The sequence below is a fragment of the Xenopus laevis genome, chromosome 2S (genome assembly GCF_017654675.1).
Source record: "Xenopus laevis strain J_2021 chromosome 2S, Xenopus_laevis_v10.1, whole genome shotgun sequence".
NCBI classification, from domain to species: Eukaryota; Metazoa; Chordata; class Amphibia; order Anura; family Pipidae; genus Xenopus; species Xenopus laevis.
In genome coordinates, this window is record NC_054374.1 from 125,434,019 (window position 1) to 125,506,107 (window position 72,089).

Consider the following 72,089-nt stretch of genomic DNA (forward strand, 5'->3'; position numbering starts at 1 on the left):
CTAAAAAAACGTATAAATTCGACCAACCGAAATTTATTAAAAAAAAAATAGTATATTAATTGGCTAAATAGGTAAATTTTTGATCGAATAGGGCAGTTTTCGATCGAATTTGAATTGTACGGATCAAAGTAATATGGTCAAAGTTTTTAAAGAGACAGTACATGATAAATTTAGAAATTTTCAAATTCAAATCTGGACTATTCCCTAGTCAAAATACACAAAAATTAGCTCGAAATTCAATTTTTTTAATTAAAATTTTCACTTTGACCTTTGATAAATCTGCCCCCACGATTCCCTCAAAATTCGAATTTAAAAATTCAAATTTTCACTTCCACCCTTGATAAATCTTCCCCTTTAAGTTTAGGCCGGTTTTAGTTTTACAATCCAATAAATTCGAATTTTTCGGGCGCAAACTTAAAAAAGTGGAGTATTTGGAGCGTCAATTTTTAAAAGTCACACAGATTTGAATTAACACGCTATTTTGTAGTGATTTTTCAAGAAGTATTATTGGTAAATTTGGTTGGAAAGTCTAGTTTTCGTAAATAACCCCCTAAATTTCACTTTCCATTCATTAAGCTGCAGAAGCCGCATTTTCTACTTCGAAATTTGCCAATCTGGAATTCGTTCCCAAGGTATCGCGAGAGTTTATGACACGTGCCTTATAAAAACGGGAACAGCTGGCCCCGCCCTCGCCACTTGATTATTCGCGTTTCGCGTGCTCATGCCCATTTTCATGGCCAATCGTATTTCTTCCTTGGCGCCCTGTAGGCGGAGTTGAGCGGGTCAGAGACTGGGAGGTAGTTTCACAGTTATGGGAGGCCGGATAGTAGGAGGGGCTTCTCAGTGGGTCACCTAGTTCACCAGAGGGATTACTTCGCTGTCTGAGCTTTCTGTTGAAACGTCTCCCCTTTCCAAAGGTACGTGCTAGCTGCTATAGTACAGCCTGAGTAAGAGACAACATGTCGCCTTGCGGTTTTCTTTGTTATTTCGTACGCCCTCTTCAGGATTGAACTGTCGACACTGTATTCAGTAAGGAGGAAAGTCACTGGCTGTGTCACATGGTGGGGCTCGGGAATGTGTAGATCCACACAGTTCTGTAGCGCCGGTCTTTCAATAGACTGTAGGTAGCTGTGTGCGGACGTATCTGATTAGCCAAGGAGTAGTGGGGCCTAAGTGTAGTGCGACTGCTGCTGGAAGACTACACAGTGATTTTACAGTAACCTCTGTATTATGTATATCATTCCGAAGAACCGCTCTGGAAAGGTGCTGCAGATATTGCACGGCAGTGTATGGCTCTTCTAATAATGTCTATTTCTCCTGCCTTCTGGTTTCTTCAGAACAATGGCTGGAGGAGCATTATTCACAGTCTCTCTCCCAGTTTAACACCAGTACCAGTGTCAGACTGGGACACCAGGGGCCCACCCAAAAACCTTAGACCAGGGGACCACGCTCAGTACTATTATTCTTCCTCTCCTCACTCTTCTCCTAGTCTCTTTTCTTTACATACTATAATCTATTATTCCATCTATTTAGCCTTTTTGTTCTCATAGAAATAGAGAATGGCCATGAAATAGGCCAAATATTTAGCAGCAGGAGAACCCACTGAACCTGGGCCCAATGGGAGTTTTCCTGGTGTCCCTGTGGGCCAGTCCGACACTGTATAATAAATGCTCTATCTAATCTGCCTGATCATACAGATACTTCTGAAATACTGTCACTTGAGTGCAAAGTGATTACAGTCATCAGCAGAAACAATGGAAAATGTTGTGTAAAGTAGTGAGGGGTTATAGGCTTGTGACACACAGGTTTTATGGTTCACTGGTGTCTTTAGCAAATGTTTGAATGGGGAAATACTATTCATGTTTATATTTGAAAATAAGTTTGAATAGTTTGACTCTTTCTGCACCTTGTATCACCCACTAGCATTAGGCTCTCTGGGAAACTCTCAGGCTCGTAGTGCTGGCGATTTCTCTGCACAGTGGGGTAAGTGTTGCATTGTGTGTTCTGTATGGCTCAGACATGCTGCTTCTGCCCATGTGATAATCTTTGTACACCAATTCTCATTATATTATATCCTGATTATCAGCAGGCAGTATTTTAATAGCTGGTCCCACTGGCATTACTATTATCTGAAAGATGAAAATATCTACAGGTACTGCTCTGCCTGTTCTTTGGTCTCATTCTTTTCACCATAAGGTGACCTAAAGTAAGTTCATGTACAGAGTAGTTAGATATAACCCTCAGGGCACGCCCTACTGCTTACACTCTAGTTTGCCCCTAAAGACAGTGGTATGTTTAGTGGCCAGTCATTTAGAGGGCACGACCTGCTGGAGCTGCTGTACATGAACAGTCTTTGAGAGCTCAGCTGCTCTTGGGAAATCCAATGATCTTTTCCTCTGGGTTTTTCTAGGGAAGGAGGTGCATGAGTTTGTGGATATCAGTGACAGCTTGTGAGTCTTTCACAGGCTGAATCACTAGAACTGAGAATTATACATGTGATTGTTTTGTTTTTCCCCGGTCCTTGTCCATACTAAGTAGTTAAATGAGGCAAGAATGGACATTTTCAACAGATATGAATCTTGGGCAAATACAACACTGCACAAAAAACAGATTGCAAAGTAATTTATCAGCAGTGTTTGTTTGTATAGACAGGCTGCTGTTTGCTGGTTTTAGTAATAGCTAGTTGAAAGGAAACCGAGCCATTATTGTTCCCACAGCCCTCTTTTAATGTAAATGGTAACATATTATGTTTTATAACTAGACTTAAATTTCCTTTGTTCTCTTTAAAGCAGTAAATGCTGTTTATTGCATGAATAGAACATTAAGAATGGAGTGCAAATTCCCCCTTTCAACATTCTGCTGGTAGAGTACTGAAATACCCAGCAGACCATATGCTTGTTTGCATATTGGCAGCTGGAGATTGATAATGGCAATGATCGTGTTTATGAACGAAAGTAGCAAGAAGCCACCATTTTATCATCTTTTGAAAAGACATATGCACCCTTTTGTCACAGAGATATGAACTACCACTTCCTCCTAGAATATTACAGATGTTCTGGCTGTTTTGCTAGAAAAGGGCTTTAAATGAATGGGTTTTTCAATATACAACGTTAATAAACAAGTTTTGGCATAAAAAAGTAGTACGGTTGTATAACTACAGCTTTAGAAAGCTATAACTCCTAAATGACCTGTTAACCTTGATGAATGAAGGGCAGCAGCATTCCTCTGAGTTACAAACTTATAATGCCTGCAGAGCTTTTATCTGCTGAAACGGTGCTCCCTCCGCATATACGTTCTTCGCTAACTCGGGCTATAGAAGTTTAAAAATGTGACATCAATTAATTATATACTATGGTTGTTTTAACTGTTTTCTTCATAGAAATTAAATAACTTCCATGCGGTTATACTTTCTGGACAAACATTCTAGAGAGAGGGTGCTTAGAATCATGATTTCCTTTCCACATGTGATGCTTATGTCACATGTCCTATATGATAAAAGAGGGTAGCAGTCTATATTGCAGTAGGGACAAAAACATATACATGTATCATGTTAATGGTTGCTGCCAATGTTGCCACAAATTGTTTTTGCTTACATGAAAAAAATATTTTGTGTGCACTTTTTAAAACTGTTGGTGCAGAGAGGTGGGTGAGTCAGATTAAGTAAAAAACAAGTGTTTTCACACAAAATACTTTGTGCACAAGACAATTTGCTGCACATGCACCTTCTAAAGGGAACATTGGTGGCAGTCCATGGCATGTTTTCAGGCAACAGTTGGCTAGTTAATTCTGTTGCTGTTGTTGAGAGGCGAATTGCATTGTGTTTGATTATATGGGTAAAAGGCTATGAAACAACATGTGGTACATTTCTAAAATTATTTCAAATATTCAATGCCAAATAAGTAAATGTTGGTGTGATATAAATGATGTAATTATGAAGCAATTCTGTTCTTATAGCTAGCTCCATGCATTGAAATTGTAAAAATAATATTTGGTAAAGAGCTGAGTGAGCTATCAACACCAAAATGTGTGCTGTTCTTTTATACCACCGCAATTCTGGCACTTTGTGAAAAGTAGTGTTATTTAAAGGGGTGACTCTCGTTCACACTACTTATGAGTTCACGCTACTTCATGACAGCTGCCTCTGCTCTCTCTGTATTAAAATGCGACTATTCAGTTACTCGATAGTATTACCAGCTTGATCCATGCAGCCAGAGTATGTTCATCCTGTCAACCAACCTTTGCCTTAAGCTGGCCATAGACGCAAAGATCTGATCGTACAAATCGGGGATTCATACAATTTTTGGACCGTGTGTGGAGAGTCCAGACATTCTTCGTCCGGCGGAGATCGGTCGTTTGGTCGATCGGACAGGTTAAAAGATTTCTGTCGGCTACTGATAATATATCTGCATGTATTGCCGATAGTACGATTTTCAGAGGGAGACTGTCGCTGGCTTTGGTCGGACATAACTTTCATACGATTGCTGTCAGGGGCAGAACATCGGCTGATCTGTTCTTTTGTACTTTATTTGATCTGAATGGTTAGTGGCAGGTCGGGAGATGGGGAAGTCTGATGGTACGTTGATTCGTATGATCGGATCTTTGCGTCTGTGGCCATCTTTAGCCTTATATGTTAATTAACATCATGCATTGTCTAAAGCTTTGGGATGTAATTGTGCTACTCTTTTGCAGAGTGGTCTACTCTGGAGACACAAAGTCTCTCCTTGGTGTGCTGCAGTTCCAGTAGTGCTGCATAATTGTACTTTTACCACAAATAATTAGACAATATTATTGGTAATGAATCAGACTGCAGGATGATTACATTTTTTATTGGGGGAAATGATCTGCATAAATCTTTGCCTGTATTCTATTACCAAGCCTTCCAATAGAATTTGTGGTAGGAGACAAATTTCCTGTGTGACATGATTGAATCAAGATCCTTCATTGCCTCTAGGGCTAGGGCCACACGATGCTTACAATTGCGGATATCTCCACAGAAACGCAGGCCGAGATCCACAGTCGTTTGGCCCTAACCTTAATAACTGTACTGAAGCTCACATTCTGGAACGCTACAGAATAATGGGCAACAATGATTAAATAAAGTTTTTCACTTTTAGATTTTAAAAATATTCTTTTTTCATTCATTTCATAACTTATTCGGTGACTTAGTTAGTGAGATATAAAGCTCTATACTGAGTGCCGAAGCTGCTAATTTAATTACAGAGGAAATCCAGTGACCGTGGATGGGGTACGAATGAGGCTGTTGTCCTTTCAGGTGCAGAGTATTCCTGCAGGGTATTGTTTATTCTTAAGTACAGTATAACCCCCATGTTACATCCCCTGATTTTAAGCTTTCCCTCATTTTACATTGTTGTTTTGTGGTCCCACCTATATATTATGCATAATACATTTCCCTGATTTTACATTTTCCTGGATTTTAAATTTTTTTTCTGGACCTCTGAAAAACGTAAAATGGGGATTCTACTGAATTTAATATTTTAAGCAGTTCACTGAAGAAACAAGGACCGTATTTTTAAAGAACTAGTAACCCCCCAAAACATGACTAAGAATTAATTTGAAAAAGCTCATAACAAATGGAATGTTTTCTTTGCCAATGGAAAAAAAAACTGAACCTGGCTGTACTGCCTGTCATTGATTAAAACAGAATTCTGCCACACACAGCTGGTACAGGGGGATTTTTGCTCACACACACTCCGTTGTATGGTTTAGGGCCAAAATCCATGTTTTCTAGCAGTGCCAGATTTCTATCCAGCAGAATACAAAGATGGACAAAACTCCCCTCTAAAAAGGTTAATTTGAATAAAGTCAAATCTATTGTATAATCTTCGTATTTACTCCTGATTTCAGTTCTGAACAATCTCTTTCATCCCACAGGCAAAATAGAAACCTCCAGGGGTAATATGACAGCTCTTAACTGGAAGCCCTTTATATATGGGGGGTTAGCCTCAATCACTGCTGAATGTGGTAAGTATTTTTTTAATATTCTAAGAAAAAACTGGATATTGTGTTTGATCAATTCATCCTGAACTCTTTAGGTTTTCTACAGCTAAAAATAGTTTAGTTTGTTTTTAAAGAGTTTTGGCTGAAGTTCATAGATTTCAAAAATGATTTTTTTAAACATTTTTTTTATTTTTCCAACTTTTACATGGTTTTCAAAGACAAAACGATACAAGGGAATACAAAGGGAAAGTAAAGGATAACAAGTGGGTAAATTGGTAATAATAATGATAGTTGGGGTTTATAATTGGCTGCCAGCTGAGCTGTATCCGTAGCCTTTGTGGCTTTCAAGTAAGTGTCCCAGAGAGTCCTTTTGTAGGGTTGTTTAATTTGTTGATATGTATCCAAGGTTCCTATGTGTTTTTTTTTTGTTTTTTTCATGGTGTTCCTACAGAGTTTAGTTCAGTCAGTTTCCGGAAGATGTTTTTGTCTTTAATTCCTAACTAATATATTGTGACATATAAATGTGATAGACAGCAGGATGGAACTTTGGTCTTTGATAAGTGATTTGGATAATAGACTGAGATACATCCATGGCCTGAAATGGCAATTTTGGGTCGGAGTTTTTTTTTTTTTTTAAAGTTGTCAGAAAATCCTTATATTGTAATACTTCCCTACCTTACAGTGCCACCAGATATGGGATAATATGGCAGTTTCACCCTGGTCTCTCCAACAAAGGTGGATAGCATTGGGATGAGCCAACAAACCAACTAAATGTTACTTTAGCAATTAGCTATTTGTATGTTTGGTAGCATCAAGTCTTAAAACTCCAGTTTCATGTGAGGTGGCAGGAACTTTGTGATTGCAGGGTTAAGGTCCCCATAGACGCAAAGATTTTTCTTTGCCGAACGACCAATTTTAGCGAAGTCCGACCAATCCGTCAAATTATCATGACGTTAGTGGGATTCAGACAATCGTGTATCTTACGATTTTTCATCCGACATCTGTCAGAAAATTGATCGGCCAGGTTAAAAAATCTTTATTGGTCCCAGTTCAATCTATCTATGTCTGCAGGGCCAAGCAGGCAGCTACCCTTCAGTTTTCCTGGCAATATCGCCTGAAATGGTCTTTTTAGTTGACGGACACATCGTAAATTTAAACAATCTTTTTGAGAAAATCGTGGTCTCACGATAACGATTGGATCTTTTAAAAATCTTTACATCTATGGCCAGCTTTAAAGTTGTTAGATTTCAACACAGACAACATTCTTGGTGTATTAGGTTTGTTGCAATGGGCATAAGAAATCTTAGGCCACTTGTATGCGTGTTAACTGTTTGGGCTACCATCCCCTTTTCTTGATCTACTCAAGGGAGTTTCCAACAGGTAATTTATTCTAGTATAACCACTTTGTAGTACAATTGGATGTTGGGGCACCCAAAGCCAGCTTTATCTCTCATATTGTATTTTTTGTTTTATTGAACTTCCAAATTTTCTTGTACCACCATATATTTTTAAATCTTTAAAATTTTGTGCACATAAACTTTTGCCTTATGGACCTGCCAGGGATACTGTAGGATGAGAGAATAAGGCCAAATCTGTCCATTTGATTTGCTAGTTCAACAACCATATCCATAGCATGTACAGAAGAAAAAGAAGAAGAAATTTAAATATATAAGGATATAATACAGAAAAGCTATGAATATCTTGTAAATTATATCCTTATAAACGGTGAGTTCTGATGTCATTTCTGTCACATGACTCACTGAAACTTGTGTATTATAATAAATAAAGTACCCCCAGTTGCAAAATATGAGGATATTAGAAGTTACCTCGGAGTTCCATGACCTGTATAAAACCACTCGGCCTTCGGCCTTTATATGGTCATGAAACTCCTCGGTAACTTATAATATCCTTATAATTTACAAGAGGGGGTACTTTATTCATTATATAAACGGCGCTTAATGATGTCGTCAGTTATAAATGGAGCTTAGTGTCTAAAGTGAAACTGAATTCTTGTTGCTATTCCTTCTCCTTTTATTGAAAAATCTGTCACCTCTTTCTATACAGATACTTGGGAAGTATGCTGCTTAAGGAAGGCATTGTCTTAAAAGATGAACAACCATTTAGAAGTGCTGACTTAGGCATCAGGTTTTGCTGTTGCCATAGGCTTTAGGCTTATGTCTCGCAGGTAATTATTTGCTACCTGGAATTAAATTTAATTTGTCTCTCTGGGGCCATAATAGTGTTTGTAGCCAAGAGATTTTTAACCAGTAGATCAGTACCAAGAATTCAGTCACCTTACTTATTGATTCCCCATAATCCTATTATAATGTGAAATTACTGCATACAATATAAAATAGTACAAATTGGTTCTATAGTAATTTTTGAATTGCAAAAAAAAATTGATGCAACTATATTTAGGTCCTCTGACAGAATGGTAAAGAAACTCTGCCTTCCGTAATTGTACTTGATATTTAAATATATTTTCAGCACTTTTTAATGTAACTGGCAATCAAATTACTGCACACAGGCTAGTTACTGTTATCTGCTGCTTGTAGCTAAGTAGAATAGGCTCTGTTTTCTTTTTGAAAAGTAGCCAATAACACTTCCTTCACAGTAACAAAAACCAAATTTAACCCAACTAAAAGTAGAAAAGATTAGTCTGCCCATGTCACATTAGCCTTAGGGTTTTGGCACATGCAGTGCTCTGCCTAATGCTACATGTGGTGATCAAGATACAGGTATGGGACCTGTTATCCAGAATGCTCATACCTTGTCTATTAGAAAATCATGTAAACATTAAATAAACCCAATAGGCTGGTTTTGCTTCAATAAGGATTAATTATATCTTAGTTTGGATCAAGTGCAAGGTACTGTTTTATTATTACAGAGAAAAAGGAAATCATTTTTTAAATATTATAAAACAAATGATCTATATGACAAGTTAGTGAATTACTTGATTAGAACATTAAGGGGGTTATTTATTGAAGTCGAAATTTTTGTGGTCGGAGTTTTAAAAGTGGAAAACACCATTGTTTTGTTGTTTCAAGATTTAGTATACCCCCAAGGCTGCTAAAAGTCCAAATCCAAAAATACTTAATTTCAAACTTGCCAAGGTCATGTAGAAGTCAATGGCAGGTGTCCCCATTAGAACTAGATGATATTGTGATATGCTCTGGGTTACGTACGATAATGCGAATAATTCAGGGTTTTCGGACGATAATCAAAAAAAATCGTTTTTTTTTTTTTTTTTTTTCGGGTTTTAAATCCGGAAAAATCATGATTTGTTTCACTATTATAGTGAGATTTTAGAGTCTTTTCCTGCACCAAATTTTTCTAATTATTTTATTGATAAGTAAGGTAAAATTGTGGATGGGAGTTTGGTCGAAGTTGTTTAAATAAAACAATGAGGAAAATTTGGGTTTTAGTAAATAACCCCTATATATCATGCGTATACATATCAGATTGGTCTCAGATTTTTTTTAAAGGGGACTGTCATACAAACACTGAAAGAAAATGTAATTATAAATAATTTTTCAATATGCATTCATTAAAAATATTTAGTGGTTGTAAATATAAAGTTTCTTATCTGTTCACATTCACTCTTCAATCCTCTCTGACTCCTGAAACAGTGTTGCAAGGCAGCTGATTAAAACGGATATAAAGGAGACCTGACCTTTTACAGTGTTCCATGCATAGAAATTACATTCACATATTACTTTAAAACCACTGAACATGTTTAATGTATATTGGGACGTTGCTTAAAATTACATTTTCTTTATATTTTTTGGTGGTGGAGGATCCTTTTATTGTCATTTATGGTAAGCTCTTTTGAGCAGAGGCCATCTGATCCTATTTTATTCATTGTATTTATTTTGTAATCCTTGTTACAGAATAACTGTTATAGTGCCGTTAAATTATTGTTATTAAGACCCCTGTTTGTTATACATTAATGTAAAGTGATACATAACTTGCTGGCTCTGTATAAATAAATATATGCTGATGATGGCTATTGTCTTTTATGTCCACGTTTCACTCACATTTATGGTAGCATTTCACTTTTTCAAATTAATATTTTTTTAAGCTTTACAACATGGGTATTTAAATCTAGTCCTCATTCTCCTTTTTAAGGTACTTTTCCAATAGACTTGACCAAAACGCGTCTCCAGGTACAGGGTCAAGCTAATGATGCCAAATATAAGGAAATCCGTTACAGGGGTATGCTGCATGCACTTGGAAGAATATGGAGGGAAGAAGGCGTGAAAGCACTTTATTCTGGGTAAGTGCAAGCTACGTTTGCTTGTTGTTACACAACACACGCTGGCATGTCTCATGTTAGTAGTATTTATAAAACCTGCTACAGTAAAATGCTGCATACCGTTGCTTTCACCCAGCTCTGCAGTTCCAACATAAGATTCTGCTTTAAAGGGGCTGTTCACCTTTAAATTAACTTCTAGCATGGTGTTGAGAGTGATAATCTGAGACAATTTGCAATTGTTTTTTATTTATTATATTTTTGTTATTTAGCTTTTTATCCAGCAGCTCTCCACTTTGCAATATCGGTAGTCTGGTTGCTAGGTTTTACCCTAGCAGCCATGCACTGATTTGAATAATAGACTGGAATATGGATAGGAGAGGCCTGAATAGAAAGATGAGTAATAAAAAGTAGCGATAACAATACATTTGTAGCCTTACACAGCATTTGTTTTAGATGGGGTCAGTGACCCCCATTTGAAAGCTGAAAAGTCAGAAGAAGAAGGTAAATATTTAAAAAAAAAAATGGAAACAAATGAAGACCAATTGAAAAGTTGCTTAGAATTGGCCGTTCTATAACATAATAAAAGTTAACTTAAAGGAGAAGTAAAGCTTAACTAAAGAAGCGGCTAGAAATGTTGTACATTATATTTTGGGCTTCTGTACCAGCCCAAGGCAATCCCAGCCCTTTAGCAGTTAAGATATGTGTCTCCAAAGATGCCCCATTAGCTCCCAATCTTCTTTTCTGTTGATACACTGCACATGCTCTGTGCTGCTGTCGGTTACTGAGCTTAGGGACCGACTCACAATATACAGCACACATACATTAATACATTTATTAATACATATATTAATACAGATAATTACTACACAGAAGCATAGAACCAGTGCAACTAGCATCAGAATTTAATAATCAGCCTTGTAGCTTCATTTTATATTACCGGCCAACCTCATTTTCTGCTGGATAATTTGCAACAACCCCTAAGCTTAGCTCCTCAACAGCTGCTCAGAGCCCACTAAGGAAGTGATTGTCGCAGACACTTTCAGAGATGGTGACCCCCTGTGACAAGTCTGAAGCCCTGAAACATTGCCGCTATTGAGAAGCTGAAACTTTAGGCTGGTGCAATACATTCAGTATATAAAATATGGCATTTTTTGCCACATTAACTTTTAGGCTATGGATACGCGTGCGAATATGTGAATCGGTTTTCGTCCCGGTTCACAACGTGTGCCATTGCCGTGGGTTAAAACCGCCAGCGTATTTACACTGCAGTCGGCTTTTTTTAAAAAAACTCTGGCGTGGGCCGCGGCGAAAACGCTGCAGATATTCGCTTGTATGTCCATAGCCTTAGAGTTTAGTTCTCCTGTAAAGGTGAACCACCCCTTTAAGACAACATTGGTATCAGGGTGAAAATAAAGGCTTTTCCTATGTTGCTTTTCTGTTTTGTGACTTGGCAAAGTTTCCTATGTTATCCTGTACATTATCAAATGCTGCACACTGATTTTCTTTTTAATTTAAAATGAATGAATTCCTTACTAATTCATTACTAGATTAATGGTGATTACTAAGTGGTCTGAATATGGGTTTATCCTTTAAAGATAACTTTTCATAGCTGTTTAAAAAATTCTTTACCTTGAATTGCTGCTGTTGTAAGCTGTATACAGTCTCTCCTTCCTGCTCGTGAATTGTTGTGATCTTTTGTGGCCCTTAACATTTTCCAATTTGGCTGCAATATCTATGATGTTACCTTTCTTTACAGAATAGCACCTGCAATGTTGCGCCAGGCATCGTATGGCACCATTAAAATTGGCACTTATCACAGCCTGAAGAGATTGTTTGTGGATTGCCCAGAAGGTTGGTAAATATCTTCCTATTAATCCTGGCAAAAGGCTTGAATATTTCAGGACACATTTCCAGTTCTCTGGTTATAAAGTATGAAATAAATTGCAGTAAAGCAAATAGGAAAGATGTTTGTTGTATGCTTTTATGTTAATATATCTTCCTTACATGAAATACAGTGTTAAATAGGTTTCACTAAATAGATTTATAACAGAAGGATAGTTTAGAAACATGGGTTATAAGCAGCAGTACGTCGAGCTAATAGAGCTTTCTATTTCCAGTAGCTTGAGTTTACAGTGTTGCAGATATTAAGCCACTTTGACAGTTCCCTGATATTCTGGAATTTGATTTCCTGTGTTGCTTTTCTTAATATAAGCAAATACTGATGCACCTGTTATAACAAGCGTATTTATATATTTAATACAATATGTTTGCATTTTGAGCATTAGGTGCTTATGGCATTTATTCAATTAATTGAATTGAAGTTTGTCTGTCTTAAATTAAAGACAGAGTACAGGAAATTTCATGTGAGTGCTGTTCCTCTTATTTACACTGTTACAGGTATGGGATGAGATGAGAAATGAGATCCAGGTATGGGATCCAGGTATGGGATCCGGAAACCCATTATCCAGAAAGATTGCCACAATCCTCTAGAGTGAAATCCCGCCACTCACTAGGGATTTTTAAAAAGTATTTATCAATGGGTGAAAGTTCACATATCCCTTTCAAAATGCCATAGAAATGAATGGATAGTTGCGGAATTTCACTCTAGAGGACTGTGGCAATCTCTAACTTCACTTTTTGATAAATATAACCCATAGACTCCATTTTATCCAAATAATCCAAATTTTTAAAAATGATTTTCTTTATCTCTGTAATAATAAAACAGTAGCTTGTACTTGATCCAAACTAAGATATATTTAATCCTTATTGGAAGCAAAACAAGTTTATTGAGTTTATTAATTGGTTACATAATTTTCAAATAGACTTAAGGTATGAAGATCTAGTTTACAGAAAGGTCCATTATACAGAAAACCCCCAGGCAAGGAGCATTCTGGATAACAGGTCCATACCTGTACTTGGAGATGTCCAGCCAGACATCCAGACAACCCAGAGTGCATGAAAAGAAGTGGTGGGAACCTTTATACACTTGGCATTTACCCAGTGTGCTGTCGGCTGTATTCATACACATATCTGTTATGTAGTATTCTTCAATGGAAAGCCCTGTTTTATTATACAGCATCTCTGAATTTAATATGTTAACTAATATGTTAATTAAAATTAATATGTTTTGATTATATTGTTTTTGTTTACAGATGAAACGTTGATCATCAATGTATTCTGTGGAGTACTGTCAGGGGTGGTATCTTCCTGTATTGCTAATCCTACAGATGTTTTAAAGGTACCATATAAATTGTGCTTCCTCTTGCACTTCAGGCAATAAAGATAAGCCTTGCTACTTTCTCAGTGACTAAGGGAGAACTATGAGCTCTGAAAAGAAAATTAACAAACTGATAATGTTGAATAAGTGACTTGTTATATATTATAAAACAAGTCTTATGTTTATAGGGATTGTTTTCATGCACTAGCCAAATATGATTGCTCTAAAATGGGGTCCCCAACCTTTTTTTACCGCGAGTCACAATTAAATATAAAACTTATTTTGGCAGTACACTTGGTCTTCATATCTCCAAGCCAGAAAGTAAAAAATAACACCTGCTTCTTGGGCACTGGGAATAAAGAGGATGATGAGAAACATGTTGCTTGTGAGCTACTGGATGGGTATCACTGCATTATAAGATAAAGTTTTCTTTGAAAGAGGCATAATGGTTTGTGATCCAGCTGCAGTTCGAGTACCCTTGTTCAAATTACATAATTCAGTAGTTTTGTATGTAAAAAGTAGGAAGCCACAACCTCAGGAACCTGTGTTTTAAAGGAGAAGGAAAGGCTAAAATTAAGTAAGTTTTATCAGAAAGGTCTATATAAATACACCAGTAAATCCTCAAAGTAGTGCTGTCAAAAGAAACACTGTATTTCTTTCCTTCTATTGTGTACACATGGGCTTCTGTATCAGACTTCCTGTTTTCAGCATAAACCTCCAGGGATAGGGCTTGAGCATGCTCGGTTTGCTCCTCTCTCACCCCCTTTCCCCCCTCCCCCCCTCGCTGTAATCTGAGCCCAGAGCTATGATTGAACAGGGAGAATCTCTGGAAGTGATGTCACATCAAGCTAATATGGCAGCTGCTATCCTAAACAAACAGAGAGAGCATCTACAGCTGTTTGCTTAGGTATGGTAAAGCATTCTGCAGAATAAATATGGTGTTATAGCTTGCACTATTGTGGCTAATCTATTGCCAATAAACTGCTTCGGTAGCTTTCTTTCTCCTTTAAAAAAACAGGGTATTTGCAAATGTTCTTGCACAGTTAAATTTTATTTCAAAAACTTTAAAACGTAGGGTAAAAATAGTAGTTGCAGCATGTGCAAATTTTTGAGCACCCTTCCACTTGTCCAGTGACAATTAAGCCATAATAAGATAATTAGGTCTTAATTTACATATTGTCTCCTGTTGACCATTGGGGTCTCTGAACCGCCCCCCCCCCCCCCCCCCCCCGCCACCAAAACAACCATGAGCTACTTGAGGAAAAGCAAGATAAAGGTTTGGGAATAGTCCTTACAGTCCTCTAAAGGTAGTGTTATTAAATACGGACATACTAGGCTGTCCAGACTTTTGCACATGCCACAATGACTATGTTCTTATGATTTTACATTAACATTTGCAAATATCTTGTTTTTAATACCGTGATGTATATAGTTACAGCTATGTTTGCATTGATTTGTATTTCTAGCACTTGTCTGAAGTGTGGGGAGAAATAATCCATGTGTTCCTAATTACACAGGACAGGCTGACGTAATGTCCTAGATGGAATAGGAACACCATGCACGTAACATTTGAGTACAGAACACGTGATAAGCCCTCAGACCAACAGCAGGATGGCAGGCAGCCTAACAGAACATTCTTTTGTGTACTCTAATAATAACATCTTGGTTAATCCCTAAACCTTTGGTTATATGGATGTGTTGAGTATATTTGTTACCCTAAATATAACGATGACTCCAGTTACCTGATTTATTGCAGACATTTTGTTGGAGGGAATCCCAGGATCATCAAGTAGATCATTTTTTTTTTCAGGATAATGGCACTCTGACCCTAAGAGAAGTTGCACAGAATGAGACTAATCGCTATATTAAATATCTTACTGACCTGTTCCCTGTTTATTCAGCCAGTACAGCTGCTCTGACCCACTGTTATTGATACAATACTGTATTACTATGATGTCATATTGAGTGAGATATTTTTAAATGTGATTTTCATACAGTGTTCCTTTTAGCAGATTTCATTCTGTCTGTCTGGCACCTTAAATGTGATTTTTAAATATGGATTTTTTTTATGTTACACAAGTGGTTTTGCTGTGGGATTTTACAAAGTACAGGTATGGGACCTGTTATCCATAATGCTCGCGACCTTGAGTTGTCAGGATAAGGATCCATAATTTGGATCTTTACACCTTAAGTGTACTAGAAAATTAAATAAACCCAACAGGCTGGTTCTGCTTCCAATAAGGATTAATTATATCTGATCAAGTACAAGCTACTGTTTTATTATTACAGAGAAAAAGGAAATCTATTTTTAGAAATCTGGATTATTTCAATATAATGGAGTCTATGGGAGACAGCCTTTCCATAATTTGGAACGCTCTGTATAATTGATTTTTGGACAATGTATCCCATACCTGTACGATTCTTAGATTTGCTGCTCTCATCTTGCCTCCACTAACAGCTGAATTGATACTGCAGCTGTAGTTCATCTTACCTGTCTGCTAGTTTTTATTTTTTCTGTATATGGTTAGCAGCTGTCATAAAACCCCTATTAAAGGCAGCGAACAGTGCCGTGCCAAGCTGACCAGGCATCCTAGGCAACCTGGTCGGCCAGCCTGCTCTCCACTCCGCAAGCTCCCCCCTCCGCAAGCGCGCCCGAAAGCAACCTGCATGCGCAGTAGCAATGGTAAGTCAGGGGAACGAGGGGAGTGCGTCGGATGATCGTCAGTGAGGAGAACGTCGAGAGGGAGGGAAGAACATCTGATGGGAGGAGAAAGCTACAGAGGGGAGGCAGGAGAGCAGGACACAGGGATTAGAGGTAAGCAGAACATGGTTTTCCAGGTGCTTGCCTGGCACCACCCTGTTGTTGCGCCCTAGGCAGGTGCGTCTTCTGCCTACCCCTAGTTCCGGCCCTAACAGCAAACGTCTCATAACATGGCATATTAGGGCTCCAGTGGACTGGTTTGGGGAAGCTTATATTCACTGTCATAGAACTTTTATCTCTGGACTGGTACAGAAGCCCGTTGACAAAGGTTCCACAGTTTGGGCACAACTTGTTATGGACCCCCTTTAAATAGGACTTTGATTATTTAAACAAAATATGAGGAAAATTAAGCACATATTGTGTTTGACATTAAACATTTTAATATGTGGTTCTATTTACACTTCTGATTACTTGCTTTGTTTCCCAACTTATAGATAAGAATGCAGGCTCAAGGGAGTGTAATACAAGGAGGAATGATTGGAAACTTCATCAATATTTACAAGCAGGAGGGGACCAGAGGATTATGGAAGGCAAGTTACACATCTGGCAACTGTCCTATGGGTTTACTCATATAAAGGTTTTTTCTGTATAGCTTGCACCGTCATAAGCAATGTTGTTCATATTGAATAACCTGTCTAACTTTCATAATTCATTCCTGTCTACCATAAGCATATTGTTGGTTCTATTAATTTTTAACACTTAAATTGACCGTAGTGGCCAAATGCAATTGACCTTGTGTACTCGTGATGTGCGGGTCGAGAAAAACCCGAGCCCACATCCGACCCTAAACCAGCGCGATTCCCTCTTTATACAGTATACCCGCGCCTACCCCACTCTGACATCACAAAAGGGCCAGGGCCTGCGCATGTGTATATAAAAAGGAGCGCACAGAGGCGGATGTGGGGCAGAGGAAGGCTGCAGGCGGGGAGAATGGAGGCTAAAGTTCAGCCCGAAGATGTAAGGCAGAAGACGGCCTGAACTCGCCTGACCCACGGGTAAACCCGCGGGTCCCGCTGGCTTCGGGCCGGCCTGCACATCACTATTGTGTACTTCAGGGATGATAAGCCTACTGATCTACTACTCCTTTTCATAAAATCAGGGTACTAAATTTTAGTTTTTGGCACAGACAGGGCACGTCAGCAGGTAAACTGATGGCATAGCATACATTTAAGTAGCCCTCTATATAGTAGCAGTTATTATGCCATCTATAGCTTCATCTGGCAGGTATTTCTTATCCTTAACGAGCAGTGTAGACTAGCATTTCCTCAATGACAAGCTACTGCTGCTGGGAGAATACTATTTATTTGTTTTTTATTTGCAGTGTTTGATGACAGACTCTGACAAGTTCAATCATCTGGTAGCCTCTCTGCATAGCAGTTTGGTTAGAGAGATTGGTTAGACAGTTTAATTTCTCCAAAGTGAATTAAGCACCTGTAACACTTTATGGAGCCACAGCCCTAAAGGGTTGGTTTGTCTTTGAGTTAACTTTTAGTATTTTATATAATGGCTAATTCTAAGCAACTTTTCAATTAATCTTCATTATTTATTTATTTTTTATAGTTTTTGAATTATTTCCCTTCTTCTTCTGATTCTTTCTAGCTTTCAAATGGGGGTCACTGAACCAATCTAAAAAACAAATGCTCTGTAAGGCTACAAATGTATTGTTGTTGCCACTTTTTATTACTCATATTTTTATTTAGGCCCTCGCCTACATTTTAAACACCAGCTGCAGTCTTTCTCAAGGATAAAAAAAAGAGCACAGTTGGTGTTTGAAATGTCAGATTTTGATTTTTCACAAGTATTCCTGATGAGTGTGGTACTCCGATGAGTGTGGTACTATGTCATTTTAACCAGAACCCGTGCAAGTTGCTATATACGTATAGGGAATGTGCTCCTCCATGGTTGTGTGGTGTGTGTGTATGCATGTATATACTGTATTATATTGTATAGTGCTTGTACACTATATTATATTTTTTTCAATTGCAGGGGGTGTCTCTCACTGCTCAGAGAGCAGCTATTGTGGTTGGTGTGGAATTACCTGTTTATGATATTACCAAGAAGCATCTGATACTCTCAGGACTTATGGGAGACACAGTCTACACTCACTTTTTGTAAGTATCATGGAAATTTGGATACATTATTAAATAATATTGATTTGTGATTCCCCTGAGGGGAGTAATCATCACTTTTACTCAAAAGTATTGTGCTTACACATATTTAATCCATCTGTTTCTCTTGTAAGTATGGACGTATTGTCTTTATCATACATTCTTCCCCTGCTTTTGAACTCTTTTCGTACATAGAACTTTTGTGTTAGTCAATCTGTTATGTGTAGCACCATGGTCCTAGAGGAACGTTGTTTCGTTTCACTGTGTACTGTACAAACGTATATGGATGAAATGACTCTTGACTTGACTCTTGAATCTTTTTATGATTGAGAGACAGTGAAAACACTTACTCCTTATCTGCTGCCTTGTCTAACCTGGCTGCTGTTTGATACCTTTAAGTGTCAGCCTGTGTGTGGTCACCATTGTGTAAGATGCCCGTTTTGTAACCACTATAGCTCTAATTCTGTCCTATACCTTGGTATTGTGCAGATGCAAAGTTTTGTTTGCTCCCATGACTGTGTACAACTTGCAATGGCTTAACAGTGTGTACTTTGAAACGGACGTAAGCATTGTGACATCTGCTTTTGTTTAGATCCAGCTTTACTTGTGGATTGGCTGGAGCTTTGGCATCAAATCCTGTTGATGTTGTGAGAACAAGAATGATGAACCAAAGGTCATTACGTGATGCGTCAAATTCAAGTTACAAGGGTACTCTGGATTGTTTATTGCAGGTACGTATAGGCACAAAAACATTGTGTAGGTAATATATTGCACTGTTTTCATGCAGAAATATAAAACGTTTCATTCTAAGTGTCCCTGCCACCTCCTCCCACTGCCATGCATGTGAATTTCCTGCTCTATAATTACATCAGCATCACACGCCTCACAACACTCTACCATAGTCCCTCTGACAAAACTATGAGGAAGCATTATTCATAAGATTAAATGAGATAACATTGTAATCTTTAAAGGATTTGTAAACCCTGAATACTAATTTCTTTTAAATGAAAGACACACTTAATCTAATAATTTTGTGTAAGGGGTTATTCATAAAGGTGAATTTTGCACTGCATTTAGCCCACCTAATGACATATGTATGCAATATGGAGAGCACAACCCCCTTGATATTCACCTGTGAAGGTGTCAGGTGCTAGTACTGGAAGACCCTCATCTGCTTTGGGTCAGCTGATACATAGGAAATAAATCCAGTAGCACACTGCAATTTGTGAAAAAGTGTTTTGCATTTTATTTAGCCCATATACATACAAGAAAGGTTTTTTTTACCACTGCAGTGTGCTACCAGTTTTTTACCTATAGCTAATAACACGTGGCATTTCCTTCACCACAAGGGCTTTTGTTGCATGCTTCCATTATCCCACTGTTGTGTTTGTAGGAGAATTTGTGGGGACAAAAAAAGGCAAGAGTGCTGCATTATATTCCTGTAAATTCAATGTGGAGTAACTTTTATATAAATGCATTTTCTCCATTTGAATATAAGCTTCAGCTCATAGAACATGATTTTTCATTCATATTTCTGTTTGTGAAGTTGTCAGGTTACTCTTCATTAACCCCCTCTTTAATCTTCATGCAGAAGGCAGAGACCAATTCTGATGGATAGTTAGGTCAAATACATTGGTTTGTGATCCCTTTGTCTAGACAATGTTAATTGTCTTTCAAAAAACGAACACCTACTCAGACCTGCGTGAGCAGCAGTTCGATTGAGAGAATACTTTGATTATTTAAAAAACAGCAGAGAATGTTTAGCTGGTTATATTAGAACGTTTTTTTATTTACATGCAATGAATCTTATATTAAAATTCAATTTTCTTCATAATTCCCTTTTAAGGATATAAAACCTTTAGAATATTCTATGCTACAGCTATGGTCTTTGTCGCTGCTTTTCACTGCCATTGCAATGGGAGAAAATCTTTGTGGAAGGAAAACAATGTCCTTAAGCTTACTTAACCTTGGTCTAGTCTGAGAATTATTTTATTACTTTTATACATTTATTTATTATTTTTAAGCATGTTTAATGATATTCATAAATGCATATTTTATATGAAAGAAACTTTTACCATATCTTTTCCCTTTTAACATGTATTGTTTTCGTCGTATTTGAATTTAATTCAGTCAAGTATACAAAATGCAGAGCATTGAACTGTTAGGTTACTGTTCTTATAATTGCTTTATTTCTAGGTTCTGCCTAGAGTTATGCTGTCAAATAATCTAGCTACCATCTCTTTTTTTTTTGCTATGCATTACAACTTGTTACATGGGAAAATATTAATTTGACCTGTTCTAAAACTCCAGTTTAAAGCTACAATTCTGCATTGCATTTTTTTAAGTGGTGCAATGCAGTTATTGTTGGACAGTTTGCTCTACTTTATATGCTTAAGCTAAGGTTGTTGGCATTCCTTTATACCTACCTTTCTACAGTTGATGTAATTTCTGTGTTGCAGGACAGGCTGCATGTAGTGGCTTGGGCTACAGGTAAAGCACAGTTAGACGTTTACATCTCTTCTATGCTTTTTATTCTTTTTTTCCCTCCAGACATGGAAGAACGAAGGATTTTTTGCGTTGTATAAGGGATTTTGGCCCAACTGGTTGAGACTAGGTCCTTGGAACATCATTGTATCCTTTCCAAAGTTAAAGATCAGCAACAGGATGACCTGAAATAGTAAAGGTTTTATATAGATAATTTGAGCAACCTAAATGTTAAAGGAACAGTTCAGTGTATAAAATGGGTAAATAAGACTGTGTGAAATTAAAAAAAAGAAGTTTCTAATATATTTAGAACATTTTCTTGTAGTATTTGGAACAGAATGCCGAAGCATACACACACAATATATGTCTGTGTAAGAATTCGAAATCTTGCCTTATACCTAAAAGAGGAAGTTTTGATTTCCAATAGATCATACTTTATTACAACTGTTCTTTATTGATTCCTTAATATAAAATTGCAGTTCTTTATAACATATGAACAGTTGAAGAAACTAAACTGATGTTGGGACAGGAAGATTCCATTCTGCTAGCTGAGCAAATCCTGCACTGTTCAACTACTGGACTTCTCCAAGATGACGTGAAATGTTCATTACAGTACTGTGTGTTAAGACAACGTTACTCTTGCTGAAAGCCTGACTGTTAAATGTCATTATTGCCCTTTGTTACTGATTCAGTGTTTTTAAAAATATGTTGATTTTGAGAAAATGCATCCACATATGACACCCCCACCTACAGAGAAAAGAAACCCTTTAATGGTCTACATTTATCCATGGAAATGCCATTTTAAACAACAGTTAGGCAGAATTATGTAAGTCCTCTGGAATTGGTGTATTTTGGAGGAAAAAAGGCTTTAACAAGATTTAGGTTAAGATAAATCTGTGGCTTTTGACTTGTTCGGTATCTGTTACACCCTCTAAAAATGTGGCTTGAGTTTTGATATTTGATCTGTTTCACCCTCCCTCCAAAACACAATTAAGAATTTAGCAATTTTTAGATTTTTTTTGTATATGAAGAATAATCTAATTTTAAAACTGAAATTATATATTTATATAGAAAACCTATATATATATATATATATATGTGCTGGAGACCTACTCCTTTCTTGGCCCACTGGAAGGCATGTGTTGCACACTTCTAGACTAATACACTTTAATAACGTGTGCGCCAGTGATTTTTTTTTTTCTTTTGCCTTTTTGTATGAAAATAGACTGACACAATTGTGTTTGAAATAATCACAACAGTCATCGACTTTGTCCCAGCAACTGTTCAAAAAAAAAAGTCAGAGGCATGGTACCTGCAAATTATCTAGGGTGTCCGTGCTCTTATTGTAAGGGTCATGGACACCCTATATAAGTATTTAATGCAAGGCTTTGTACAGAAATGTATGTCAGTTTGTTTTTGTTTTAATGCGATGGAAGTCCATCAAAGCTAGAGTGCTACTGATAGAAGTTCTTTTACGTCAACTTTTTTTTTTTTTTTTTTTTTAGTACATTCCACATACTGCTGATTTATACTTATTTATTGAAAAATGCCATTGCTAGTGAAATGCTTTGACGCAAAGTTCTTACGTTTATGTGCACATGACACTTTTGCGTTTTTATGCCACTTTTCTTACAGCAGTTCTATCTGTGCTTTCTGGTATGTGGAATCTGTAGTGTTTAGTTCAATTCAGAAACGCAGCAGGTTTTTCCAACTTACCCGTTTCTTACTTAGTATGCAGTGGCATGTGACGGGATACTGAAATTGCTTAAATCACAGTTATTTAAGCAACATGAGTGTTAAGTTAGAGTGCTGCCACAACACAGGAATGGTTACATAGTTTTAAGTGCCCTTTTTTACCTATTCAACTCAAAAATATTTGAAACTTAAACATGCATTGTTCTATCTGTATGAATAGTGGTCCAAATGATAATCAGGCCTTAAAGCATGATTCAACTGGTCATAGCTTGTAGGTGTAGTGATGTGTATGCAAACTAAAGATGTGCAAGAAGATTCAGGTTTTGTCAGAATTGAACAGCTAAGCTGCATGTTATATTGTTTCTTATTTTATACTTCAAAGGAAAGCAAAAAACTGGCATCCTTGTGATGTCAAGGCTTTAAAAATTTACATAAAAAAAGGATTAAAAGATGATCTGCTCATTTTGAGAGGTTGCCAAAACATCAGATGTTTGCCTCTATTTAGTCAGCCCCACTCTGGGCCAAATTAGGCTGATCTGATTTGCTTAACCTATACTCTGTGGGCTTATGCAGACCTGTCAAGAGCTGATGTAGCCCCAGACCAACGGGATTTTCTAACCTGCCAGATGTCGGCAGGCTCCAAACATGGGCCAATAAACATCCGACTTGGTCTGAAAAACCCAAAGTGGCAGCTTGTGTTGGCCAGTACACAGCACCTTAACTGCATGGATCAATGAAATAAAAATGATGCAATTACATTTGTACCCCTTCAGAACAAGATATATTGTTCACTGTGAGCGAAGGCTTTTCTCATATCTGGGTTATAAAACTTTTCATTTAGTTGGCGATTCGCCAAGAACAATATGATATTTTGTTTCACAGAGACTCACTGTATATATGAGGAGGCCCAGGTGCTCTGTCCTGAGCCTTCAGCTTGAGGGAGCAGAAATCACTGTTTTTGTTTGTAGAGCAGGCACTCCAAAAGCAATCCTCCAGGCAGGCTTGTAAAAAACAGGTGTTTATTGAAGTACAAAAAACATTGACAGCCTTTTGCAATTCATATTCTCACAACACTTAATCATAGGAGCCTATGATTAAGTGTTGTTGGAACATGAAAAGCGTAAGGCTGTCAGTGTTTTTTGTACTTCAATAAACACCTGCTTTTTACAAGTCTGCCTGGAGGATTGCTTTTGGAGTGCCTGCTCTACAAACAAATATGGTGTATTCTCCAAAAACCACTAAGTGTCATGCTACAGATATGAATAGCTGTACATGGATCTAATTGCTGTTGACAAGCTCATGTCACTTGCATACAGGGGGTAATACAGTGGCTAAAGTACACTAAATTCAGTACAATATTGGCAGCTACAGGAGAGTGGCATGGAGTATATGAGGCGTTTCACTGATCATTACCATCGAAGGGTTTCAATCAGACTTTACCAGAAATGTCTTTATAACTGACTGACTGTGGAAGCTTGTTTCCAAACTAACATTTCATCCCCAGAATCCTTGTGCCTAAAAAAATGCTTTGAAAGCTGTGTACATACTTGTATAATAGTTACTAGTTTCTGTATTTATTGTACATTTTAAGACGTAACCATTCGTTTTCTATAAAGTGTTATGTTGAGCTTTCTTTTATTCTATGTGCTTTATGGTTGTTTCATAACCAAAGAGGCTGCTAATAAAATACAGAATGTAAATCCTGTCTGTTATTTTTCTTTTTTCCAGTAATTTGAAAATAATATGGGAAATCATCTCTATTGTAGAAGAAAATAGTTTTATATTAGAATTGTATACATACTTGCCATTTATTTATGAATTTTCCCACTTACAGTGATGACAGGCAGAGAAGGGGATTTTGACCATCTGGGTTGCTCTTGAGAGAACTGTGGTGTTCACCAGATTCTGTAGACGTAAGACTTTTGACATGCTCTGGACATAGAACCCTAATTTAAAGACGTGCACACACATGCATTTGTCAAAATAACTGGTTACAAAGGTGGGATCGCAAGGCTGAAGTGACTGAATATTGGTAATTTTCAAATATTGACCGCACCAGTCATGGATTTCTTTGCTTAAAATTCCTTTATTGAGACATGGGCTCAGACAAGTGTATCGGGGTCTGAGCCCATGTCTCAATAAAGGCATTTTAAGCAAAGAAATCCATGACTGGTGCTGTCAATATTTGAAAATTGTGAGTGAGTGGCTACATGGTGGAAACCGTTGCACATGTACCAGGCCCTAAGAATTGGGAGGCTACAGGTGCTGACTAAGAAACCTATTTGACTGAATATTGGTAGTCGACAAATACCTTCTCACCAATAAAAATACATCTGAATTGTTCATTTACAGTTTATAAGGTACTGATAGCCATTACATACAGAAGAAAAAAATCTATTCTGTGCACTTTAGAATCGGCTTTAGCAGGGCGGTCATGGTTAGTAACCTAGGGCCAGTCTCTCATGCTGCCTAGAATCAATGGACCATATGTCCCACTCAATTGGCTTTTAGTTGTGGGAGTTGCAGCCAGGAGCGTAACTATAGAGGAAGCAGAACCTACGACTGCAGGGGGGCCCCATGAGTCTCTAATTAATGAGCAATTAATATATATTGGTAAAACAGGACAACCTCTGGACATGTTGGGGGCCTTAAATATAATTTGCTGTGGCCCATAACATCTAGTTACGCCGCTGGTTGCAGCATAATGTTTGCCAACTTGCCTAGATATTTGTGTTGCCCCATTATGAATTTTAATAAGATTATACATTTATACACCAACTTGTATCACTTTGAAGGACATAAAATATCTTGAAATAACTTGGAAAACCAAATGGATCCCATGTGTATCTAGATGGAAAGCCCTGACATCTCTGGATGTGGTGCACAGTTTTGTTTTAAAATTAAAGCTTATTTCTGCTATTCTGATTTTGTCAATGGAGGCCTGCACTTGTTGAACTTTGCTTCAGATCTGTAAGGCATATGGGTTTGTGGCATTCCAATCACAAACCTATCAAATCAATTCAGAATACATCTTAAAGGGATTGTTCTTCTTCAAGTTAACTTTTAGTATGATGTATTGTAGAGAGTCCAGAAAAAGTATGTTTTAGTGGGAGCACTTACCGGACACTGAATTCAGACGTGCTGTACAGCTAGCCGCCATCCCACACGGTCACAAGAATTCCAGGAACAAGAAAAGCAAAGCACCGGGAGAATTCAGTAAAATGTAAAAAAATGAAATTTTATTCAATAGACATGTAAAAACCAGTTACAGCTTCTGATGAAGTGGCAGGACGCCACGAAACGCGTTAAGCGGGCAGCCACGGGTTGCTGCTGTAACTGGTTTTTACATGTCTATTGAATAAAATTTCATTTTTTTACATTTTACTGAATTCTCCCGGTGCTTCGCTTTTCTTGTTCCTGGTATTGTAGAGAGTGAAATTCTGAAAATCAATTTGCAATTGATTTTCATTTTTTATTATTTGTGTTTTTTTTTTTTAGTTATTTAGCTTTTTTTTCAGCCATATGATTGCTAGGGTCCGAATTACCCTAACAACCATGCATTGATTTGAATAAGAGACTGGAATATGAAAGGGGGGACCTCAACAGAAAGATGAGTAATAAAAGTAGCAATAACAATAAATGTGTAGCCTTACAAAGCATTTGTTTTTTAGATGGGGTCACTGACCACCATTTGAAAGCTGGAAAGAGGCAGAAGAAGAAGGCAAATAATTGAAAAACAATGCAAAAGAAAAAAAAACAAAGACCAATTGAAAAGTTGTTTAGAATTAGACATCCCATAACATACTAAAATTTAACTTAAAGGTGAACCACCCCTTTAAACCCAAACTAGAAGCACATTAGATGCACAGCAGAATGTATTCATTTAAGTGCAACACTATCACATACAGGAGCAGGGTAAATAAATGGGCCTGTGGAATTGACCTATTTTAACTTGGGTACTCTTTGCAACTGTCCTGTTTTTAGAGGGACAGTCCCTCTTTTGACAGCTCAACCTGCAGTCCCTTGTTTATACTGAAAGTCCCGTTTTTTCTCTGCACTGAACAGACAGAAAAAGGAACAAAGTTTCTAACTTCATTGATTTTTGGCAGAGAGCCCAGAACAGCCACAGCTGCAGAAAAGATACTTTTGTAACAATTTTGAGATAACCAAATAAGTAATTGTAACAATATAAGATAACAGGTCTCTTGGAAGAAGTTAGACTCACAGCTTAAAGGGCATCATCATCAAAACTGTAATAACTGTAAAAAACACAGAAATATTTTCAAACTTTCATAACCTGCCAAATTTTGTAAAATGAACATGGAAATTAGGGGGTGTGGCCACAAAAATGGGCGTGGTAAAAAATTGCCAGATAATGACAGACTTGTCCGAGTTCCAAATAGGACACATGATTTGTGCTCACAAGAAGCATCTGCCATGCAAACTGCTACTCTGATTGGTGTGTTCAGAAGTGTCTCCAAAGTGATGGCACTGACCCTTGTGTTCCATTCACTGCAGGCCAGTATGGTGCCTTTCTTTCGGAAGACATTGTCGACAGGTTGGACACTCCTAAGTCCCTGCTCAGCCTACCCACCACACCTGACTGCGTGGAACTTTAAAAAAAAAAAACGAAATCACGTGACTATCCGTCCTGTCAGCAGTAAAGGGCAGGAGGCGGGGCTAGCTGTCAGACTTCTGCAGTTCGCTACAATGATCTAGCCGTTCCGGGTCACATGGGCTCCGCCTCTGAGCGGCGTTGCCAGGTTTCAGGATCCCGGAAGCGGATCTGAGCGCAGCTGCTGTTGTGGCTGCTTCTTTCCATGGTTTGACGGCCAATGATGGCGGGGCAGGAAGAGCAGGAAGCCTGGGACAGGCTCGCACTATGGGATCGTGGGCAACAGCCGCTGGCCCTGCTCACAGACCGGCAGACTGACTCTGTTCTAGAAATGAAGGCTGCTGCTGAAGATCTGCCTGTCCCTGCGGAGGTAAGAGACCATGACAGAGTGACAGCTCCCACTGCCACAGGCAAGAGCAGTTTGTATGGAGTTTGATTTTTGTTCTGAGTCTGATCCTATTATAGGCGCACTATATACTATATATGCTATTATACAGGGCACAGACAACAGTGCCAGTAATTCATGACATGCTCTCATTCCTGGACTGAGTCCGAACTGTGATAGAAAAGCGAATGGGACTCCTTAGGTTCACAGTTAAGTTTGCTATATCCACTACATAAGTATTCTGCTGATATTGGGGCTGTCAAAATCACCTTCAGGAAGATTTTTGGCATTTGGCTGCCATCCGCTCTTTTGACAATTTCGCCAAACGAGCGGATCTCTCCCCGATATGCCCACATCGAGGTGGATGATATTGGGCAGATCCAATCATGGGCCCAATGATCGAATCATAATGTAGCCAATACGGGCAGTCGGATCACGGGACCGCATCAATGAATAGACGGATTTTTTAATCTTGCCAGATATCGAACGGGAAAACCCGCCGGAGGGCCCTACACACGGGCCGATAAACTGCCGACTCAATCTGTCTGCGGCTTTTATCGACCTGGGTGTGGCCAGCTTTAGAGCTTGGGATGCTCAGCCTGTCGGATACTGTCCCTAAGGGCTGAACTCCACAGCGCACCAAGGTGAGATCTGTCACCATGCAATGGCACACATTAGATGTGTTGGATGTACAGAAGATAAAGGGAGTGAATGTGAAATCGCAGGTAAAAACTACATGTATCCGACTGTCGACGCATCGTGGAGTTCAGCCCAAAATCAGTTGTAGGTTGGATTACATTGGTCAACCACTCTGCATTTAGAAAGCTCAAATGGTCCTGATGAATATATTTGGCACAAATCCCCTTTAGTGATGTCTGTTACACTGCAATCTTTGGTAGATCACATTCTCACTGATTGTCACCCAGTGGGTGTGTATATGCAGATCATAGTGTTGACCTGTTGCACTGAACATTATCTGCTCCAGTGAGCTTGTTGGATGACCTGCCAGGTAATGTTGTGCTGGCAGGATCTATTTATACCATTAAGAGTGGCTTGGGTGATTTCCTGAACAAGCATAACATCCAAGACTGTTGTTATCTCAAGATCTATAGCTAGTATAGATATTGGTATATATATTTAGGTCTGTATAGTTATAAGTATCAGTAATGAGGTCCATTTGATAGGGTTGAACTTGATGGACTTTGGTCTTTTTTCAACCAATCTTAAAGGAGAAACAAACCCCTTATTACCCCCCCCTCCTCACCCCCAGCCTAGCTGCTACCCCGGGCAAATGGCCCTAACTTTTTACTTACCCCTCAGTGCAGATTCATGGATCAGAGTTCACAGCAGCCATCTTCTGGGTCTTCTTCCGGTGCTTCAGCAATTCCGTCCATTTCGGCACATGCACAGTTGTCGCAAACCAGGAAATTGCTCCAATTGTGCATGTGCATGCACCGCTCTGCTGGTCTCATTCTCAGATTACTGAAGACTCAGAAGATTGCTGCCGTGAACTCCAATCCCTAAATCTGCGCGAGGGGTAAGTATAAAGTATGGGGCATTTGCCTGGAGTAGCAGCTAGGTTTGGGGGGGGGGTCTATATGGGGTGGGGGGTAGGGTTTTTTTTTTGTTTTTTTTTTAAATAAGGGGTTTGTTTCTCCTTTAACTATGTTAGTGCCCCAAAACCTTGTGAACTTTCACCTTTCCAGTTATACCTGTATGTTATCCAATCACTTAGATTGTAAGCTCTACAGGCCAGGGACCTTCTTCCTTCTGTGTCTCTTACTACATGGCACTTTGTCTCTATGGGGCAAATTTACCAACCTCCAAAAATTCGCCAGCGATCACTTCGCTCACATCGCAAAACTTCGCCAGGAAAACGCTAATTCACTAAAATACGAAGTTACGTCCAGGCACCGAACGCTGGCGAAGTTGTGCTACCATTACTGCGCCAAGTGACGTGAAGTTGCGCTAGCGTTACTGCGCCAAGTGAAGTGAAGTTGCGCTAGCGGTGCCTAATTTACATACAGCGGGAAGTTAAAATACAATGGACGCATATGTTGCAGCAAATACGTTGCACTACACAAGCCTAATAGAGTTGTTATATTGCCCTACACATGAGCCCAGTGTGCAGTTTATGTGCCCGGTACCCCATTAAAAAAATTTACGCTCTTTTGCAGCCTATCACCCTGAAAATAGGAAGCATTTAACAATTTTTTGAGGAACTCCTATCTACTCTATGGCACTTCGCCTGCTCTGAGGTGGTGAAGGCAAGTCTGGCGCAAGAGGTAACGTTCAGTAAAATCTGCATCTTAGTGAATTTGCGTTGTTACCTCCATTCGCCAGAGAGCTAATTCTCCAGGTGTTAGGGAGCGAAATACTGCTAGAGTCTATCTCCTGCGCTAGCGAAGTTACACCAGCGACCTCTAGTAAACCGGCAAAGTTCCGAAATGGTGAATTTTCGTCAGCGTTAGTCATTTCAACCTTTAGTAAATTTGTCCCTATATGTTTCAGTTATTATAATGCATGTTCTCCCTGTGGGTACTTTTTTATATTGTAAAATTGTACAGCACTGCATATCCCATGTTCACTATATAAAAGAAGTTATACATACATACATGCACCACATATAAACGCTCTTAAATTGGAGCAATAAATGCAGCACGGCATATGTAACTGGAACGTTTAGCTTTTAGACCTTCAGCTTTTGAGATGCTGGGAACTGTAGTTTCTGTGTTGCTTGAGGACAGCTGGTTGATTATTGTAAGAGGAGAGGACTAGAGATGGGCTTTCAGAGTTTATGCAAAAGGTTATAAATTCATGGATTGGATTAACACCCTGGGATTGAGTATCTCTCTGTGACATCTTACGTCATGTCTCCTGACTTCCATAGAAGTGGTCCAAGTTGTAAGGCAGGTGACAGATATTTTCCCAGTTTTGAATACTGTGCCAAAAGCACTTGAAGGCCCAGCAGTCTGTTTCTGCTTTTTAATTTTTGTAAGACTTCTCCCTCTCCTTCATTAAAGTTCCTAAAGGCCTCCAGTTGGATAAAGGCATAGGACATTATTGTTGGTCTTTGTTCACTCAGCAAACTAATTCAGTCTATGAACAGTAACCATGTATTTCTGTAAAAGAAGTTAAACAGGGGAGGCCCATCTTCACAGATATTTGGTTTTGTTTTTTTATTAGTTCAATTTTGTGCTTTTATATCACTTTGGTCATGGAGCCAACCTAAACACACTGACAGGAGACATTTTGACAAGAACATTGGGTGCAGCAAATGAAAACCAAGGCCATCCATTGCCTACAGTATATTTGGTTGTTTAGCACTTTTAGATTTCTTTTTCCATTCTATCTTTCTTTGAAACCATTATATGAAACTAGAGTTCCTAATGTTTTCTCCAAACTGAAATTGTTTGCCATGAATGGTGATTACATTACAATATATGGCCAAATATATCCAGACTCAATGACGTTGGCCCTCCTATGGTTTGCTCACTGTCTGTTCTAATTCCTCCAGTTGGTTTGGAGTCAGGACTCTGTGCAGGCCAGTCAAGTTCTTCCACTCCCATCTCATAAAAAACAGTTCTGTGCATGGGGTTATTATATTGCCCAAGTTTTTTTGTAGGAAGCAAAACCACAGCCTTACTGAGAATAACACTGTAAACTGTTGACTTTTATTTAGCTTTTATTTTTATGTACCTTTTATTTTGTTGAAATAGGTGTCTTAGCCCAAACCATGAAAAACATTCCCAGACCATTTTCCCCCCTCCACCACACTATTGATGTTATTCATACAATCATGCAGTGTTCTCCTGGCTTCAGCCACACCCAAATGCCAATCACTCCGGACAATGCCTAACAGTTGTTTGTAGGCATTTGGAACTCTGAGGTATCTGTATACTTTTGCAAAAATGTGTTGTAATAAATTTGAATAAAGACAAAACTGGACCTAGATGGACTGCATCTCAACTTGATGCAATTGTCTCTCAGTAAGATCCAATTTACACGCTGACAACGTCAGATTTGTGATTGTTAGAGTGCAACAGACTCCTCTATCTGCCTGTTTATGTATCAGTGTTCCTCTCTATGTGCATAACTTTTATTGGATTTCATACAGCTTCCAATTGAAGATTTATGCAGCTTAACGTCCAGATCATTGACAGTAACATTGTCTGCAGCTGTTCCTGAATCTACAGAGGACATCCTCCAGCAAGGGTTTTCTATGTTAGGGATGGAAGAAGACAGAATTGAAACTGCACAGCAAGTAAGTTATAAAGGTCAGATTTTCCTTTGCCACAAAGGAGTAGCCTATACCATTGGACTTAATATGCTGTAGCAAAGCCATGGTAGTGTGTGTGTGTGTATATATGTGTATGTATATAACACACACACCTTGTTTTTATATATCATATCATTTATGAATCATGTACCCCTATTGTAAAATATAATGTTAAGTTACCAAGAAGTTCCTTGTCGAGGCCAAAGTCTAAGCGTTTTTATACAGATCATGGAACTGCAAGGTGACTTCAAAATCCTCATATTTTTCAACATTATCTACATAAGTTTTACTGAGTCATGTGACCAATATTACAACATTATAATTCGATATTACCTTCATATAAAAGTTCCTATGCAACATAAATTCTGTGTTAGGAATTTATTGGGAGGACAAGCAAAGTAATGTAATAAAAAGCTGTAATTATCTTAAAAGATAAACACAGTATATAATGTATTACTTTGTGCACAGTTGTCATTGTTCATAGTGATCATAAAAATTAGCAGCTGTCATACAATTGTCAATTTGTTTCATTAAGCAGATGTTCTCATCATGGATGGATGTACAATATTAGGCATTTAAATATGATAAAGCCAGTGGTATTTTAACGTAGCATTTGTTAATCCTTTAGTACAATTTCCAGCTATTAAGGTGGTTATCTAGTTATTATGGTGACTTGTAAACTAAGGCATTAATAACATGCTAGCAACATCCAAAATAAGGGGTAAATTAAAGTTAAAATCATTTGTTGTGGGAAGAAGTTGCTGTCTTTATGGACAATGCATGTAAATGTATAATTCATTGAATTTTTTTCTGTAGAATGGCCCATGAACACCTCCCAAGGCCTGTCTTTGTGCACTCTGCAGAACTAAAACAAGCAGAGGGACAGCTTATACAGTAGTCTAGTGTTAGACTCTAGCGTGGAGCCTGCTGACTTTTAAAAAATTAAATTGGTTCCAATGTTTTCGGTGGTTTTAGCAAATATTTTTTTCCTATGCATTCTTTAACAACACTTTCATAGGAGTTCATATCTTTCAAGTTTGCTACCACAGCATAAAATTAGACCCTGGTTACATCCAAGTACTAGAAGTGAGAACATGAAATGAAATATAGCAATGCATCATCTGCAGATGTAATATGTTTTCAAATCTATCCATATCCTTCCACTATTGTTAGGTGCAGCATATACTGTGGCTTTGAGTATCAGCTATAATGTCTCTCTATTTTGTGATCCATGAATCTACAGTTGCAAAATTATTCCTTGTAAAATTATACAAAGGGGACATAATCTGTTATATTTGAGATTATCTGTCACTGTTTAAACAAGACTGCTCTACTTTTTCCCAGTTCTTTTCATGGTTTGACAAGTTGCAGATCCACATGGATCATGATGGGAGTGCAAAGTACAGGTACAGTTGGTTTATTTAATTTTACATTGTTAAAACTGCTCGATTCAAGTTATTTTCGTTAATTGTGAACATTAATATTTAAAATGAGTTCAATACCGGGTGTTTCTTCTGTGCTAATGGGTGTCACACAAGGCATTTTTAGGATAAGAAAAAAACCAAAAAAATACGAATCAACTTTGGGCGACTTTGGAAAAGCGAAGCAGTTAGATTAGATTAGTCGCCCGCGAAAGAGGAGATTTTTCGCTGGGCGACAAATCTCCCCATCTGCCACTAGCCTAATATGTTATGTTATCTGAAGGTTATGCAGTATTTGTGCTTATGGTCAGGTTCCTAACTAAAGCATCACAACATAAAATAACACTATGGATCAATAGAGAGGCTTTAACTCATGCAGAAATGTATAGTGAGCTTGATTGGGCTAGTCATTAAGATTCACAAAAGACGCATCATAAATTCTTTTTTTTTTGTTGATTTTCTAGAGAAATGCGAGAATACTTGGCTGGGTTTCAGGAGCAGTGCAATGCAATACTGAATGATGTTAACGTGGCACTGGATCATTTAGAGTCTCTTCAGAAACAATATCTCTTTGTATCAACCAAAACAGGAACATTGCATGAAGCTTGTGAGCAGCTCCTGAAAGAACAGGTATGTCTTGCTAGTTTGGCCTATGTGAAGCTATCCTTTGCAATCCAAGTGTGTACACAATAAATGTTACATTTAAGGGAAAATAAACCAATATTAACACGGTAAGCTTTATCACATTCACCATTCTTGTCTACTAATAGTATTTTCTTTTATTCATCCACAGTCCGAATTTGTTGAGCTAGCAGAAAACATTCAGCAGAAACTCTCATATTTTAATGAATTAGAAAATATAAACACGGTGAGTGTACATTTTATGTCTTCCACTAGAACTGTGTTTAAATGAAACATCATAGAATGCTTTCTATAACCCATAAAATAACAGTAGTGCCAGTTATTTACTTGAGTAAATAACTGCTGTAAGATTTACATGTGTTTCATTACAAAGATCACTTAATTACCTGTAAAACTTAACTTTTTTTATAAATTAAATATAAATAACACAAACATTTTTTTTCCTTTTTGAGATGAACCATGGTAGTCTGCCTCTCACTGTTTACTTTGATCTCCGAGTACTGAAAACGTATCGGTTTCAAAAACTGTTACATATTGATTGCTCCTTTGACAAATAGAGAGAGACATAACTGTTACTAGTAGTATATCTTCCTAATTGTACCACTGTGGCCTTTATTGGCGATACCTCACATCTCATATAATAATTATTATTATTTACAGTACATAAGAACAATATAGTTTACCATAAACACGTCCTTAATGTATGCTATTATTCTCAGAGTATAATCATCTAATCCTGCACCTGTTTTTGTTTTCCAGAAATTAAACTCCCCTACATTGTCTGTAAATAGTGAAGGATTCATCCCCATGCTTACAAAACTAGATGACTGCATTTCCTACATTTCTGCACATGTAAGTATGCTGAAAATTATTTTTCCCTACACTTATGCCTGTATATTGTAAGACTTGTAGTTAACATGTTTAACCCCTTTGCTGACAGATAATTTTCCACAAAACCACTTACCTGCCAACCAAATCTTTTCAGCATATTGTTCTTTTACGCTACCTAGGTAACCTATATTTTTTTCCAGGACATCCTAAGCTGTCTAAATCTGAATTCCAACTTAATTTTTTTTTTGTAACAAGGTTACCCCGCTCTATGTGATTGGTGTTCGTGATATCTGATAAATTATACACACTAAGCAACTGTATTAACCTATCAATTAGGAGTTCAAGAAATGTTCCCTAAATTAATTTTCTGCTATGTGAACAAAAAAATAATTTTTGTGCACACATTTAAAGCTTGTCTGTGCAGTTTTTAAAAACTGTGTGCTCAAGTCAGAATTAATACAAAATGTTGTGTTTTCTTACAAAATTCTTGGTTTGCACCACAATTTGTTTGTGCATACACAAGTGCACACCGTAAAGGGGACATTGGGTTCAATGTGTTTAAACTGAAAACCGCTACTCTTCATGTTTGCATGCTTATTATTTATATTTGCCATATTGTTTGCTTCTGCTTCAACAGAACAGTGCTATGTATTTATAACAAGTACATTTGTTGGTTTATTGACGTCAGCTAGCAATGTGGTAATTTCCTGTCTCTATTTATCAATGCTATTAGGGAGAACAAAATTATCAGAATAATCAATAATCATTCCTTTTTCAAGGCACAATGTTACCTTTTGTAATTTGACATACATTTTTATGTCATATTCTTTTATTTTTTCAAATTGAATAGTTTTAATAGTTTTGATATGAAAGCTATATTAAATATGTAATATATGAAGCAATAATAATATACATATTGTTTTAAAAATAATCATTTCAATCTCTATTTATTTTTTGCTTCTGGTATATTGTTGTATCTGGCAGTTGATGTAATAACCATTGCATTTTGTAAATTCTTTTTAGCCAAACTATAAAGATTATCCTATTTTTATGGCAAAATTTAAGCAATGTCTTTACAAAGCTATGCATCTTATGAAGAATTACACTGTGAACACACTTCAAAACCTCACCAGCCAGTTGATTAAAAGGGTAAGTGGCTCTGCAATGTTAAAAATCTATTGTGGGAAAGCTGATATATTTGTATTGGGAAGTCTCTTTACTGAGCTTAAAAATCTGCGAGCTTATTATTATCAGTGATGCACCGAATACACTATTTTCTGATTTGGTGAAAACCTTTGTGAAAGATTTGGCCAAATACCAAATTGGAACCCTAATTTGCATATGTAAATTGGATCATGAAGGGTCTAAAAGAAAGAAAGAAAAAAAACTCCCTTTTTGTGCCATATGATTTACAGTTTTGTTTTCGGCCAAATCCTGCTGAAAAAGTCAGAATCACGAACTGAATCCTGGATTTGCTGCATCTAATTTTAATTGGCTTTTTTTTAAAAAAAAAAAAAAAAGTCAAAATGCAGTTATGCTCAAAATTTCAGCAGCTGCTCAAATTGACAACAATTTTAAAGGTCTCTTACAGAAGAAGACCTGGAAGATAGAGCTCATGAGCTCAGCTGCGCTACTCCATAAATAAGTGAGCATGCTGCCAAGGACACTTTCTAGAATAATGCACTACTATGCGGGTAGAAAGCAGGGAGGGGGGACTATCTAGGGTAGTAGATGGGGCTTTTCTAATTGGTGGTGGGGGGTTAGTTCTCTTCTAAGGAGGGCCACACAGGAGATTCTACAGTGGTGTGAAAAACTATTTGCCCCCTTCCTGATTTCTTATTCTTTTGCATGTTTGTCACACTTAAATGTTTCTGCTCATCAAAAACCGTTAACTATTAGTCAAAGATAACATAATTGAACACAGAATGCAGTTTTTAAATGAAGGTTTACGTTATTAAGGGAGAAAAAAAACTCCAAATCTACATGGGCTTGTGTGAAAAAGTGATTGCCCCCCTTGTTAAAAAATAACTTAACTGTGGTTTATCACACCTGAGTTCAATTTGAAAGGTTATAAAGCCATTTCTAAAGCTTTGGGACTCCAGCGAACCACAGTGAGAGCCATTATCCACAAATGGCAAAAACATGGAACAGTGGTGAACCTTCCCAGGAGTGGCCGGCCGACCAAAATTACCCCAAGAGCGCAGAGACAACTCATCCGAGAGGCCACAAAAGACCCCAGGACAACATCTAAAGAACTGCAGGCCTCACTTGCCTCAATTAAGGTCAGTGTTCACGACTCCACCATAAGAAAGAGACTGGGCAAAAACGGCCTGCATGGCAGATTTCCAAGGCGCAAACCACTTTTAAGCAAAAAGAACATTAAGGCTCGTCTCAATTTTGCTAAAAAAACATCTCAATGATTGCCAAAACTTTTGGGAAAATACCTTGTGGACCGACGAGACAAAAGTTGAACTTTTTGGAAGGTGTGCGTCCCGTTACATCTGGCGTAAAAGTAACACAGCATTTCAGAAAAAGAACATCATACCAACAGTAAAATATGGTGGTGGTAGTGTGATGGTCTGGGGTTGTTTTGCTGCTTCAGGACCTGGAAGACTTGCTGTGATAGATGGGTGCTGCAGCAGGACAATGACCCAAAACACACCAGCAAATCCACCTCTGAATGGCTGAAGAAAAACAAAATGAAGACTTTGGAGTGGCCTAGTCAAAGTCCTGACCTGAATCCTATTGAGATGTTGTGGCATGACCTTAAAAAGGCGGTTCATGCTAGAAAACCCTCAAATAAAGCTGAATTACAACAATTCTGCAAAGATGAGTGGGCCAAAATTCCTCCAGAGCGCTGTAAAAGACTTGTTGCAAGTTATCGCAAACGCTTGATTGCAGTTATTGCTGCTAAGGGTGGCCCAACCAGTTATTAGGTTCAGGGGGCAATTACTTTTTCACACAGGTTTGGATTTCTTTTCTCCCTAAATAATAAAAACCCTCATTTAAAAACTGCATTTTGTGTTTACTTGTGTTATCTTTGACTAATAGTTAAATGTGTTTGATGATCAGAAACATTTTGTGTGACAAACATGCAAAAGAATAAGAAATCATTAAGGGGGCAAATAGTTTTTCACACCACTGTATTTAGTGAGTTTGCAATTGATCCTTAGCATGCAATTCAGATGCAAAAGCAAACGTTTATGACCCATGTGGCTACCTGAAGTTACTGATTGGTTATGGACTGGTAACCAATCAGTGGAAACCAAGGGAGCTGCAAAGCAGGAAGTAGTGATTCTGGGTATTATGTTAGATATACGGTCAGTACAGCCTTTATAGATTATATTTTTTGCTAACTATATTAGAAACATATTTTATTTTGCACGGGCTATCTACTTGCCCAGTTTTTTTTTTTTTTTGGAACAATTCTTATATAGACCTTTACATGATTTGGAGAGTGTTTGTGGATGAAGTCCCATATACAAGCTGACTTCTCCACTATCCGTTTTTCTTTTCATGCCTAAATTGTGACCTCTCCAAGGCTAAGCCCTTGTACATGAACAATAACAAATCAAATCTATCCATTTACTTTTCCTTACTATGCCGTTTCCCCCTATGCTGAGTCACTCGGTGTACTGAGTTTTCTCAGAACTGTCAATTCCATCAGAAGCAAAGTAGATTTCCATCCCTAATAACTTATTTATTATGTCAAGCACCCATTTGATTACATTACCACTTGGTTTGTGCCCTGGGGTTCAGCTCTTTGTGATCCTGGAATGTAGATCAAAGTGTTACACGTCACTCAGAATGGAGGTCTGCCTGTGTTTGCCAGCACAGCATTCAGTGTAATGTCCCATAGCTGTGCCCTTCATAAAATATACATATATGTGTGGTCTTTTTGAACCCAATTAATATTGTTAAGGCTGGCTCAAGCCTGTAATTTAAACAAAAATCTTGGTTTTGGTATTTGGCCCATGTTGCAACTTATTTTCTGTCGGGTCAGATGCCATTGAATTAGAGTATGAAGGAGCAGGCAAAAATTACACCAAGCAAGTGGAATATGATAAATTGGAACCAGTACATAAACTGAAGTTCATTTTAAAGATGGTTGCAAACGTATCACATACTTGGTTGCATGAATTTAGAGAATTTTGTTAGTCATGTGAGTCGTTCCAGCAGTCGTGATTTGGAGCTGTCAAGTTTGCAAGGAATTTGAAGAGAGGAAAGAAAAAAAAAATGATTAGGATTCTAAGCTAACTTGCCTATGTCCATACTTGAGGGATGGGAATCTGGTGGGTGGGACAATATCAAACATAATTATCCTAAATACATGTCAATATTTTATTTTAGCAGGATTCATCAAATGCATCAACTACTGACAACGCCTTCACACTGTTTTATGTCAAATTTAGAGCAGCAGCACCCAAAGTCAAGGTGAGTGTTCTCTGAATGAAAACCCTTACACAGTTCTGTGCATGTATGCTGATTTTCTGTTTATGCAAGAATATTTCTCCTAATTCCTGTATGAGCAGGAACAATCTAGAAATCTTGAGCTTTTCCAAGGCGAATTAAAGTGGGCCTGTCGCCCACACAAAACGCTATATAATGAAAGTCCTGTGCAAATTAAACATGAAACCCAAATTATTTTTTTCTTTAAAACATTTATACCTTTTATAAACTAATTTTAAAGTTTCAGCTGTCAATCATATATTATCTGTCTCTCCTCTATTCCTGAGGCATAGAGATTGGGCAGTCACTTACTGTCAGTTTCAATTTAGTACTTCCTAGATGTCATTGCACTTCATACATTCTCCCTCCCTCCTCACACTCTATAATTGTGTAGGATACCATGCATAGGCATTAGGTCCCCCATTCTGGCCCAAACACAAGATTTTGGGATGCTACCCAACTTGCCTGTTTACCATGATTGTGAATTCCAAGACAAAGGAAAAAATACTTCTTTGCAACAGCATACTTTTCAGAAACAGTGATTTTTAGTTTCAAGTTGATGATCATGCTAAGTTGCTAACCCTGTATGCCATATGGAAAGGGAAACTAAAACTACCTACTGCTGACCATGCAAATGAGACAGGCCAGGCATAATTTTAACAAGTATCTTCAAAACATGACCAGATTCCAAGAAAATATGCTACTAGGGATGAGCGAATTTTTCTCTAAGTTTCACCACATAAATGACACCCATAGACTTCAATGGGAGGGAAAAAAGACGTGTGTCAAAAAAAATTGCCGCCCATAGACTTATGTGTTTCGGCAAATTTTTGGCAAAGTAAAATGAGTCAAATTCGCCTGTCCCTATATGCCACGTTTTCTCAGAGCTGAACGTAATTATTTTTATTTTTGTAGACCCTAATCGAGCAAGTAGAGCAGCGATCTGAGAAGATACCTGAGTAAGTAGTTTTTCGTATTCTTGTTTTTGCATGATGTAACCTATAAATATGTCAACGTTTTCCAGGTTGATATGTTCTGTTTTGCTGAAATCAGCTTTGTAATGAATGAAATGTGATGTACAGCACCTGTTTACACAAGGCACAGTATTAATAGATGCTCATGTGGAACATTTTATGAATATGATGCTGTTTGTGTGCTGAGAATATCTTTTGTCTGTGTATGGAGAGGTGCTTGTGTGCTAAAAATGGGGTTTAATACATAATCCATTATCCATTGATGGGTAGACAGCAAATACAGTGTTTGTTTTTCTGTTCTTTTTTTCCAAGGTATCAACAGTTGCTAAGTGAAATACATCAGTGTTATTTGGATCAGCGCGAGAGTCTGCTTAGTCCAAGCATCACTACCACAATTACAGATCTTACCAGCCAGAACAACAGAGATCACTGTGCATTGGTATCCATTGTACCCTGGCTGGTTTATATGTCTTTGCATGACTGAATCAACAGTTTATTGTTGGTTCTAATATTTTACTTATGAGATTTTGCTTATGTATGTTTTTATTTATAACTGTGATTCACATTAACTTGTTGAATTAATTTTATTTTTAACTGTCAGGTACGTAGTGGTTGTGCGTTCATGGTCCATGTATGTCACGATGAACATCAGCTTTACGATGAATTTTTCACCAAACCAACACCAAAATTGGAGTATGTGGTAAATTTGTATGTTTTGTCCTTATCCTTGTTGGTTCTTAAGGGGGAAAAAATTCGATACTTTGCATTTTCTATCAGTAAGATGTTGGGTACCTTGTTGGTGCTTCTGTTTGGTGATTTTATTTTTTCTTCTAGTGGTATTCTCCAAATATCAGAGTAACATCATTCTAATCTGGGTGCTTAGTTCAAAGTTCTATACTCACATCTAGTGGCTGCTTTGCTATTTTATTATTAAAAAAAAAAATACTAAACTCCATAACAGAAACCTAGTTAAGCATGTGCAGTGATGTGAAAAATAGGTACGCTTCTTTAAAGGGGAACTCCAGCTTCCAAACCAAAATTAGATAAAGAGGCCACATAAAACAGAAACCCCTAATTATGTAAAGAGGCCACATAACACAGAAATCCCTATTTTCTGTGCTGCAATCCAGCTGTTTAACAGTTCTTCTCTTTCTGCATCATTTGAAATCCTGGCAGGGAAGGAGGGACTAAACACTGATGTTACAAATTGTAACAACTTCTCCACAGCTTACAGACAGCATGCAAGAACTACATAACCCACAATACATTGCAATATGATGTTCTATTCCTTATTAAATGTACAGAGAATTGTGGGGTTTGGAGGATGCAGGCTAAGGACAGATGGTACTACTGTTACAAAGTAACAGTAGTCAGCCAGCTCAGCGAAGTAGTCAGACAGATCAGCAGGAAAGCAGGGGTCTAGGCTTAGGGAACTGTAGAAACCATTAAAAATCATGAAAAGTCTGCATATTTTTAAATTGATGTATATTGCAAAGTTGCTTGAAATTATGTTTACATTTCAACTTTTTTAAGGTTTTTATTTTGCATTTTAGAACAATAAACAAAGACATTATATCATGCGTGGTTTAGTCTTCTTGCAGTTATGACAGTACAGCATAAGCATTTAATATATTTGAATCCTGTACATTTGTAAACACTTTAATTCAATTATACTTCTGTATTTGATACCCCTAGTCCTCTTAAATAAATGGTAAATATAATTATACCACTGTTTGCTTTTCCTCCCTGACATTAAGGCTCCTCTGTGGCTTCCACCCAGTCTCATAGATTCCATTTTAATACAATAATTCAAAGTTTTAAAAATGATTTCGGCTTTCTCTGTAATAATAAACAGTAGCTTGTACTTGAACAACTTTATTTGGTTTATTTAATATTTAAATTATATTTTTAGTCAACTTAAAAATGCTGATCTTAATTAAATAAAGAGCCCTTATCCAGAAAACACCAATGTCCAGAGCATTCTATATTACAGAACCCAAACCTGTATCTTATTGCTGTTTCAGTTCAGGCATTAGATTAAGGCAGACTGTTCAAACAAAAGAGAATTGCATTTCACAAATAGTCTTTTAAAAAAAATAATTTTTATCGCTTTTAAAATAAAAAAAAATAAAGAAAACATTAACATCAAAATAAAATACATAAAAGAAAAATTAGGAGGATGCTCATGATACAGTGTCTTTGTCTTTAGATTACAGTTTTTTACATAAAGAGTCCATTACAAATTTTCTGTGTAGTTTAAATGCATGTTGTTGAACACCTGTTTTTTATTTGTAGATGTTATTTAGTAGTCATCTCAGCAATCTAAATGTTATTGTAGTCATTTTTATAAAATTGTTAAAAAAAAATACTTACTAATCATTTGTTTGTATCTTTTTAACAGTGTGCTTCTAGAGAAACTCTGTTTGTCTCTCTATGATGTCTTCCGGCCACTGATTATTCACGTCGTCCATTTAGAAACATTGTCTGAGCTATGTGGAATCCTTAAGATTGAGATGCTGGAAGACCACGTGCAGAACAATGGTAATTTTGTGTTATATATTTTAGTTTGCGTCTACAATTTTGAAGCAAGCAGGGCTTGAGCAAACTGTCTGCAGTCATGATGCAAATGCAGAATTGTTTATGAAACACATCATTCTGTACTTATTCTGATCCACATACAGTTTACAAATTGCACATAAAAAAGAGAATTTGTACACAAACAGCCAAATAAAATGAAAGGGAATGTTTATTGTAGGAATTTAATAAATAAGATCAGTTTTTTTCCATACGTCTCACTGCTCTTGTGCATTTTCCGATTTGCTTAGTACTAATCAAGCTTTGTGTTTTCTTGCCCAATCCGGTGGCAGTAGGAGACATGAAAGGAGCACCACGGATGGTGGTTTAAACCTTAGTACAAGAGGTTTTTTTATATTATGACCGCTTCACTCAGGATCTGACCTTCTTTTCTATATGATCAGTGGATCACCTGGAGGCTTTTGCTGCAGTGGTAAAACAGATGTTAGAAGATGTCCAGGAGAGACTCGTCTACAGGACACACATATACATTCAGACAGACATCTTGGGTTACAAGCCAGCTCCAGGAGACCTTGCATATCCTGACAAGCTAGAGATGATGGAGGTACAACTGTTAACTAGACCATATAATCATGTTTGTATCATAATGAGAGTCAAACAATAAAACCTGCTTGGAGCATTCACTCTAGTTGATTTTTTATGATCTTTCTTCCTAAAATGGTTTCTAACAAGAAAAAAAAAATCTCAGTACAACTTCCCCTTTTTGTGGAATTCTATAGACGAGTCAAGCTGAATTGGATCAACCTTTTTCGATATAAAATGCAGAGGTTCAGCAAATGCAAAAATGATAAAATCTGTAAGGGGGTGTTAAAACAAGCAGTTTCACTTCAAAATCATTTAAGAATTGGATACTTTCTTTACAGAGAAGCCTTACCCCCATATGTAATATAAGGTACTAAGTTTGTCCAGGAGCAGCAACCCATGGCAACCAATAAGATGCTTGCCTTTAACTAGTCAACTCTACCTGCTGATTGGTTGCTATGTGTTACTGCCCCTGAGCAAACGTAGTTCCTTTTATTACATAACCCCACCAGTCTCTTATCACTAGCAGCCAGGTACTTACTTGGTGATGGTATTTTAACTGAAAAAATATTGTCTGAGAATAGAATATTTCCCAGAAAGCTTGTGTAATAAATATTGTGTACCCATCTTTTGTGTATTGGTATGCTTACTAATATCGATTGCTGGCGATTGCTTGGAATGCCTAAAAGTAAGTTGCAGTTGTGCAGTTTATTTTACAGGTATGCATAAGATGGAGCTAATTTAGTGTTATCCTGCACAAACTTGCTGGCTTCTACACAGACCACTGTAATTAACCATTGTTGAAGTGCCATTTCTGCAGTGAGGTTTTCATTAACTGTACCTGTGCTTCCAGATGCATGCATTTTTAAAATACAAATATTTCTTTCTTATTTTCTTCCTCAGAAAATTGCACAGAGTATTAAAGAAGAACAACAAAGGTTACATTCTGCGGAGGCTTCTTTTTCAGATGTCCACCTAGAAGATCCTGACTCCAATAATCTTATAAAAAGTGGTGAGTATTTCTTAATATTTTTATATTTATTTTGTTTCCATGAATCTTTTTCTTTTGTGCTCACTTTGCAGTGTGCCTTCATTATTTCCTGATAAATCATTGATTCATTCTTGCTTTGTGTTTGAAGACTGACTTGAAATCCTGAACATTCCATACACCTACTTTTCTATTCCCATAGCAGGAGTTTGTATCCTATGTCATCTCATTCCCAGTGCTTTGTGGCAGTGCTCCTCAGATGATAGTTGTCTGAAAATATGGAAGCCTATTTGTTGCCACAAAACTATTGTTTGACTTGTGCTTTTGCTTAGGTGGGTGCCATGTAAGTCAATAGGGGGTGAATTTAGGGGTTTGTGGCCAGTGCGCCATTACCCTGATGCCCTTTATGATTTAATTGCTTTTGTTCACTGTGTGCAGCCATTTTAATTCTTCTACTCCAGTATATGCTCTTTGGTCAGAAGCATACACTTAAAAAGCCTTTTAAAGACATATTATCATCCATGCTTTTTACCTATTTGTTGTTAATGCACACTAATTAATTTTGTGCCTCTTTTGGTTACTTAACCCTAGGGATGCACCGAATCCAGGATTCGGTTCGGGATTCGGCCAGGATTCGGCCTTTTTCAGCAGGATTCGGATTCGGCCGAATCCTTCTGCCCAGCCGAACCGAATCCTAATTTGCATATGCAAATTAGGGGTGGGAGGGAAATTGCATGACTTTTTGTCAGAAAACAAGGAAGTAAAAAATGTTTTCCCCTTTCCACCCCTAATTTGCATATGCAAATTAGGGTTCGGATTCGGTTCGGTATTCAGCCGAATCTTTCACGAAGGATTCGGGGGTTCGGCCGAATCCAAAAAAGTGGATTCGGTGCATCCCTACTTAACCCCCCCCATAAGAAAAGCCCCTCCTGCTTCCTCCCCAGCATAGTTTGTTACCCCTGAAATTGACCCTAAGAGTTTGCTTATGTATCGGTGCAGAGTAAGCGTAGCTGAGCACATGGGCGGCACCTTCCAGATCTCCAGTCTTCTGCTGTAAGTGAGCGATATATTGGCGCATGCACAGTTGGAGCAGTCTTCCAGTTCTTAGCAACTGTGCATGCACCAAAATTGCTGGAAATTGCTGAGGGGAAGAAAGAAGGAAGCAAACTCTTAGCGGCAGTTTCAGGGGTAACTAAATATGCAGGATAAAGCGGGGAGGGGGGACTACCTAGGGTAGTACGTAGGGGTTTTTCTTATTGAGGGGGGAGGGGGTTATTTCTCCTTTAAGGCAGTTTGTTTTCAAAAATGAACACTTGAAATAACTTTGGTACTACCTACTTTGTAGTTAACCCCTTTATAATTACATAGTTGTAAAGGCCTCAGGTCTGTTAATAAATACTGGCAAAGTGCTTACTTTCCCCTGGGCTACCCCATGTTACTATCCATATACGTTAGAATAACGCAAGGACCCAGTGGCTGCACAAACTTTTGGATCTGTGGGATGCTAGTTGGACTTCACTCTGCTTTCAGTACCAGGACATAAGTGCCAGTCAGTGATAAGTAAAGAAAGCAGGAAATGAAGCTGTGGGAATTGCATATGGGCCATGATTGTCTGCTTGAGCTTGATATAACCATGCAGTTTTTTTTAACCCTAACCATATCCTTTATCCCAAAGCATTAATTGAAATACTTACTGCTAAGTCTATAGAAAGCCATTGTTCCAAAGTTAAAATAAAATTCTATAGTACTAGGAATATGTTAGAGAGCTTCAATGTACTTCTTGGTTTGTTGTACTGAACGATGAACAGTTTCCTGACAAAGTGCACCTACCATTATCTCATGGGCTCATCTTCAGTGATTTGATGTACAGTTTCCATAGCAATGGCATTTCAAATGTGGTCCTGATATAACTTGCATCATTGAGCTGCCAGTTTCTGTTCTCAGGAGAGAATTAACCCGTCTCTTTTCTTCATCCCTTGATACCCTTATTTTCTTTAGTGCTTACATCAAAAACAAGTAATATAAACAAGTTAAAAGAAATATGTGTGTGTCAAGTTACAAAAAGGCAAACTTTACTTTATTCCTTTCCCAAGCTGTTTTACTGCAAAGACCTAAAGCAGCTCTGTTGAACATTTCCCATTTAAAAGGCAACTTAATTCCAATCCAAAATCTATTAGGTTTACTCTCATGCAGTGATGTTATAGGGGATGTGTTAATAGTATAATAAAAAAAAACATCAAACCTTGACTGCTGTACTATGCCCCTTGAATTAACTTTCAGTATGATGTAGAGAGAGATATCTTGAGACAATATGCCATAGGTTTTAATGTTCTATTATTTGTGGTTTTTGAGTTATTTAGCTTTTTATTCAATTGCTCTCCAGTTTGCAATTTCATCAACCTGGTTGCTGGGGCTTGAATTACCATTTAGCATGCATTGATTTGAATGAGAGACTGGACTATAAATAGAGGAGAGCCAGAATAGAAAGATGAGTAATAAAAAGTAGCAGTAAAAATAAATGTGTAGCCTTACAGAGCTTTTGTTTTTAGATGGGGTCAGTGACCACCATTTGAAAGCTGGAAAGAGTCAAAAGAAGGAAAATAATTCATAAACTATAAAAACAAAATGAAGGCTAATTGAAAAGTTGCTTAGAATTAGCCATTCTATAACATACTAAAAGGTAACTTCAAGGTGATCCTCCCCTTTAATAAGACATGCCAAGTATGATGTGGTTTTGTACACTAATATATTTGTTATTAGTAATTTTTCTGGTTTTATCATGCACTTAGGATCTTCGGAATCCTTAAGCCAAAAGTCTCAGAATACAGTGTCCCCTGCCGACCTACATGGGATGTGGTACCCTACAGTGAGAAGGACGCTGGTCTGTCTTTCCAAGCTTTACAGATGTATTGATGTAAGTGCAAAAACGTGATCAGTATCAAGTGTTACAAAGTCATAAATGGCAAATTAATCTGTTTGCTATATTAATTACCTGTCTGTATTTAGGGTACATGTGAGCTTTGGATAAAAGCACATATGCGGCAAATTTTGGCTTCTGTCTCTCTCATTCCTCCTTGTATTATGCTTATTCCAGGCTTGATGTGATCCCCCATATTTTACTGTAGCAATCGCTCTGCTCACCAACATTACTGTAGCTCTGGCCCATTTACCAATTTGTGCATATGATAATGCAGGAGTGTTTAGTTGCCTTTTTAATGCAGTGCAATATTTCTGCATAAAACAACGTAATTGATGTGTGAAATGTCTTAATAATTAAATCCTTTTAAAGCAGGTTCAGATTGCCTTTTTTTCCCTTTTTCACTACAATATCAAGTAGGGATGATTCTGCCTTTTACAGCAGGATTCAGATTCGACTGAATCCTTCTGCCCGGCCGAACAGAATCCGAATTCTAATTTGCATATGCAAATTAGGGACGGGGAGGGATATCGCATGACTTTTTGTCACAAAACAAGGAAGTCAAAAATGTTTCCCCCTTCCCACCCCTAATTTGCATATGCAAATTCAGATTTGGTTCAATATTCAGCTGAATCTTTTGCAAAAGATCAGGGGGTTCAGCCAAATCCAAAATAGTGGATTCAGTGCATCCCTAATATCAAGACATCTCTTTTCTATTGGAAATAAAAAAATAAATAGACTGCACGTCAGCCCTCTAGCAGAACTTGCAGGCTTTGCCTGTCTGGGCTGATATCTTTCATACCAGACATTCTTGAATTAGATTTTTGTAACCTTTAATCACCATCGTTTATTAAAAGTTAAGATTGTTCCTTCTCAACATTTGCTTGTATGAGAAACCATCTGCGCTGTAACTTCTAGTTTACTATGTAACAGCAGCTATAAATTGCATTTTTGTGGATTTTCATAATATACAGCATACATATTATAAGGGAACCATGACTAGAAGTAAGGGAAACCTTATGAATGACTTCATGATAATGTAAGAGAAGTGACATTGTCTGCATGGCAAAACAGCCGCGTTACGGAGTTCAGGCAACGATTCGAAAAAAACAATGGTCACATTAATAAAAGTGCAACATGACCTCTAAAAATACGGTTGATGTAAAGTTTCTAGTTTTTTACAATTGTTTTTCCGGGTTAATATCACTCATGGTAACTACGCGGATGGCACAGATTATCTATTATCGCAAAGGTGCTGATAAGGTTTGAACTGTAGGAGCTCGTGGAACAATGATCATTTGCTTATATGATTTTATCATTCTGTAATGATAACTTAAGTGGTAGAGCTGTTACCTACAGCAGAGAAAGCCACTGTTCTGCTGTTGAAACAAGAACTTATTTGTACTCACATTATTTTTATTGCACTTTCCTTCATCTTGTTTTTGCAACCATAACATTTAAACATGGTTATGTTTTTGCGTTCCATCTAGAGGACGGTGTTTCAAGGATTATCTCAGGAGGCCTTGTCTGCATGTATCCAGTCACTGTTGGGAGCATCTGAAGCAATCGGCAAAAACAAGGTCAGACAAGAAACTGGCACTGAGTAATGTTAAGGTGGCCATACACAGACAGATTTAGGCTGTCATTTCGGGCCCTTGTCTGCCCAAGTATGGGGCCATCTGACAGACCCGCCCAACCTCCATCAAAGGTTGAATTCAATGGATGTGTTTCTTTTTTCAACCTAAATTACTATGTATATTGAGTTGCCGGGGGGGGGCTTTATCTTTTACATGCAAATAGTACGTTTCTTACCTTCTCTATAAGTGACAAAGTGACTACTTTGAGGATTTTTGCTCTAAAGGAACAGTAACAAAGAAAAATAAGTGTCCTAAAGTAAAGAAAATATAATGTACTGTTTGGTTATCTGCTATGTGTCATTGGCTTGTATGGCTGCCTCCATGGCTACACGGCAATTTGCATACATTATAGTTGTTTTTCTGAAGCAAACACGCAGGGCACCTGTACATATTGTCACTTTTTTGCTGTTACTATTCCTTTAAATTGAGGCCCATGCATAGCAATATAAACTCACTCACATCAGTGTCAGATTTTCAAGCTAGGTTAGTGCAGTTGTAAAATACTTTGGTTTCTGTTTCCTGGACAAAGTCACACAGTAAGGGCAAGGCCTGTGCAATTTGTGCCCATGCAATAGGAAGGGTACAAGCATAGCACCTAAAATCCATAGCACCTAAAATCCACAAAAATCAGTGGCTTTGTAGCTGTTTAGTTAATGCTCTCTAAATACCAACTGTTACTGTTGTAAGTAAACAAAATAATTATATGCTCTTGGTTTTCGGATGTTTGCATTGTATGAGATGTTTGTGTGCTGTTTGTATTTCCATCTTCATGTGCCAATATCATTAACCTTCAGCAAAATGGACTAAAACATATGGGCATGTGCCGTGCATCTTGTTGCTGGGATCCTTAAGGCTATGTTCTTGGAACTAGATTTATTTATTTTTTTGACAAATATGTTTTTTTTGTGATTCCCCAACGTAAATGCGTGACTTTTTTTTTTTTCTAGACCCAAATCGACGGGCAGCTGTTCCTTATTAAACACCTTCTAATCCTGCGTGAGCAAATTGCTCCCTTCCACACTGAATTCACCATTAAGGAAATTTCCCTCGACCTCAAGAAAACAAGAGGTATTTCTAACCTGGCATACCTGTCCTGCAGCAGCCACTTGTTATATTATGGGTCTTTCATGTTCACCTGTGATTCTCTTACATGCTGATCACTTCATAAATGCAATTGCCTTTTGCACTAACTTTGTTTACAATGCTAACTTGAAAGAGAACAATGCACAAATGCCATTATTGTGGCCTGAATAGACAGCTATGATTTAAAATCTATTTTGTTTCTAGATTTTTGGGCACTTGAACAATCAGTGTAATGTATGTACAGGTGTATCCATGTGTGCTTATGTACAGTATATAATGTCTGTGAAATTAACTAGTGAAAAAGTATTTAAAGAGATACTGACATCAGAAGTTAAACCTTTTTTAACATCTAAACTTCCGTTAGCAACTGACAGCGGAAAATGTTCAACATGACCTTTAAAATATTAATGTACATTAAAAATTACCTAAAGTGTAATTTATCAGCGTGATCACCAACTAGTGGCTCAGGAGCAACATGTTGTTCACTAACCCCTTGCATGTTGCTCTCAGCAGCCTCAAAGCAGATGCTTATTTTTTTAGTTCCAAGCTTGGAGACAAGTTTTGGTTGCATAACAACCATGTGTATTGCCAAACAGAGCCTGTAGGCTGCCAGTCCACATAGGGGCTACCAATAGCCAATCACTGCCCTTATATTATGCTTGTGTTGCTCCCTGACAATTTACATTTGACTCACAGGTTAAAAGGTTGGGGACTCCTAGGGGCACATTTACTAATGGTCGAATATCGAGGGTTAATTAACCCTCGATATTCTACCCTCGAAGTTAAATCCTTTGACTTCGAATATTGAAGTCAAAGGATTTAGCGCTTTTCGTTCGATCGAAGGAATAATTGTTTGATCAAGCGATTAATTCCTTCGAATCTAACGATTCGAAGGATTTTAATCCATCGATCGAACGATTTTCCTTCGATCAAAAAAAGCTAGGAAAGCCTTTGGGGACCTTCCCCATAGGCTAACATTGATGCTTGGTAGGTTTTAGGTGGCGAAGTAGGAGGTCGAAGTTTTTTTTTTTAAAGAGACAGTACTTCGACTAACGAATAGTCGAACAATTTTTAGTTCCAATCGTTCGTAGTCGAAGGTCGAAATAGCCAATTCGATGGTCTAAGTAGCCAAAAAAATACTTCGAAATTCAAAGTATTTTTTTATTCTATTCCTTCACTCGAGCTAAGTAAATGTGCCCCCTAGTGTCAGTAGAAGCCCACCATTTTGCAAGCTTCTACCAAAGAAGTTTTGTGAAAAGCTTTTTGGATAACAGGTTTCCTGTTGAGGGATGCCATACCTGTACAAGAAAATAAACATCTGTATTAATAAACTAGTGCTGTTGATTAATATAGCAACAATGCTACAAAGGGCTAGGTGGGGATGGATTACTGCAGATAATGTTCTGTAGCTGTGAAGCAGTCAACACATACAGTTGGGTTAGTGGTGGAGGCATAAAGCTTTCTGTGTACTCCATATTAAAATGGGGGGGGGGGTATTAGAACAAATACTGTAAGTTGTTGTTGCATGTATCTCTTTAATTGCTTTACTGACTGGCTACAACTCTATTAATGTCCCTCATTTTTTCTTTCTTGGGTTAAACCTTCAATGACAATAACATTGTATTGCAATTGAACAATACTGAAACCCTTTAGTGGTGCAATTATGTAAGGGTTTTGGTCAGTGGGTAAATATGTCCTTTCTGGTGTTTTTAATTGGCTGAAGAAATTGCTCAAAATGATTGAAATGAGTACATTTCTGTGCCAGCCAATTGGTGCATGGAAAGGAAAGTTACTATTATAAAAGCTGGTCATTTTTATTATAATATTAATGGGGTTGTTCACCTTTAAATTTACTTTTAGTATGATATAGAGAGTGATATTCAGAGAGAAGTTGCAATGTTTTATTCAGCAGCGCTATAGTTTGCAATTTCAACAATCTGATTACTGGGGTCCAAATTCCCCTGGCAAACAATCAATTAATTTGAATAAGAGACTGGAATATTAGTAATACAAATGTATTGTTATTGCTACTTTTTATCATTACAGAGCATTTGATTTTAAGTTGTAGTCAGTGAACCCATTTGAAAGCTGGAAAATGTCAAAAGAAAAAGGCAAATAATTGAAAAAAACTATACAAAATAAATAATGACTGCCAATTGAGTTGCTCAGAATTAGGCATTTTATAACATACCATAAGTTGATTAAAGGTGGACTACTCCTTTAAGCTTAACGGGAGTTTATTTGAGCCAACTTGCTATTTATTTCTGTCCTGTACATTTAAGTGTCATGGCACTCCAGCCATTTTCTCTGCCAGCGGAGGAATGCCTCTGACTGTTGTGTTATTTGTCATGGACTTGAATGGCAAGTACCTTTCACCAGCAGGCTGCAGGCCTTCAGTTATTGTACAGCACTCTTGAAGAATCAAAATACATTGTTTTTTTGTACATTATAGACTTTAGAAGGATTGTCATATTATTTCAAGATGCAGAGCCCAGTAGATGGCAGTATCTTAAAAATGATTCCTTTCATTAATGTACAGACCTAGGGAAGCCTCATCCTCGCGTCAGCGTATCATTCGCTCAGCTGTGTCACCATAGCCATACATCTAAGTGTTAAACCAGTAACATCAAATTTTTTTTCCAATTCGTTGATATACATCGAAAAAAAACCCCACAAAGACAAATTAAACTTTGAAATCACCAAGTCTTTTTTAAGAAACTCTGCTTGAGCTCAGAAAAGGAGATCCTACCTTCCTTATAGGAGATAGTCAGGGAGGACAAATCGAGCACCACACGATGGATCTTCGCCCTATCTCCTTTTCTGAAGAGGAGAGCAAGCAGAGTTTCGGTAAGTCACTTCTTAATAAAGACTTGGCTATTTTAAAGCTAAATTTTTTTTTTTGGTTACTGACATTTTTAAAAAAAAAAAAATTGATGTTACTTGTCCTTTAACAGAAACCATTCTACGCTCAAAAATCTGCTTTATGTGTTCATGGTTCCTTCATATACAACATATAACATTCCTCATACTGCTAGGAGTATGCACTTTACATTGATGGTGGAGACTTGCCTAGACAGGAACCAGGGCAGTACCTCTAGTGGCCATACCTAGGTAGTTCTTTTGATTTTTTTTTGTCATTAGAGAATTATCAGTGGTGTAACTAGAGGAAGCAGGCCCAGAGGCTCACCATCTCCTCCCCATAATGAAGTGGTTTGCCCCAGAATTCCAGCATTGTTGCAGGTGCCAGTGAGTGCTGCACATGAAGCAAAATGATCGCAATTGAATGCAATTGCACTGAAGTTCTGTTTGTCATTTCCTGTGTTTGGCATGTGAGTGATGGGTGCACCCAGTTCTTTAGGCACAAAAGCGCTGCACCCTTTGACAGAGGGATTTCTGGGAACCCTAGAGCAGCTGCTTGATCTAGTGGTGGTGGTATCTCCAGGGTTCTCCTCTGTCGGCATGTGCAACTGTGCTCAATTCAGAACTGGAGGCAGAAAGGACTGAGCGGTGCTGAGTGCAACTATAAAATGAGAGAATTTTACCGCAACTACATTAATGAATGGGGTTTTACACACAACTGACTGTGGAGAAATCTGTGCTTCCACAGCTGCACTTAGGATTGTAAATGAACCTTATGTGTTCCACTAGCCTAACATTAGAATAGATTACACTGAGAATACAGATGAATACTGATGTATTTGGTAATAGTCTTTCGAAATGAATGTTGCTGCTCTGGTCTGTATGAATGGGAATCGGCACAAGAAAATCCTCTGGTTAAACAAGTTTCTCTAGGTCAGGGATCACCAACGTTTTATACACGTGAGTAACATTCAATTCTAAAAAGAGTCACTGCTCTAGGTAAATAAAAGGAACACCAAAACAGGTTTTTTTTCCTCATTGAAATTCACATTTACAGTGTTTCCCCTTAATGGCTGGACCTGATATCTCACTTGAACAACGACAGCTTTTTACACACCCACTGATTTCATATCAAGATCACTTCATAACACCAAAATGTTCGTTAGTAAGGCCATAAAAATGAAATCAAACATTTTTTAAAGATATATTTTTTGCTTAAACTGAGTACCTTTCTCTAAGTAACCTTAATAAATATCTATATATGGGGCCATATAAACAGTTTGGTACTAAGAGCTTTATACATCTTTTTGCAGATGCTGCATTTAAAATTCTCCATCCCAGGACAGTTCCTGGGTTCTTCAGGTTGAACAGCAACAATGCTCTCCTGGAGTTCCTGTTACAGGTAACTTCTTATTTAGGATGCCTGTGTGACTGAGTGATCTGAAATATGTAACTAACCTCAGTCTTCTGTTATTTACACAATAGGGAACCCCCGAAATCAAAGAGCATTTCATTGACTCCAAGAAAGATGTTGACCGTTACCTTAAGGCAGCGTGTGAGCAGTTTATTCAGCAGCAGAGCAAGATATTTATTGAACCATTGGAAGACTTCATGACAAAGGTATTAAACACTCCCGGTCTGCTACTCACTCTGACACGGCGACTTTGCATTACAATATCAGCCTTTTATTCCTGCAGTTCTTTATTACAGGTCACTTAGCAACACTTTTACTGTGAAATCTAGGATAAAGCCAATGCAAACCCAACCCAGATGTACTGTATTGATTGTCTTGATTAAATGTTGTACAAGTCTTATCAGCATCTGTAATCACAGCAGCATCTACCTGTACTCTATACTCATTGGTCCATCATATCCTGTTTCTGTTGAAAACTTCCTACTTCCTCGTTTTGTTTTTTTGTTTTTTGCATGGTGTTTTGTTGTTGGTGAGAATCTTGCGAAAAATAATTTCTAATCTCCATAATAAATATGTTGGTAAAGTGTTTAGTAGGTACAAAAGATGCCTTCATGTAAAGTTCCTTAAAGGAATTGTTCAGTATAAAAATAAAAACTGGATAAATAGATAGGCTGTGCAAAATATAGTTAGTTAGCCAAAAATGTAATGTATAAAGGCTGGAGTGACTGGATGTCTAATATAACAGCTACAACACTACTTCCTGCTTTTCAGCTCTCTTGGTTTCCACTGACTGGTTACCCTGGTTACCAAGCAGTAACCAATCAGTGACTTGAGGGGGGCCACATGGGTCATATCTGTTGCTTTTGAATCTGAGCTGAATGCTGAGGATCAGTTGCAAACTCACTGAACAGAAATGTACCATGTGGCCCCCCTTCAAGTTGCTGACTAACTCAGAGTTAGAGAGCTGAAAAGCAAGTAGTGTTCTGGCTATTATGTTAGACATCCAGTCACTCCAGCCTTTATACATTACATTTTTGCCTAACTATATTAGAAATGTTTTTTTATTTTGCACAGCCTATCTATTTACCCAGTTTTTATTTTCACACTGAACTGTTCCTTTAAAGAAAAATGACACCTCCAGAATTCCAAACGGGCACATAATTATGGAGCTGTAACTGTAACACTAAATAGTGGGGAAGTAAGAGACACAATTCTGTCCAATCATTGGCTGATGTAACCTGGAATGTATATGTGTCCTTGGCTTGTGTGTGAGTACACAGAATTATACTAGCCAGGGGTCAGCCCTTAGTCAGAATACATGCATAAGACATTGGGGATCATTTATACCTGCCCTGTCACAAATCCAGGAGTGCTACTATCCCTAAAGCACATCAGTTAGTGCTCATTTAAACACGACATGTAGAAGGACAGTGTAACACTCTTCTTAATCCAGCATGAGACTGCTACGGATGCAGGGCACACTGGTGTTGATGCGCAAGTCAGGGGATGGGAGGGGGTCATCTATGTGCTTTCTCTCATCTGCACCACATGAAATGAATACTGGCAGCATAGTATCCACGGGGGTGGCTGCAGGTTTCTGCTCTGCATTTGGACTGCTCAGACTTGTGGCAATTCATGTAGAGGGCAGGGTTCAAAGTGCAAAAATATGGAGGTTTATGCCTGTTTCTTACACCTTGCACCTAGACTTACACATTGTTAAATACCCCTTCCAAATGTAAAGCCAGCTAATTTATAGGCACCCCCAGTTAATGATTCTTTCTTTAATGCAAATGGGTATATTCATTGGTATGAACTAGCTTCTACTTCATTTTGTAACACTTACATATTTCTCCCTTATTTTCACCTCATCTGTCACTTCTCCACCCCTATTTTACTGGTCCTTAAAGAAGAATTCAACCCTAAACTTAAAAAAACCCTTACCCCTCCTCCCCCCATCCTAAGTGTTACCCCCGGCAAATGCCCCTAACGTTTCGGGCATTGGAGTTCACAGGTGCCATCTTCAGCCGCTTCGGTAGTCTTCGCAATGAGACCGGCGCTTCGGCAATTTTTGTGAGTTTTGGCGCATGCACAGTTGTCGCTACAGAGAGAATTGCTCCAGTTGCGCAAGCGCCAGCATGCCGGTCTCATTCCGAAGAGAAGAAGATGTCGCCCGTGAACTCTGATGCCTGAATCTGCACTGTGGGGTAAGTAAAACGTTAAGGGCATTTGACTGGGGATGTAGGAAGGGGGGTATATGTAGAGAATGGGTAAGGGTTTTTTTAAGTTTAGGGTTGAATTCTCCTTTAATATTGAGTTACCTTTCTTTGCCTTCTTCAGGTTACTGCACTGAAAACCATGGCCAGTCAAGGAGGGCCAAAATATAGTCTGTCACAGCAACCTTGGGCACAACCAGGTATGTTACATTGCCTTTTGGTCTACAGTGATATTTTACCTTTATTAACCCTTAAACCTAGAAAAATTCGCTTCAAGAGAGAAAACCATAATCTGGCATTATACCATTTTAGAACAAGTCATTGTCCTATTTAGAGTTCTCAGATGTTTTCTTTTACTTTTCCTTTGCAGTGAAGATAAATGACCTTGTGTCTTCCACCTACAAGACAATGAAAACCAAACTGCCAGTGACACTTCGCAGCATGTCCTTGTATTTGGCTAACAAAGATACAGAGTTTATCCTCTTTAAACCAGTCAAGGTAAGTGCTGGCCACAAATCAGTGTCCCTTCATTGGTGCCATTGATATTGATTGCCCAGCTCATGAGTTTGTAACAGCCATATAACAGAGTCCATTTCACCCCAGGGTGTATGAATAGTGTCAGGTGGGTGATGGGTAGTACATGGGTCATTGCACAGAAAAATAAAAGCAATCAAATCACTTGGAATTGCAGCCAGTGGAACATGTGTAGTTTATAGGAATAATTGATGTTAGAGAACCTGCCCCATCCCTTCAACTGCTGCTGGAAATAAGCAACTGAAGGGCTGAGAAACTACTTAGGAGTGAGGTATACTCTCCAGGCAACAGGAAAGCAGTATTTTTTGCCACAATGTTTTCAACAACACATTTGCTAAGCCTAATAGTAACTCAGTCTACTGAACCATATATTTGCTTGGTTACTAATGCTTATCATTATATGCCATTTCTCACATTCACATGAGAAAGTAGTCATTTGTTATTTGCCTCCTTTTTTTTTTTACTGTCTTTATCTTCTCTTTAACTGATTACATTTTATTTTATTGTAGAGCAATATACAACACGTGTTCCAGAAGATTCACATGCTACTAAAGGATGAATTCAGCAGTGAGGATTTGCAGATTATTGCTTGTCCTTCAATGGAACAGGTAGAATAAACAACATACGTATCTATAACGTAGCTTGTGTGTGCCAGAAGAGCAATCATGATGTGCAAATATATTTACAAAGTGCTTTACACCATGCAGATGTCACCCAACACACTGTAGTTAGGGCTATTGCTTTCCCCTTGCAGGCACTACTCATATGCACAGACATTTACTTGTAGAATCTGGCAGTAATTTTGACATATCACGCTCTTACTTGATTAGGCCAAATATAGAGAATTTCCTTAAGAATGTTGCAGCTTTTATAGTTTGCTGACCTTTTTTGTTACTTTTTACCCTCAGGTGAATCTGTTGCTGTCTGTGACTACATAAAGAAATGTCTGTCTATATCCATGCGGTACTGAGAAAGCAAAGCAGAATTAAAGGAACGACTGCTCTGCAGCATGCAGGCTCTAACAGGCGTCCATGTCTACAGGATGGAATGAAGCAAGGAAGCCATACCAAAGCATTACTGTGTTTTCTGCAAAGCTTTTAGACATGTTTCTTAAAGCAAACCCAATACAGCGTTTTGCTCAGAGGTGGAAACAAATGAAACTCACTTCCATGTATGCTTGGGTTTGCCAGGACAGGCTGCTATACGGAACATTGCGCAGGACATGGGCACGAAGAATAAACACATGTTGGACTGCACTGACAGTGGTGGCTGCTTTGTAGTAAGGCTTTAATAACTCAATAAAAAGGGATATTTTATTCTAATCAAATAGTTTAAAATCTGACTTCATAGTGCATTAAACAATAAATATCACTTGAAGGCCCTGATGTCTACGTAACTCGCAAAGTGAAAGCCCATAGAAGATTAAAGGGGAACTATAGCGGAAATGAAAATATAATATAAGCTTCCTTATCCTGAAATAAGAAACTTTCTAAATACAATCAATTAAAAATTCTGTACTGTTTCTGAAACAATCAAGTTCATGTTCACTATTCCTCTCTCAGCATCTGTTTCTCTTCATTCTGTCTTCATGCAGCAGATGGGTGTCAGATGAATGATCCAATATATCTTATAGGGGGGCTCCCTTTCCTAGCAGATGTATTAGAGCTCACTCAAATAACGGATTCCAGTACAAACAAAATCTAACAAAATAACTGCCATTTGCACAAATTCTGCATGTAGAGAGACATGATGTCTGGTGATTTTAATAGAGTGAGCTCTAATACATCTTCTAGGCAAAAGGAGTGCCCCTATAAGATATAATGGATCATCTGACACCCAACTGCTGCATGAAGACAACATGAAGAGAAACAGATGCTGAGAGAGGAATAGTGAAGATAAACTTGATTATTTCAGAAATGGTTCAGAATATTGAATTGATTGTATTTAGAAAGTTTCTTATTTCAGTATGATGAAGCTTATGTTAAATTTTCATTTTCGAGATAGTTCCCCTTTAAGTAAATGACAGCTGCAGTGGAGCCATTGGCTTGTTAGAGCATTTAAATTGGTGCCCCAATCCCTGTAGCACTGTGTCAGCCTGTCAGGGAGCAAGTATAACGCAGCTGAGTTAGCAACTGGTGGAATAAAACAATATGCATTTATTTGTTTCTATCCCCTGATATTCCACCATTCACCTAAATGAACTTACTTTAAATAAGGCCCTTTTAACATTGAGTTCTCTGCTGTGTACAATAAGTGAGCACAATTCCATGCAGTAAGTGGCATGAAGTTCGGCTGTATTTTGAGAGCTACCAATTGAATTACTATGTATGGAATCATCATTGCAGCCCGTGCTGTTTTTTCGCAGCTTGCACTAAAGACTATCATGAAGCTCCATTGCAGTACATTTATTATTGGTCTTACCTTTTGGACCCTCTTTTTTTTTAGCCATTTTGTATCTGCCTACCGGATACCAGTCCATATTGTTACAAAAAAAAAAAAAGAAAAACACTGAACACTTTAAAACTTTAAATCTGGAATTCTGTTTGCCAAAGGCTTAGACTAGACCAGCTTCTCTTACAATACAGAGGAAACTTTGAAATCTTTATCTTAAAGCAATACCGACACGTTCCGAAAAAAATCATAGGAACGTGTCCGTATCGAGTAGTTGCTGCACCCGGAATATTTCCCCTCAAAGTCGCTTCCAGCCCTGCGAACCTGCATTAACCGGACCCTTCGACACAGCTAAAAGATCTTCTGTGCTGTTTCAGTGACGCTGGGTTGGGGGTGGTGCAATCCTTCCATAGGCCGATTACTAATGAAGACAGAACTTCAGCCTATGGAAAGATCGCTCTGCCTCAGCCCAGCGTTATTGAAGCAACACTGAAGATCCATTAGTGAGGGGAACTATTCCGGGTGCAGTACATACTTGATACTGACCCGTTCCTATGATTTTTATAGGAACGTGTCAGTATCGCTTTAAAGCAGAAGGAAAGGCATTGGTGATGCCAAAATTTAAGGTACCTTCCATAATTGCTTACCCGAGACCCCCGGCCAGAGCTTCTGTTTGCTACAAACTTCAGCAGCCCAGGTTACTATTGTAGAAGAATAAAAAAGTTTAAAATACCCAGGCCGGGCCAAAAAGAGCTCCCAAGAATAGAAAGAACATTACAACGTGGTGGTCCTACAGTTGTACCCCCCCCCCAACTGGTGCAGTTTTCAGCCAATTGAAGCACTTGCTTAGATAGCTAGGGGGTGCTACAATAAGGATTGTTAGGGTGTAATAGGATAGACTATGGGCGTTCTCGCATCAGTAGTGCATTTTCAGACCCATGACGCTTATGTGGAGTGCATTGCTTGCTGCTCTACATATGAGCAAATAACACATCTACTTTTCTTATTACTCCATTGTTTTGCAGAATAAATATCCGTAACATGACTATTCATTTCATCAGCAGAGGGAATCGCCTACCAGTCTCCAAATTCTGTTTCTCAATATAGATATGCAATTACTCAACCAATAGTTATAGTGTAGGATTAAGTTTTTCACAATTTATAAGAAATTCTTGTGTTTGTAATTAAAGGAATAAATGGGAGAATACTTCTGTTTGAAGTTAGGTTTATATAGAGCTCACAGGTTACAATAAGATTTCTCTTCTGTGGAGCTTCAACTGTAACTATCTGCCTAGTGCCTTGTAATATATGTTTATTTATATTTTATATTCGATTTAGGCCATTTGCCACCAGAAATGCCTTTCTGGAAGCGAAAAGGTCACTGATTAACTGATTAATGTACAAAAAATGTATTAACACGCTGTATAGCATTGTAATCATTATGGTATATATATATATTAAAGTGGGAACCTGGTTTAATGCTCTCGGTTTATAAAACAAATTGGAAGATTTAAAATATGAATTCATGGTGAAACATAGATGGCAAATTGTAAAACAGCTTGTTCCTCTATGTACCATTCACAGATTTTTAGGTACGATATTGTACATAGCTGTCAGAAAATATTTAAATTGCTTTAAATCATCTGAAGAAATATGTTTTATAATAAAGGTTTTGCCTCTTTAATTGCTCTGAGTTTTGTGCAATTGAATCCAAGGGGTTGTAAATAGAAAGCTACACAAAGCCCAGAAACACAAACATGAAATATGTGCTGTATTACATACATAAAGTATTAAAGAAGTCAATATTCATATCTAATACAAGTGGTACAGGGCCATGTCTCATGGGGCCCCTCAATCCCAGCATATCTATCATGGCACTAATAGTACCGTACTATGAATCTAAATCACAGGGAGGGGCATTCGTATTAGTTACTGGTTTTCTAATCCCAAATAGAAGAAATCATGTCATTGAGTATTGTCTCTAAAATATGGTAAATCATCAGTTTGTAGTTTCTGGTTGTTGGGTCCAAATTACCCTAGCAACCATGCATTGATTTTAATAGGAGACTGGAGTATGAAAGGCTGATGCCTAATTAGAAAGGTGAGTAATAAAAAAAAAAATAGCAAGAACAATAAATTTGTAGCCTTACCGAGCATTGGTTTTTGTTGAGGTCAGTGATCCCCATTTGAAATCTGAAAAGAGTCTGAAAAAGGCAAATAAAAAAAAAATAAACAATGAAGACCAATTGAAAAGTTGCTTAGAAACAGCCATTATATAACATACTAAAAGTTAACTTGAAGGTGAACCACCCCTTTAAAATGTTACAAAAGTATCTAAATGCACCTGCCTTATATTCCGGGCTCTTTGCCAAAAGACAATTACATTTCAGAAACTTTGTATCTTTTTTTTTTTAATTTTTTTGGCTGTTCAGTGTATGAGATCAAAGAAAATGTAGGGACATTTCAGTAACTACCTGGGACTGTGGGTTCAGCTGGAAATAAAAGCTATTATATTAAAGATATATTTTATTAAAATGCTCCTCTGCTGATCTAAACACACCTGTAACAACGCTCCTCTCACGAGTTGATCGGTGCCGCCATTCAACTTCATTTCATTTTGGCTGTCCAGATGTCTGAAAAGCACTTCTATAGCGTTATTAAGTAGTTCAGTAATGAGCCCAGACAAGCTCATTAAAGTATTGCCCTGATACAGTGTGAAGGGAATCCCTGAGAGTGTAACTGTCTTAAACATGTGCCATTAAACATTACTGATTCCATTCTAGATATTCTTCTCATTTGCAATCTTTTAAATAGGCTAACCGCAAAATAGAAGCAAATCTTCCATAACAACAAATAAAATGTCAACATATGCACCTTTGGTACAGAAATATATTCAATTGGAAGGATTAAGGGGCAGATTTATCAAGGGTCGAAGTGAATTAGAGGGAATTTTCAAAGTAAAAAAATTCGAAGTAATTTTTTTTGGATACTTCGACCATCGAATAGGATTCTACGACTTCGAATTTATTTCGAATTTGATTTGAAGTAAAATAGTTTGAATATTCGACCATTCGATAATCAAAGTACTGTCTCTTTAAAAAAAACTTCGACTTCAATACTTCGCCAAATTAAACCTTAAAAAATTAAAAGTGCTATGTTAGCCTATGGGGACCTTCTACAGCATTTTTCTAAGACTTTTGAAGTCGAAGTAAAATCATACGATCTGTTCGAAGGATTTAATTGTTTGATCGAGCAATTTTACGTCGCCCGCGGAATACCCAAATTCGATGAAAAAAGTTCGAATTCGAAGTATTTAAATTCGATGGTCGAATTTCGAAGTATTTTTTACTTCGAAATTCGACCATTGATAAGTCTGCTCCTAAGAATATCTTGTGGCTAGAGATTGTCTCATACATTATGCCTTATAGTAAGGCATCCCCAATACAATATGATGTTCAGTAGTATTATTGTCATTTATTAGTGAACAAATGTTTGCAGGTAGGAAGGTAAAGGTGAATAGGGTATAGTGATGGACATCTATATTAATACATGCTTTGGAGTTAATGACACATTGACATTTTTCAAAGTGTTACCTTAAAGGACCAGTAACTCTAAACACATTTATTAATCTGATGAAATCTAATGTAAAATGTTTCTTTGAAGCAGAATTATTATTATTTATTTTTTTTAATGAAAAAGAAACCTACCTCCAATATACTTCAATTAAAAAATGTGTAACAGGAAATCTGAAATAGAATGCAAAAGGAAGCGCACACATAGAGTAGTATTGTCTCAATTAAGAAAAGCAATTAAGCCCCTAGAGCCACAGAGTGTTTAAAAATGGTGCCTGGAGAGCTATATTGCAGAAGATCCACCAGTGTGATATTCTTCAAGGTTCCCCCTTTCGGGTATATACTCACAAGATTTCTTGGATTTTTGATGCATGTAGTAATGTTCGTTCTTCACCTTATAAGTTTTCTCCAGTCATCCACCAAGTAATATAATGAAGATATAAGCAAAATATAGTATAATATTGCTTTAATAAATATTATAAATATAAAAATGTGCAATAAAATCTTCCAAGACATCAATTCCTCCATCCCAAACAAAGATAAGATCATCTATAAAACGTTTATACAAGATTATGTGGGGTAAGTACTTACCCCACATAATCTTGTATAAACGTTTTATAGATGATCTTATCTTTGTTTGGGATGGAGGAATTGATGTCTTGGAAGATTTTATTGCACATATTAATTCTAATGAGTATAACCTTAAGTTCACTAGTGAATCTGACAGTGTATCAACCAACTATTTGGATTTGATATTGAAGGTAGAAGGTGATCAAATTGTCACTGACCTCTATAAGAAAGCCACGGATAGGAATTCCCTATTGCATGCCAGGAGTGGACATTGCAAAAAATGGATCAACAATATCCCTTACGGCCAGTTATTGAGAGCAAAAAGGAATTGTTCCACTCATACCTTGTATAAGAATCAGGTCCAAATCTTGGAGAAAAGGTTTCATGAAAAGGGTTATAAACCAAATGTGATTTCACGTGCAAAGAAGAAAGCAGCCATAAGAGAAAGGGATAGTTTATTAGCAATCAAAGAAAAGGCTGAAGGTACAAATGAAAACTCAGAAATCAATCATAAAGTCCCATTTGTTACCAGATACAGTGTACTATCTAATAAAATAAGCAATATTATTAAAAAACACTGGCATGTAGTTATATCTGACCCTGTACTGGAAAGATGTTTAGAAACACAACCTACAATTTATTTTAAGAAAAATTCTTCATTAAGGAGCATGTTAGCTCCATCCAACACCTTTGGGAGACTTAAGAAGGATGACATAACAACATACATGTCAGGCCTTAAGGGTACCTTTAAGTGCTCACACAAGAGGTGTACAGCCTGCCAATTTGTTGCCCCGAAGGGATTCAATTATGAAGAGGTAGGGTTACCACAGCCTAAAAGATTTTATAATTGCAAGACAATATATGCAGTTTATGCAATAATATGTGAATGTTGTATGTTGTATATAGGACACACTAAGAGAACTGTTGGTACTCGGATTTTAGAACATGTAAATAACATTCGCAAACAGCGCACCAACCATAGTGTCCCAAAACATTATAAGGAAATCCACCAACATGATCCACATAAATTAAAATATGTAGTACTAGAACAAATAAGCCACAAACATAAGGGTGGTGATAGACTTATCAAGCTGCGACAGAGGGAGACATATTGGATTTACAGGTTGAATTCTCTAACTCCGAGAGGTCTTAACATAGACTTGGATTTAGCAGCTTTTTAATTCAACAAGTTTACTCAGTTCTTATCTTAATTTATTGTTACTAACTATTTATGAGAGTTTTTAGCCCATCAGTCTCAAGAGAACACGTTTGAATAAATATGCATAAATTAGCATTTTTAATTGGTATGGTCTAAACCAGACAAAATTATTTGATTAACTGTCATAATCACAATACACTGTGAATTTCTTGGAATATGTTTATATGTTTATTGGGTATTTGCTGCTAATGTTAAAATTTGAACATCAAGTTGCGGGTAATTATGTCACAATAAATATAGACGGGTAAGTCTGCAACAGGGAGGAAGCAGCACCGACATGATTAACAAGGACTTGTGTGATCATCACACCTTCCCTGAGGAAGTGGTCAAGAGAGACTGCGAAACGCGTTGGATATTGGAGCAGTTTGATTTATTCATTGATCACGGATATTGGAGCAGTTTGATTTATTCATTGATCACAGACGCAACAGGAGAAACCTTCCTGGACCCAGAGAACTCTGGACTTTTATTTTGCTTTGGGTACTACGTGCTTTATGATCTGGTGATCCTTGTGAGTAGAAAATTGTTTGTTTTATGGTGATTTTTAATATTTATTAAAGCAATATTATACTATATTTTGCTTATATCTTCATTATATTACTTGGTGGATGACTGGAGAAAACTTATAAGGTGAAGAACGAACATTACTACATGCATCAACAATCCAAGAAATCTTGTGAGTATATACCCGAAAGGGGGAACCTTGAAGAATATCACACTGGTGGATCTTCTGCAATATAGCTCTCCAGGCACCATTTTTAAACACTCTGTGGCTCTAGGGGCTTAATTGCTTATCTTAATTGAGACAATACTACTCTATGTGTGCGCTTCCTTTTGCATTCTATTTCAGATTTCCTGTGTCGTTTTAACCTGGTGTGAACGGTGATATTCAAGGAAGCAGCCCCCCCCTTTTTTGTCAATAGTGCATTGGCGCAGTATTGGTATAAATTAATTATACCTCTTTCTATCTAAAAAATGTGTAACGTTTTATTAGAAACCTGACTGTATGCAGTGAAATTCTCCTTTCATTTACTGCTGTGGATAGGAATTGTCGGACAGTCCCTAACTCCTCTGCAGGGAACTAATCCTACTTATGAACAGCAGGGGGAGCCCCCGCCTTACTTCCCAGCCATGCAGAACTCAAGCAGCTTTGTTTGTTTCCCTGTAGAGCAGTTGGCAACTGTGTAGAGATTTGTATTGGATTTTATTTTTGCCTTTACATCCCCTTTACTGTTTCCAACTCCAGCTGCAGGGACAAAGATCATGGAGCCAGATTTAAACAGATAAACTGGGGATTAATCAGTCTTGCTGTATCAGCTTCTGTCAGATATTATTTGACTTGTGCTGTTTTGATAATTTATGACGATCCCTAAGCAGCCCAGACCACACTGAGCATGTGCACAGTCTTGGTATTGCAAAGATGTTTAACAAAGCTAGAAGATGGTGACCCCCCTGTGGCCAACTTTGAAAGCATAAATCATTTGTTTGATTAGGCTTGTGGTGCAGTAAGTTCATGTTTATATTTAGTATACAAAATACAGCATTTCTAGCCTTCTTCTATTTTAGACTTTGAGCCCCTTTAAATGTCGCTCCACCTGTTTTATTGTATTCAATATCCATATTTAAAACCTGCCGTGACAATTCAAATAACAAAATCGTGCTCCAACTGACCAGATATCCGAGCCTTCAGGATCCATTATCTCACCAAAAGAGAGGCTCATGTGGGCCATTGAATTTCATAAAATCTATGGACAGTGGTATATTTTGCCATGCAAGTTAGGGAATGGATATTCTTCTGTGCCTCCTCTCCCTCGTCAATACATTGTTTCTAAACATAGCCCTGCCCATGATGAAGGAGAAGACTGGAACGGAATAAAGGCCTGGAAATACTGCTGAACCAGTGGCTTACTGCACCAAAGACCAAAAGGCTCAGGATGTTTTATTTGCTTCACGTGACTAGAGGCATCTATTTATTCCCCTCATAACACTTTTCCGAACCTTTCTGAAGCATTCCTTGGTCATTTTTTCTGCCAGTACGTTTTCTAGAATATCTAAACGTTTTATGCAGTTGAGTGATAAAGTCTTGAGCATCTTCTTTTCTTCCACAGTGATTAGCAAAGTGTCTTACTAAAGTGCTGATGTTCCTCAAGAGTCCAGAGATCTTCTGCCTTTTTTAATAAAGATAGTTCTTTAAAAAAGATAGTGATCTGCTGCTTCCACAGAATTATTTTCTGATGATCCTTTACCTACAAAGTATTAAATAGTGTACAATTTAACCTCATGTCATAAATGATGTTATGCCAACTATATACAATATTGAATATATGTAGTTGAAGTGTTCATTATCTGGCCAAAATTTTTAACTCATCTAAAAAAGTGTTTTTACATGTTTCTAGTTTGCTATAAATTGCTAAGCCACCCCATCTAGGTAAACCCCAAATGGTTGAAAATCTTACCATTAGTTTTGATCCCACATTAAAAGTAACTTTTTTGTCTTTACTGTAGAATGTTAGGTCAATGCTTTCTTGACTTATAACTTTGATCTCTGTGTGGGCGTTTAAACTTATGTTGATGGGTTAAAATGGAGAGGCATGGACATAGCTAAAATCCAGACAGAAGAACTGGTGGAATGAAATCAGGGTACAGGGATACAGTAGCACCTTTGTAGCAGATGGGACCCTCAATTCTAGCTGCTTTCAAAGCAGCGTCCCTATCTCTGTAGTGTAGCAATTGAAGAAGAAAGGGCTGCAGTGAAGTGGAGGTGGAGCTCTAGTGGTGACTTGGTGAGTTCTCTCCACAGCAAAGAGAGAGGTAAAAGTGTCTGGGCCCAGCATGTCTCTTAGCCATTTCACAATGAAGTTTTCAGTCTGTTGACCCTCTATTTGCTCTGGGAGGTCTACAATAAGTTTAAAAAAATAATATTGTTTCTTTTCTCTAGATCGTCAGTTTTGTCCTGTGCTTGTTTAAGTTGTAGTTTGATGTTGTGAATGTTTAGCTGCATAGGGGAAACCAAGTCCTCCATCAAGTCCTCCAAATCCTGTTTTCTACTGCTGTTGTGCGTTTGCACATATTTTGGAGGTCCTGATGTAGTAAAGACAGATAAACTTTAATAGACTCCAGTTGTGCTGTTGTGGTGGTGCAGATCTCCATTATTGTCCCCAGGAGCTCACCTAGGGTTGGTTCTGAAATGTCCCTTGTAGGCTGCACAGTGGTTAGGGATGGAAATGGTGATTGACTGGATTCTTCCTTCAAGAAGTTTATAAGAGAGTTGGTGCACACTGTGTTTCTAGTGTGCGTTTAAGGGGGGTGAAGAGTAATGTGCATGTGGTGATGATTGGGAATTGTCTGTATTGATGGGTGTAATGTATTCATGTATGTTTTATGTGTGTTTAAAGATGTTATATGCTGTGTGTGTTACAACACTTGCAAAATTGGTAAGTTAACTGTAATTTGGAAAAAATAGTCACTAGGTGGCGATATAGGACAAGAAAAATTCAAGTGTATTACAAACCCCCCCCCCCCACTAGAGATGTAGAATCTAGGGCAGTGATCCCCAACACATGGCTCATGAGCAACATGCTGCTCACCAACCCCTTGGATGTTGCTCCTAGTGGCCTCAAAGTATGGGCTTAATTTTGAATTCCTGATTTGCATAAAAATCATGTGCACTGCCAAACAGAGCCTCCTGTAAGCTGACAGGCCACACAGGGGCTACAAAATAGCCAATCACAGCCCTTATTTGGCTTCCCCAGTGACTTCTTCATGCTTGTGTTGCTCCCCAACTCTTTTTATATTTGAATGTTGCTCGTATAAAAGGTTGGGGACCCCTGTTGTAGGGTATAAAAGGGAAAGTCACACCCAGGGAGGGGTCATTCTTCTGAGCAGACACATAGATATAGGTCTCCTCAAGTACAGGCACTAGGTGCTTTAGCCAGATAGGGCTAGTGAGAATGGGCAGCAAGAACCCCAACGAGGAGTAAGGGGCTTAGGAGTCATGTTTCAGCCACAGTTATGGAAAAGTGTTAGATGAGGACAGTTGGGACAACTAGAGCCAGGGGCAGTTCTTGTGTATTAATCAGCCCAGCATATGATTTCCAATATAGCAATCTGTGTTTTACATGTGAGCCTAGGAGCTGCTGGTGCTATGTATTGGGAAGATGGTGTCCCTGTTCAGCTTGTGTGTATTTAGACACAGGCTTGTGACTTAATCAGCCCAGTGTATGATTTCCAGCTTAGCAAGCTGTATTGCACATGGGAACTCATGAAATACTGCTGGTACACTGTATTAGGAAGAAGCTGGAAATCTCTGTGTTGGGCAGTCCAAATGTGCAGGCTGCTTACAGGAGGGACAGGCGCTATTACAGACTTAAAGTCCCTGGAGATGTCCTACAGCAGGTGCCCCTGTAGTTTGGAGAAGATTGGGAGTGGGTTTGGGCAGGTTCTGTCTGAGTAGCCTGAGTTGGCGTCTGTCTCCCAACAAGGCCGCGGCCAGATCTCCACAACTGGAGGGGCTAGAGTCGTAGTTTTGCCAGCGCCGGGTAACAGACGGGCTCGGGATGCACAGCCACATTTGGTCTAAGGGACTGTGGCCAGCTTGCAAGGGTGATGGCCTTAGATTGCAGTGCAGTCCCCAGGAACACTGTGGATATGTGTCCTCCTAGCTACGTGGTTGGTCACAACCTCCACACTATATAAATTATTTTAATATTGTTACTTTCAGTTTTTGAATTCCGAACCATATCAAGCAGGCAGGCAATATTTTGTGGACACTGTTAATAAGGCAAAAATCCCAAAATCATGTGTTTGCACCAGAATGGGGTACCTGATTCTCATGTATGTGGGGAGAGCAGTGATCTAGGAAGTGCAGAATGGAAAGTGAAAGTAATCGCCTGGCCCGCCATATATATGATATCTTATAGACAGCTGAGAATTTTAAACAAGATTATAACAGTTATGCATGTATTGATAATTTGTCTTTCATGTTTAATTTAAAAAGGACATTTATTATTACAACTTTTTATGTCTGGATAACAGTTGCATCTATTTTGAAATATTGTGTGCAATTACAATGTACCTCAGAGCACAACCTCACAGTCTGAGATACAAGCAAAAGTGCCAAATTTAAAATAAAGGAATGTATGTTGTCTCTGCATATAGGTTGTTTGTCGTTGCAGCTAATATGGGGGACATTTTTAGGCCAAAGTAGAACCCCCATTTTACGTTTTTCAGGGGACCAAGAAAAAATTATGTAAAATCCAGGAAAATGTAAAATCAGGGAAAGTAACTTTTTCTTCAAGTACTGAAAGGATATAAGCAAAGGAGTCTGTTTTACTTTTAGATATAATATTTACTGTGTTAACAAAAAGGGTTAAGCAGACTAATTGGAATTGACCATTTATAGGCAGAACCATGGCAAAATATACATCTGGTTATTGTTTTAAACCTCTTTATTTCACAAATAATTACATTCATAGAGGAAAAATAGCAGTTTTTGGGTAGATCAGGGCATAATTTTGGTGTAAAATCCTGGAAAACATTACATAAAATCAGGGAAATGCACCCACTGAAATGCATTTTAAATTGGTGGGACCACAAATAAAAAATGTAAAATGCAGGAAAACTTAAAATCGGGGTACTTAAAATCGAGGTTTCACTGTATATGATTTGGGAGACAAATGCTCCAAACTGCCAGTGTTTGTGTTCTAAAAAGGCTTCTGTGTGCATTTATGATCCAATAACCCTGAAATATACTGGCAGAGAAATTATTTGGTGTGACTTTCTTAGTCTCTAGTAGGAATTGAATGTGTGGGGAAAATGTTCTTGCACATTAAATGGCTTGGAATTTAAAACTTTTATCAGCATGCCAGATAGCACACAGCCTAATGGAAATCCTTTGGCTATACAAACATGAAAAATGGAGATAGTATTGTCCCTACTGGCATCGCAATGGCAATGATACATATCAATGCAGATGGAGTTTTGGTAGAATATCTTTCAAATAAGGATTTTGATTTTGTTGTATATTAATCTCTTGTCTGAGATTAAATCTAGCTGAAATATGAAATATGAAAATGAAACAGAAGCACTGTATTACAATCTTGTAAATTCACATCTAACTATAACCCTTTTAGATGCTGTGTTATATAAAACAAAAACATTGGTAAACAACTGGGCAGAGGAAATAGAAAAGAATAATACTTGGGATGAAAGAGAAACAGTTTTGCTGTTATACCCCCGTATAAAACTTGGCAAACCGAGGCATAAAACCAGCCAGTATGAAATTTAATTTGTTACTCTACTTTCCACTCCAAGCGGAAGGAATAGAAACGATGTCTACAAGGGAAGAATATGACTGAACCTGAGCGGAGATTTTCAACGCTTTATTGAAGGTCAATCTCTATGGAGACCTTAGGATCTTATCGCTAATGAATCTGGAAGGAGAGGAGAAAAAGACATTGATTTTGGTGTGTGTGGCTGCTCCTGATAATGCTGCATGGACACGCAAATATTTTACTTGTGCAGAGATTCACATGACTTGGCAAATATTGCAGGCTGTATTGCAAAAAAGGCTCAATTCTGTCTGTATTTACACAGGACCTAAAGGACATTATGCAAAAAAAGTTAAATAGGATAATAGTATAAGTAACTACCTCTCAAAGGTGGCGGCTGGACACACTTACTTAAATGGCCACGAGACAATGGCTTGAATCAACAATTGTATTGTAAGCTTACAGACCTTTAAAGGTCTTTGAATGGGTAAATTATTATTTGGATTTTGTTCAGTGTATGCTCACATTTTGGGTTAGAGTACAGCCAAATCCACCAAATATCTATGCAGTGCACCCCTTCTAATTATAGCCACATTTTCAAGCATAAAGCAATACTACACGTACGTCACTTGAGATTAACATATATGTATACTGTTCCTGTCTTTTAATGCCAACTAGGTAAAGTATTTTTAAAGAGGATAATTGGTATATTTTGTATCTTTATATTTTCAAAACAAACAAGGGAAAGTTGTGCTCACCACTAATTTATAAAAGATTAGGCGGGGGTGCAATGAGGCTGTGACCACAAAATTCACATAGACAAATACAAGAGTCTTCTGCACTCAACCCATTATCATTTATATATTTAAAGGGATACTGTCATGATTTTTATGATGTACTTTTTATTTCTAAATTACACTGTTCACACTGCAAGTAATTCACTCTACCATATAAAATGTCATTCCTGAACCAGCAAGTCTATTTTTTTTATTGTAATATTGGTGTGTAGAAAGCCATCTCCGGTCTGGTCATGTGCTTTCAGTAAGAGCCAGCACATTAGGATCGAACTGCTTTCTGGCAGGCTGTTGTTTCTCCTACTCAATGTAACTGAATGTGTCTCAGTGGGACCTGGAATTTACTATTGAGTGCTGTTCTTATATCTACCAGGGAGCTGTTATATTGTTTCAGGGAGCTGCTATCTGGTTACCTTCCCATTGTTCTGTTGTTAGGCT

General features: G+C 37.8%; 2 protein-coding genes across 5 annotated transcripts; both read left to right on the forward strand.

Annotated features, from left to right (window-relative positions):
* The first annotated feature begins 695 nt into the window (after window positions 1–695).
* slc25a30.S (solute carrier family 25 member 30 S homeolog) lies at window positions 696–21,791 on the forward strand. Of its 3 annotated transcripts, XM_041584352.1 has the most exons (11): window positions 696–917; window positions 1,924–1,983; window positions 5,893–5,982; window positions 10,087–10,234; window positions 11,970–12,064; window positions 13,366–13,451; window positions 16,626–16,721; window positions 18,178–18,302; window positions 18,892–19,030; window positions 20,850–20,930; window positions 21,263–21,791. In XM_041584352.1, exons 3-11 carry the CDS (start codon window positions 5,919–5,921, stop codon window positions 21,299–21,301), a joined length of 873 nt encoding a protein of 290 aa, XP_041440286.1. In that variant the 5' UTR covers window positions 696–917; window positions 1,924–1,983; window positions 5,893–5,918; the 3' UTR covers window positions 21,302–21,791. The 3 variants fall into 3 exon arrangements, with proteins under 3 accessions (XP_041440286.1, XP_018105435.1, XP_018105437.1); XM_018249946.2 differs by lacking the exon at window positions 1,924–1,983 and having other exon boundaries at window positions 697–917; XM_018249948.2 differs by lacking the exons at window positions 696–917; window positions 1,924–1,983 and adding an exon at window positions 8,023–8,143 and having other exon boundaries at window positions 5,887–5,982.
* A 5,363-nt stretch (window positions 21,792–27,154) lies between these two features.
* cog3.S (component of oligomeric golgi complex 3 S homeolog) lies at window positions 27,155–58,210 on the forward strand. Of its 2 annotated transcripts, none has more exons than XM_018249949.2 (23): window positions 27,155–27,463; window positions 31,596–31,742; window positions 33,102–33,163; window positions 33,643–33,808; window positions 33,972–34,046; window positions 34,580–34,672; window positions 35,675–35,800; window positions 39,002–39,085; window positions 40,016–40,059; window positions 40,387–40,513; window positions 40,676–40,767; window positions 42,476–42,615; window positions 43,053–43,213; window positions 44,095–44,203; window positions 46,969–47,093; window positions 48,587–48,676; window positions 49,681–49,801; window positions 53,989–54,077; window positions 54,161–54,295; window positions 56,427–56,502; window positions 56,673–56,800; window positions 57,346–57,444; window positions 57,745–58,210. In XM_018249949.2, the coding sequence occupies exons 1-23, from the start codon at window positions 27,314–27,316 to the stop codon at window positions 57,772–57,774; spliced, it is 2,469 nt and encodes an 822-aa protein (XP_018105438.1). In that variant the 5' UTR covers window positions 27,155–27,313; the 3' UTR covers window positions 57,775–58,210. The 2 variants fall into 2 exon arrangements, with proteins under 2 accessions (XP_018105438.1, XP_018105439.1); XM_018249950.2 differs by having other exon boundaries at window positions 39,005–39,085.
* The last annotated feature ends 13,879 nt before the right edge of the window (window positions 58,211–72,089 follow it).

What these genes read in the sequence shown, in the direction of transcription:
- slc25a30.S (XM_041584352.1), top strand. Translation starts at nt 5,919, where the DNA reads ATGACAGCTCTTAACTGGAAGCCCTTTATATATGGGGGGTTAGCCTCA. An exon ending in GGACCAGAGGATTATGGAAG is followed by an intron (nt 16,722 to 18,177) that starts GCAAGTTACACA and finishes TTTCAATTGCAG; the next exon opens with GGGGTGTCTCTCACTGCTCA. An exon ending in CTCTGGATTGTTTATTGCAG is followed by an intron (nt 19,031 to 20,849) that starts GTACGTATAGGC and finishes TTTTCCCTCCAG; the next exon opens with ACATGGAAGAACGAAGGATT.
- cog3.S (XM_018249949.2), top strand. Translation starts at nt 27,314, where the DNA reads ATGATGGCGGGGCAGGAAGAGCAGGAAGCCTGGGACAGGCTCGCACTA. An exon ending in AATTAGAAAATATAAACACG is followed by an intron (nt 34,047 to 34,579) that starts GTGAGTGTACAT and finishes TTTGTTTTCCAG; the next exon opens with AAATTAAACTCCCCTACATT. An exon ending in TCCTGGAGTTCCTGTTACAG is followed by an intron (nt 54,078 to 54,160) that starts GTAACTTCTTAT and finishes TTTACACAATAG; the next exon opens with GGAACCCCCGAAATCAAAGA.